The 72,089-nt window shown below is 37.0% G+C and overlaps 4 protein-coding genes across 8 annotated transcripts; 3 read left to right on the forward strand and 1 right to left on the reverse strand.

Moving 5' to 3' along the window:
• Window positions 1–10,599: 10,599 nt before the first annotated feature.
• Window positions 10,600–15,644, forward strand: LOC103335917 (uncharacterized). 2 transcript variants are annotated; one of them, XM_008238951.2, is made up of 4 exons: window positions 10,600–11,602; window positions 12,431–12,569; window positions 12,652–13,797; window positions 15,099–15,644. In XM_008238951.2, the coding sequence occupies exons 1-4, from the start codon at window positions 10,776–10,778 to the stop codon at window positions 15,459–15,461; spliced, it is 2,475 nt and encodes an 824-aa protein (XP_008237173.1). In that variant the 5' UTR covers window positions 10,600–10,775; the 3' UTR covers window positions 15,462–15,644. The 2 variants fall into 2 exon arrangements, with proteins under 2 accessions (XP_008237173.1, XP_008237174.1); XM_008238952.2 differs by having other exon boundaries at window positions 12,655–13,797.
• A 4,779-nt stretch (window positions 15,645–20,423) lies between these two features.
• On the forward strand, window positions 20,424–24,115 carry LOC103335918 (metacaspase-1). Of its 3 annotated transcripts, none has more exons than XM_016795158.2 (5): window positions 20,424–21,093; window positions 21,687–22,017; window positions 22,513–22,624; window positions 22,925–23,110; window positions 23,875–24,115. In XM_016795158.2, the coding sequence occupies exons 1-5, from the start codon at window positions 20,646–20,648 to the stop codon at window positions 23,932–23,934; spliced, it is 1,137 nt and encodes a 378-aa protein (XP_016650644.2). In that variant the 5' UTR covers window positions 20,424–20,645; the 3' UTR covers window positions 23,935–24,115. The 3 variants fall into 3 exon arrangements, with proteins under 3 accessions (XP_016650644.2, XP_016650645.2, XP_008237175.2); XM_016795159.2 differs by having other exon boundaries at window positions 20,425–21,093; window positions 21,684–22,017; window positions 22,552–22,624; XM_008238953.3 differs by having other exon boundaries at window positions 20,431–21,093; window positions 21,684–22,017.
• A 9,378-nt stretch (window positions 24,116–33,493) lies between these two features.
• On the forward strand, window positions 33,494–43,123 carry LOC103335919 (uncharacterized). Of its 2 annotated transcripts, XR_016127876.1 has the most exons (14): window positions 33,494–33,690; window positions 34,339–34,412; window positions 34,691–34,774; window positions 34,954–35,034; window positions 35,867–35,947; window positions 37,023–37,115; window positions 39,604–39,783; window positions 39,966–40,033; window positions 40,115–40,160; window positions 40,395–40,446; window positions 40,621–40,674; window positions 40,765–40,857; window positions 41,825–41,891; window positions 42,827–43,123. XR_016127876.1 is itself a non-coding variant. In XM_008238954.2 (13 exons), the coding sequence occupies exons 1-13, from the start codon at window positions 33,549–33,551 to the stop codon at window positions 42,916–42,918; spliced, it is 1,161 nt and encodes a 386-aa protein (XP_008237176.1). In that variant the 5' UTR covers window positions 33,498–33,548; the 3' UTR covers window positions 42,919–43,123. The 2 variants fall into 2 exon arrangements, 1 of the variants encoding a protein (XP_008237176.1); XM_008238954.2 differs by lacking the exon at window positions 40,115–40,160 and having other exon boundaries at window positions 33,498–33,690.
• A 13,515-nt stretch (window positions 43,124–56,638) lies between these two features.
• On the reverse strand, window positions 56,639–62,532 carry LOC148916464 (uncharacterized). Its single transcript, XM_089054643.1, has 5 exons — window positions 61,994–62,532; window positions 59,947–60,071; window positions 58,275–58,589; window positions 58,002–58,171; window positions 56,639–57,286 (listed from the first exon to the last, which is right to left on the reverse strand). The coding sequence occupies exons 1-5, from the start codon at window positions 62,330–62,332 to the stop codon at window positions 56,886–56,888; spliced, it is 1,350 nt and encodes a 449-aa protein (XP_088910769.1). The 5' UTR covers window positions 62,333–62,532; the 3' UTR covers window positions 56,639–56,885.
• Window positions 62,533–72,089: the final 9,557 nt, after the last annotated feature.

Raw genomic sequence — 72,089 nt, forward strand, 5'->3', positions numbered from 1 at the left:
TTACCAAACGGGCTGGGCTTCCCAAATTTTTTAAAAAATCACTTATCACCTGAAATAAGCAATGTCAAACGGGCACTAACTCAGTAAGTTACCTAATCAAGTTAAGATCCTGATTTATTGTATTTTTTAGATTCCAAAATTGCCCCTATTTACAATTCAACGTGTTTTGTGGGGGATTCTAAAATGTGATCCTCCAATTTATTGTGGTTTTTCCCTCCAATAGATTGCATTCGAGTCTCTTCTATTTATTATCTGTTTTTATTCTAGGTTTTCCTTCTGCTAATTGTATGGGATTCAGTCATCAGTTACGTTGGTTTTTATTATGGTTTTAATATGTACCATTGTGTTTTCCGTAGGTTTTGAATGTGGGTTTAATTTGGGGAATAGAGTTTTCATCATGTTTAAATTTCTGAGAAAGGCCCAAGGCTTCTCCACGTGTGTTTTTGTTGGTTCAGTTGCTGGTTCTGGAGCCGACTTCACAAGCTTGTGTGATCTCCCTTGCATACTGTAGGTAAATTACAGTGTTTTCCATGTAAGGAAAATGGTGTTTTCCTTATAAGCATGATTGTGTTCTTGTTGTGGTTTGCCTTCGACTACTTTAAGCATTGGAACTCCAATATTTTGCCTACTAACCATTTCAGAGGCTATAAAGTTCTTTTTAACAATATTTGCACTATCTTTCGAACTCCATTCATCCAAGCAATTCCTCAACATCATGACCAGTGAATTTTTCACGCCTATCACAATTGTGAACTCTGTCGTTGTAACATTGAAACACTTTATTATTCTGATTATATCTATATATGTCTTCTTACAAATGTTTTCACTAATCGAACTTTCATCATAAGCCTTGAAAAGACCCCAAAATGATGTTTTCCTCAAACCATTAAAAAGGTTAAAAAAAAATAGCCCAAAATGATGCTTGCATTTTAACTACTTGTTCCCGTAAGTAATCCACATCTCCCGCATTATCTACGTAGGTGACATACCAAAAAGGTAAAATATTCATCAAAGACAGGGTATCTTTGCTACCAAGGTTTTTTTTTCCTAATCCCCTGGTTTACATATAAAAACTGTTTATAACAAATCATAAAATCACATAAAACCAAAAAAAAATCTTCTAGGCATTCTTGATCTTGTGATGCTTTTCTTTCTTTTTTGCAATTTACCTACCAGTTCGCTTAAGTAATCTACATTTTCCACATTATCTACGTTGGAAACATACACAAAAGGTAAAATATTCACTGTAGACAGGGATGTATTGATAGAACCTTCTTTTTTTCCTTATCCCTTGTTTACATATAAATTTTTTTTTTATAACAAATCATCAAATCACATATAACTGAAGAAAAAAAATCCAATCATTCTTGATCTTCTGATGGTTTTCTTTATTTTTTGTTTCACGCTACAACAATTTACCTACTACAAAAAATACTGAGCTAGTACTATATTGCGTCTCATATTTGTGAGTTGAAGAATAAAAGGTAATATCTACCACAAGGTAAAATAACATCACAAATCACTTGTGCATTCACCTAGGAATTTCATCAAATACATGATGTGCATAACAAAACACAAGCCCAACTTTTAGGTCATCAATAGATTATTGAAAACATAAACAAATATTGAACAATATGAATCTCTGAAACGAATAGTCAAACAACAAACTGATGGGGCTCCATGGAATTGCATAATTTAGGGGTAGATACGATCACATAAAGGATATGAACAAAAAGTGCTAAAAATTCAAAACACATGAACCGTAATTTACTTGCAATATGCAAGGCAGACCATACAAGCTTGTCACGTCAGTTCCAGAATAGATTGTTTCAATCACTGTCGTCTTTTCTTAGCGATTGCTTTGATGAATAGAATGTACCTACGAACCCAGAATTTGAACAACAGAGACATTGGAGGGGAATCTAACGTTGGAGAATCTATGGTTTCAATGATGGGAATCGATCAAGGCTAAAATGGTGGTAAATTAAATTTGTCGTGAATGAAACAGTCGTTCCCAGTGATTGAAAACCATCGGGATGTCTATCAGGTAATTACGTAGAGTATTATGACCTCTTATATCTTACAGGGCATTTAGTTTGAATTTGGGGTTTCCATATAGATTTATAGATTGATAGGTTTGTATCTAAAGAATATAAATTGTAGGGGCCTATATTGGACTCTCTCAAAAAAAATAATTTCTTTTTCAGTACAAGCGATTGGGGGAGGAGGTTTATATAAATATTCATTGGATGCGTGGAGATTTCAAACCTCTACCCACATAAGTAAAGGTGAAAGAACTCAACCAATTAAGTTATACCCTACTGGCCACCAATAATTTTATAGACTTCTATGAAATCTTAATTGAATAATCAACCTACAAATTGATCACGTCATTACGCAACCTGTCATTGGAGTCGTTAAGTGATGACGTGATATATCAGACATGGTTTTTTTTTTTTTTTGCTTCTGTGTTTTTTTGTTGTTGTCAAAGTAGATAATTTCTGACCCACAAACCAAAGCTCAGACCCACGAACTCCAAAATGGAGAATAAAAACCCCAAATTGACATCTTCATCTCGCCATTTGACCTAGAATGAAACCCTAAATCCAATTTCAAATCTAAATCATATATAGGCGCCCTTCTGTAGCTGTGGTCAGAGAGCTCGCGTTTGTACGTCGTGGACAGACACACACCAAGGCCACCATTTATGGGGTTGAGATTTTCAGAGGTTACAATTGCTAATTAAAGCTTGCTCGCGTCTCTCTACAAAAATGAAGAAGATGCGCTTTCTTTCATTGGATTGATCCCAAGATGTTCGAAAGGTCGAGGAATGTGATACATGGGCTTCTGAATGTTAGATACATGCCCTAGAAGCCAATACAAAAATAGTGAACTGCTATGTCTGCTAGTCTCAAGTCATTCGTGTAGAGACACTGAGACATGTGTGTACACTCTATAAAGATAGAGTTCACTGAACGTGATCAACTCAAGAATTCTTGTATGGAAGTCTTACTCACAAGTGTCAAACAAAGAATTCTAAGTTATGATAATGCATATTAGTCCTTAGACTTGAGACATCACGGTTGTTTTGTGTATGGGTTGTTTGTCTTTAAGGGCACCATATAGTTATATCAAAAGGTTGTGACTTAAAGGTGTTCCTCAGGATACTCAACATGTGCACAGAGGCATGTGAATGTATAACAAGGAATCTCTACTCATAGTAGAAAGATAGAATACTCTAAAGATATGATTCATTGAATCTTTGGCCAAAGTACAGGATGAGAATTGGAACAAGAAAGTTTGCAATTGCATCCAAGTGAATCATATAACCTAGAGATGTCATGTTAGGGATTTGACACAAGTTAACCATATCCCAACAACACAATATAGAGTATTGTAATAAAGAATGACCGAATTGCATTGTAATCACAAACTAACTAGACTAGGTTTTCTAAATAAACTCTATTTAGCTTGGGTAGCCATGACATACTGCTATGTGTCACTCATGATTTGTGAAAGCCATGTAAGTACTAATTATAATTAGCCTTCACTAATAGGAAGATTTGTATAGAGGGATACAATTCACATTCGATATAAAAGAAACCATTCTTACTCACGGCCTCGCTAATTAGAACCTATAAGATTGTACACTGAAAAGGTATGAGAGAATAAATGATTCTGCGGCGTGGTCAAAGTCAAAGTCAAAGTCAAAGTCAAAGTCAAAAGTCAAGGTCAAAGTCAAAAGTCAAAGCTCAAACCATTGGCCCGAGACTTGACGCGGTCAACATAAGATTAACTAGGACCAATGCTTGTTAGACAAGTTAGTGATTTAATTAGTTAAGTCATTAATTAATTAAACTAATTAGATTAGCTTAATGAATTAATTAAAGTTATGGAACTTTAGTTTTGCCCTTACATGACTTAAACATTTATAGGAAAATGGACCTTATTGACTTAGGCAAAGTGTGACACATTATGGGATTAATGTGGTAGACCAAAGTAGCCCCAAATGGCTAAGGGATGAGGGGGTGCGGCACATGGGCTCTTTAGTGGCACATGTGTGACAATATGTCTCTATATATTCATAGCTATATCACCACACCTCCTTAGGGTTTCAAGTTAGACATTTAGGAAGAAAGGAAACATCAAACCTCCCTCCCAATTACTCTCTTTGCCGGCCACCTAGAGGAAGAAGAGGCTAGCACCCATCTTTTCCTCTTGGTTCCTTATTCTCTTATTCTCCTCCATCATTGGTGAAGATTCTTTAGGGAGGCATAACCTCGTTGTGCCTATTTGGAGAGCAAAGTGGAGAACCAACATCAGAAGGACCAATCCCTCTACTTAAACATCATCCTTGATTTCAAGATATGCTCCAAGGGTGTGTATTCCTTAATCATTCTCTAAATAGTTGTCTTAGAGAGTCTATAGTGCTATTTTCATAAACCTATAAAGATTGGGACCTAAGATGAGAATTGTATGAATCTCTAGCAATTTCCTTGCTTCCCCTTTATTTTGTTTCATATTTGATATGCATATGCTAGATGATTTGTTTTATCATAGTTTCATAAATCCTTACCCCCTAATTTTCCCTTCATTGAAAAGCTTGGCGAAGTAGGAAAAGGGGCAGAGAAAAGCTTCTAGGAGATTTTAGGTTCCTGTGGGTTTTGCTACTAGGGTTATGGTTCACGATCTTTGTGCTTCTGATGGTTCTGAGTGGGGAAGGATGCAGAAAAGATAAACCAACCACAACATAAGGCTAGAACTAGAGTTTTAGGTGGTTTCATGTGCATTATGTATTAGTGAGCCACATTCGAAGTCCATGTGAATTTGTAAAATGCAATTGGCTTTGTAAAATGCATTTTGGTATAATGAATTGCATGTGGTAAGGTTTTTTAAACTGCATATGGTGCAATGAATTGCATTTGGGTTTGTAAATAATTGTAAAGAAGAATTTGCCATCAATATGGCTGCATCCATTATATATCAAAGAATTTGCCTCTAGTTCAAAATACATCAATATTCCTATGCAAAAGACTGCATCCAAATAAATCCATACCCCTATGCAAAATATATCCAAATACATCCAACCAACTATGCAAATGAGTAATTAAAAACTACAACATGACTAATCCAAGTTACATCCAAACCTCAAATGCTCTAGGCAACCCTCTTTGCTTGTCCGAGATAAATGTCCACCCATGTTGATTCACAATTCCAACATCACTACCCAACAGTTAAAGAAACTATGTCCATGAATCCCTAGTTTCCATCTCCACCACTACATAAGGTATGACCCATGTTTCATTATTGACATCAATTCAAATAGCAGTCAAGAATTGACTCTCATAGACTCCATTCAAATGACAACCATCTAATCCAATAACATGCCTGCAATACTCCTTGAAGCCCTTCTTACAACCTCCCAAACAGACATATAACCTTTGAAAGATTGCATCACTTCCATTAAATTCACACTTCATCTTGGTGGTTGTTCCTAGGTTGCTCATTTTCAGTTTTTCACAATAATCCCCAAGCATGGCATAATATGCATCCAAATTACCCTCTATCATCTCAAAAGTTGATCTCTTGGCTCTATATGCTTTCATGATTGAATGTGGAGGAATATTAAGCTTAGATTGGACTCTATCAATGAATGTTTTAGTGAGTCACTTCACAATTGTTAGGTTGTTATCCCAAACTAGTACAAATGTATGGATATGATTGTATATTTTAACAACCAATGTTTTATCCTCAGATGAATTGCAAGAGGCATATATGTTCCAAGGGCAATGCTTGGTTCTACAAAATGTCTTTAGCTTGAACCTTGCATTTCTTTTATACCATATATCGTGTCCATACTTTAGTGAGTAAGTTTCAACTGCCTCTCTAAACACATGCCAATATTCAAACATCATTCATAATTCAAAAATTGGGTTGTTGCTGTTAGTTTTAGGATTGTATTCTTGGAACCTTCTCCTTGTTTCTTCATCATCTGATGCACCCCTAAGAAAGTCTTCATCATTGTCTTCTAACACTTTAGCCCCAAAAGTATTTGGTCTATTATTTGGATTTGGCTGCTCAGTTTCAGGGTCTTTTGCAACATTTTGGGGTTGCTCATTCTCATTTTGGACATGCTCATTTTGCAATATTGAGGGCTTGCTTATTTGCAATACCCTAGGCCTGCTCATTTGTAACATTAGGGGTCTGCTCATTTGCAACACCCTCAACATGCTGCATTGCAGCATCCTGGGCTTGTTCACCCTCATTTTAGGTATGCTCTCTTGCTTTCTCATTTTGGACCTCTTCTATTCCAATAGTCTCACTTCTAATAGAATCACCTTTAAACAAATCTTGTGCAAATAAAATGTTTGATTCAACAAAGTCATCATCCTCTTTAATGACATATGTTGTGTCAACAAGGCATGATTCTTGAAACGAGTCATCATCAGATGACTGAGAAGAATCACCAAGCTTCCTCATTTTAGGCATTTGTTTTACTCATTTCTTTTCTTTTGGAGAACAATTCCTTCTAGTGTGAATGCTTCATTTACTTTTTTTTTTTCTCTTCTTATTGTCAACTAAAACATTTCTCCCTTTTCTAGCTTTAGTGTATGCATCCCTTACCACTGCTTTGCCTTTTGAACCTTGAGTTGTTGGAGGAGCACTACATCCCACATCAAACTCATATGGCTCTTCATCTATTGTAGCAGATCTTGGTCCATTTCCACTTGGTATAATAGCTAGTGGATTGTCATCAAATTGCAGCAAGGTCATTGCATTTGATGACCTATGTAGCTTATAATGGTACAAAATGATCTCATCCATATAACCCAAATGTTTAACCATCCAACCTATCTCAACCATAGACAACAAATCATTGTCAACATAGTCAAAATATGTCATATCACCTCCTACATAGAAATTGTCACTAAATCTACCACCATGATACATTGTAATAGTGAAATGCTCGGGATCAATTGCAAAGCACATAAGAACAAGCAATGAGACAAAAAATGAAGTACCAACTGGACAAAAAATGCAGTACGAATTTGGGACCACCTAAAAATGTATATGCAAACTCACATGCCTAGTGACTACTTTACCAATAAGACAAAGTCTTCTTTATTATAAAAAGAAGGCTTATTAGTTAAAATGGCCTTTGAAACTTGGGTCAAATCTCATTTTGCATACTGAAAGTGACCCATATGCCCCATTTGACTGTGGTTTCGGGTTTCACTTTGCCCCTTGCAGTCAACTCCATTGCTAACCTCGTCAAAATTGCTAACGTAGAGGGATAATTTCATCGTTTCATCAACTTCGCAAATTGTGGAGCCCACCTTTATTCAAAGAATTGAAAAAAAAATGCAAATACTAAAGAGTACTATGGTTCAAGGGGATTCGAACCCCTAACCTCCAATATCTAATAAATGGTCTTTACGACTGAAGCAAGTTGTATTCTTAAGTAGTCTTTGTACAATGATGATATTCATTATATTCTTAGAAGAATTTGAAAAACATTTTATACTCTTCCTTCTCCATCAGTCGACTTTCTACTTTTTTTTTCTTTTCTTTTCCGCATCTTCTTCTTTTTGGTCTTCTTTTCTCGTTTTGTTTTTTTTTTCCCTTCTTTTTAATTTGAAAGTCATATTTGGGGAAGAGGAGTAGAGGATAGTTGGGTTTGTGTAATATGGGGTAGGGTATTAGTTAGCCGTTGCGATTTGGGGTGGGGGATCAATTGGGTGGCCGGGTAAGGATGGATGTGTTGGAGCTGGTGGGGTACATGTTGGCTTTTTGGAGTTGTGTGGTTTGGGATGGGTGTTTTGGAGTTGGTGGATGAATGTGCTGGAGGTGATTAGGTGGAGGTAGATGGTTGTGCAGTGGTGGGGTTTGTCCGAGGGGAGCATTTGTGGGGATAGGGTGGGTTTTGTGGGCTGAGAGAGATGGGAGACGAGAATTGTTGGAGTGGCTTGATATGGTAGGTGGGTTGAGGTTGCAGTGGGGGTGCAAGAAGGTGGGAGAGGTGGTGGTGACATCAAAGTGAGGGCTAGGTGGAGATGGCTGGTATGGGTGGGGGACGAGGTTGTTGGTTAATTTTTTTAAAACAATTTTTAATGTTTAAATTTTAATTATTTAAGAGAATTTTTAATTTTTTATAATGTTTTTATGCCATATGGGACAAAAAGAAGAAATTACCCCTGCCACGTCAACAATTTTGACGGGGTTAGCAACGGAGTTGACGGCAGGGGAAGTGAAATGCGAAACCACGGTCAAAGGGGGTGTATGAGTCACTTTTAGTTTCAGGGTGTAAAGTGAGATTTGACCCAAGTTTCAGGGAGCATTTTAACTAATAAGCCTAAAAAACAACCTCAATCCCTAAAAGGTAATAGGCTTTCCCCATTTCGAAACTTACCATAATCTGGCTCGACTTCTCCTCGAGATCGACAAACCCACGCCATGGCCGACACGATAACCCTAAATTCAGCAAGATTCTCCTGCACTCAACATTATTCGAAGGCTTTTGTCAGTTCGAAATGCTTTTGCTTCAAAAGCTGGGTGAAAAAGAATTAGGTGATTAGGGATTTCGAGTCACATTTGGGGATTAAAGTTTAGGGTACACCAGATTTCGACACATGTCCCATAAGTGGGCTAGAAACCTAGAAATTATCCCCTTCATTTTTTTAAAACATTCACCCAACACGAGTTGAACACGCAAGCAAAAAAAAAAAGCCACTTCGGATACACCACATCATCATTTAACGACTCCAATGATGGACTAGGTAACGACTAACCAATTTGTAGGTTTTCCAAGAGTTCAGGTATGTGCTTGAAAATTTTAGATGGTTGGATACTTGCTTGTAACGACTCCTAAAGTTGGGGTTACTAATATGTAGTTTACCCTAAATTTTTTAATATATATATATTTTATCAAAGTGAGATAACTTCATTTAAACAACAATGTCAGAGTACAAAAAGAAGACTGGACTTTAGTAATGTAACAAGTGTGGCCTCATTAAAACCTTGCCTTTTAAAACCCCCAAATGGAGGAAAATCTGGTCAAGAAAAAAGAGTACCACTACATCACATCAAGTATAAAATTAATTTAAGAAAATAACTTGTCATTAGCCAAAACATCATAAATTCATAAAGGACCATCCTCTAACCACACTTGAAAGTACTAAGACAGGAGCGGCTATGCAACCTGGATAAACTCCCGAAGAACAAATTGACAAGAAATATGAGCAAAACAATTAAAAAGGCCCCTGACTTCATCTACTAAAACACCCTCCACCGACCAGCTTTGCTCATAAGTTCGAAGATTCATAATAATCTATTTTGCCTCCATTTCCAAAATGACATAACGATACCCCATTTGACTTGCAATCTGTAATCCCAAAATTGCTGCATCCACCACGTTTTTGTCATCATACGAAATAGAAAGAACCTTGATTTTCTTAGGACACATGATCTGTAGAGAGTCTTGATTGAAGTCATAAGGAAAACCACCCAAAGGAGTAATAATATTAGTAACATATGTAAGAGGAAGAGTGGAATTAGCAACACCTTTGAGACGAGCAAACCTTTTCCAACCCTTCCTAGAAGTGAAGGAGAAAACCTTCGGGCCAGATCATGGAAGGTAGATGTAACAGGGAGGTACAACTAAGATGTATGAGACATAGAAACTTGGGCCTCTAACTTTCCAATAGGTAAAGGAGAAACAGCTCTAGACATTTGAAATCCATGTAACTGGCTTATCTCCTTATTTGAATGAGATAAAAATGAATAACCGCTATGTTGTGTCATCCCATTTGCGGAACCACCTCAGAAGAAAGATCAATCTTATGACGGTTTTCGTCACAAGACGATCCTGCCAAATCATGAAAGGTGATTGACCGGTCACGAGCCTGTCGATCTGAGAAACGCGAACCACCAACAGGCTCCAGAGTAGCATGCAAAGTGGTACGAAAGGTTTCACAGCACCCACACGAATGTCCATAGAAGGCCTGGAACAATCTGGCAGCCAATGCTCTAAGCTCCCACAATCATGGCAGAATTCCGGCAATCTCTCATAAGTAAAATCAACCCATTTCGAACCAATTTCCGAAAAAGAAAGTCATACCCCTCCACGAAGGTTTGGTGACACCAACTCGAACTCTAATACTCAAGCATCGACCGACACAATCTCCAGCAGCGCCCTGTGCAACCTCCAAAAAAGAACCCAAACGATTGCCAATCAAACGGGCAATCTGAAACCGTTATACTGAGAATGGGCAAATTATGAACCCGAAGCAAATCTTGTTCCCTTCAGCCATTTCACGAATATTCGAGCCATTTAAAGTGGATTCTACATTTACCACTACATCACAGTTATCATTTAAAACACATATTAACGGTCTGACTACCTAATATACTTACGTGTATGTTTTTAGTATATGAGTTTGTAGTCTTCGGATATCAATTTAAAACCACCCAAAAATATGATGTTTTTACGTGGTGAGTCAACAAATTTATACCTTTTTACCTTCATTGGAGGAGTAATTTTTGTGTATTGAATAATATTTCTACATGTCTTATGTGTATCGAATGGTACCAGCTCGGAACATACACAAATTTCTCTCATTGAAGATGCTCTCTTAAGGAAAGGAGTTTGCTAAGTGAAGGGCTTTAGCAACAGATCCTCCCGCACCAACCCACTCTCTCACTCCCTACCATTTTCCTCTCTCTCTCTCTCTCTCACTGTAGATATTCCCAACTTTCCAACAGCAACCACTGCAAAAATGGCGACGGTGGACTCCTTAACCCACATAGACATCACCACACTTTCTCAATCCGAGCTCCACGCCCTCTCCCTCTGCTCCTCCTCCTCCTCTGCCTTCAACCTCTTCGGGGCCCAAGACCTCGTCGTCCCCAAAATCGACCGATCTGTCTTCAACGAGAGCGCTGGCTCCCGCCGCCAGACCTATTCCCGCCCTCGCCGCTCGCAGTCCGATGCCTCCACCGGCCACCGTCGCCGCGTCGCCGGCCTCCACGCCACCCCCAAGCTCTCCCCTGTCCCGCCCGACGACCCCGAGCGCAACGAGAACCACGCCATCATCGCCCACCTCAAGAACTTCATTTCCCAGGACCCCAAATTTGATCAAATCGACTTCGAGGCCGCCCATACGGCGTCGTTTCCCGTGTTGTTGGGCCCGAATCACGAGTTGAGGAGCGGAATTGTGGGTTTTGAGGGGAGAGAGGACGAGGGTGTGAAGAAAAGAAAGCGGGGGAGGAAGCCGAAAGTGAAAGTCTTGAGCATGGAGGGTGAGGGCTATGTGGGTATGGAGATGGTGAACAAGAACGGCGCTGCGGTGGACGTTTCGGGTTTGGCGAATGTGGAAGACCCTTTTGGGGAGGAGTTGAGGAGGAGGACTGTGGGTTTGGAGACTGAGGAGCAGTTGTTGGGGTTTATGAGGGAATTGGGTGGGCAGTGGGGAAGTAGGAGGAAGAAGAGAAAGATTGTCGATGCAAATGAGTTCGGGGATGCGTTGCCGGTCGGTTGGAAGCTCTTATTGGGGCTTAAGAGGAAGGAAGGACGTGCTTGGATATACTGCCGCCGCTTCATAAGGTTTTACTTGCTTTATTTCTTCTTCAGTCACTTATACTAGAGTATGCAAAAATGTCCATTGCTTTGCAACCATTGAGGTCTACATAGTTCTTGTTTGAATACACATATATATTCCTTTGGTTAGCATAAGCATTGACTTTGCTATGACTATTTTTTTATGCTCTGTTTGTTTGAAAATTTCTTGTCGTCTGTTGATCATGGGAGTCTTGATTGTTAGAACTTTGTATGCATTTGCTTGTAGGAGCTCTTGGGTTTAGAGCCTTTAGTTGGTATGCTTATTTTTTTTGGCTCGTTGTCACTTGAGAATGCTTCTCTTCTTTGGTTACATAGGTTATCTTAGCAGATCATCCTCGAGTAATGATTATCAAATTAGAATTATGTACCCATTATCACTGCCACTTACTAAAGAATTCTTGGGGCTACAAAGAGAGTTTCTGCGATATGTTTGGGATATGGTCACTTCGAGCTAGCATCTGCATTTTCTTGGTTGGTTGTAGAACTTGACAATGACATTGAAAGATGTACAACGAAGCATTAATTCTGAATAGTTTGCTAAAGGCTAAATTTTTTTAATTTGATGGATATTGATTTACCAATAATTTAGTATAACTATGTAGCATGACAATCCATTCAAAGGAGATGTGGCAGTACTAGAGAAAGTAGAAATGTGGGTAGTATATCTGAAGAACATGCATAACTAGTTAACGGGTGGTTATTTATATTTGCTTTTCAGCATTTCTTCTACTTCATATCCTGTATTTTTGAGCTCTCTCTCTCTCTCTCTCTCTCTCTCTCTCTCATAGTTACAAGTTACTTGATACTTTCCAGCCCTACTGGACAACAATTTCTGTCCTGCAAGGAAGTTTCTTCATTTCTCCACTCCTTCTTTGGTTTCAATAATGCGCGACAGCCAGATGGTCGTGGGGGTGAGAACCTTCAGGAAGAGTGCATAATGACTACTGAAAACGTAAGTTTATATTTGTGCAGTTGTTTGGTCTATTGTACCTTGGTTTATAAATCTTCTTTAATAAGCTTTGTTTGGGGTGCAGCAGCATTCTGATAAGGATGGAGGCAGAAGGCAATATGTGAATTCCAGCTCTGCTCTAGTCGTGTCTACTATATCTAATGAGCATGAGAAGGAAGTTAGCTTATCGGGAATGGAGAATCTTGCAGAGGTTCAGATACATGACCTTTTTGAATGTCACAAATGCAGTATGACTTTTGGTGAGAAGGATTCATATTTGCAGCATCTATTGTCCTTTCACCAGAGGACTACAAGGAGGTATAGACTTGGTTCTACTGTTGGTGATGGTGTGATAATTAAAGATGGGAAATATGAATGCCAGTTCTGCCATAAGGTATTTCTGGAAAGGCGTCGCTACAATGGTCATGTAGGGATCCATGTTCGTAATTATGTGAGGAGGGTGGAAGAATCCCCAGGTCCAACGACTGTTCAAAAGAGAATAGAGTCTCCAAGCGGGGAAGGTTTTCCTTCAAGGATTTCTAAGATGGATGCTTTAATTGAAATTGCCCAAAACTCTATCCTAGAAACCTCAACTGCCGGACCTAATAATGAATCAAAATGTGGTCCTGCTGCCAATTCTCATCAAGAAATGAACATAGACTCCCCCCTCAGTGAACCGGACCTGGAAGGTAGCATGATTGATAGGACTGCTTCAGATCAACATGACAGTGAGCATACAATAACTGATGGAAGTATGGAGGAAGCTGACGATCCTATGGAAGTTGTAGATGTTAAGATGGATTCTGGTATGAATACAACTTCTATAGAGAAAAATGGCAAACCATCTGAAAGTTCTTTGGAGAAAGATGGTTTGGTCTTCACAACTGATGAGTTAGAGAAGTCTGGTACCAATCAGGATGGAGCTTCTCAGTGCCTGATACATGCTTCTTCGAATGACAAAATTATTTCTGAAGTTGTAGGCAATGAAAATTTGAATTTCACAAGTACATTAGAGCATCCCAATGCCGTTGAACTCAGTAATAACAAAAATAGTGAACCTGCAGTTGAGTTAGGTAGCAGCAATGATCATGGACCAGCTGATGATACTTTGATAGAGCCTGTACGCCAAGCTAATGAAGAAAATGAAATCCAAAGTGGGATTTCTGACTCCTCAATATCTCTGGTGCAACCATTGGTCTGTTTTCCCACATCTAATGCAATATCGGATAAGGTATCAACAATTGTTGCCATATTTTGTCTTTTTGTGGTTTCCCAATACATTGAGTACACCTTAGTCGTGTTTAAATCTTTTTCTTCAAAATTAAAACTTAAAAATTTGCTAAAGAATTTATATTTGAAGAATATATCATGTTCTCTTTCCTGGATTCCAAGATTATGCTGATCTGTCCAAAATGTAGCAATTATATGAGTCTATAATTTTGTAGGAGTTGAGTCATCATTCTGTTGGTATGCTTTTCTTTTCTATTTTTTCTTTTTGCTTGAATTTGTTTCTAAGTTGTGAGTATGTTGGCTGTGAGACTATTTAGTCTAGTGGCTTTCGTATGGTTTTTAATTTATTTTGTCTGTTTGGCCTATCAAAATATTTGATTGATTACTGTTACTTATAGTATTGCATTAATATGAACGGTAGAAAAAAGGAAATGGATGCTATATGCTCAACACAGACTTATTTTCTAATGGAGATGTCATTATTTTAAGAAAAGGACTACAATGTGGGACCTATCAGACAGTCTCATGATCCAAATCATTTAGTTTTCAGTTTCAAGGACTAGCGTTGCAATAGGTTTTAGCCAAATCAGAAACTCTTTAGTCATCTAAATGCGGTGAAGTAGATAGATGAACAAAGTGTTGATCATGATGATAAACTAAAGAGATTCTGATTTTGAGAGTTTGAAGAGATGATGCCTGAAAAAAAAGCCACTCAGCCCTATCTCCAAGTTGTTGATCGGAATTTGATGTGCCAGGTTTGGTTACATGGTTCAGATATAAGATCAGAGTAGACCCCTAACTAATTATATGTTTTAACTGTAAATCGATTATCATGCACGCTAAAATAGTGATATGTTAGGGCCTGTTTGATAACCATTTCAAATTTAGTTCTTAGTTTTCATTTTTTGTGCTAGAGTAGTAGAGGAAAAAGAGGGAGAATGAGAGTGAAGATGGGATTGATTGGGAAGATGAGAGAGAATGATGGGAGGGAGGAGTAACAAAAGTGAAAACTAAAACTAAAAACTGAAATCTATTTGAAATTGTTTTCACTTTTAAGTTTTGTTTTCACTTTTGTTACTCATCCCTCCCATCCTCCCCTCTCATCCTCTCTCTCAATCTTATCCTCACTCTCATTTTCCTCTATACTCTAGCATAAAAAATGAAAACTAAAAACTAAAATTGAAATGGTTTTAAACGGGCCCTTAGTTTGTTGGCAGGGACTCTTCTTTGACATGCATATATTCCTTTATTCTGTGATATTTGCTTTTGAAATTTGATTTTGTTCACTGTTTTGATTGACAGGGGGAGCAGCATGTTAGCAGTGTTGGCCAGAGACATAACCATGAAACAGGGTTTGAGGAGCTGAGGCTGGATGAAATAGAACCTCTGAAGTATGGTTTTGCAGGTGGGCAAGAATCTCTTACAATGCAGGAGGTACCGATGGATTTGACAAATAATGCAGAGATGGAAAGGGCATTTGGCTCCTCTGTCCAGTTTGAACAAGAAGAAGTCATGCTAAGCATGGCTGCAAGCCATCAGCTTACATGTGTATGGTGTGGAGTAGAGTTCAACCATGAGGCTGCTGATTCCGAAATACAAGCGGATTCTGTCGGTTTCATGTGTCCAGCCTGCAAGGCCAAGATCTCTGGGCCACTCAATGTATAGGATAATGATATGCCTGTGAATTCCAATCCACTCTAAACAGTGGCGTCCTATCATTCCATTGTGATTATTATCATGGACGTCCGTTAATTTTATTTGAGCATGTAACTTTGCTATTTTAGAATGTTACTCAGTCCTTTTTTATTTCTCAACCTTAAGTATTATCAAATCATCTTTTACTTTTAACCCTTTTCTGGTTTGGCTGGTATTGAAGTTGCTATGTCTCTAGTGTGAATTGGCCTCATGAGGTCTTCCTATGTAAATGTGGATCTCAAATTTGGATAATTCGAACCCTTTAGCCACATCGCGAAGTGGTCCGAACAATGTGAAACCTTTTGACTCTCAACACAAAGGGATCATAGTTTGTTGGGCCAAATGGATATTGTAATTCGATGGTATGGATCATTTATATTTTTTTAGTCTCCACTAAAGAATAATCTTTGTTAGACATCATCCAAATTAGAATAGTGATCATTTCAGCCAATTGTGTTCGTATAATTATTTGATAAGAAGAAGAAAATGTTTTTTTATGGTTTCAGATTTAATTGATTAATTGCAAAGATGATCTTTTAGTGGACATTTTGAAAATACACAGTTTATATATGGGATTTTTGTTGACATATCACTTGAATTTATATCTCAATTTCAATTTCTCACCTTAAAGAAAAATTTAAGAGAAATGTCACCTTAATTTTTCAAAATCCATAATTTGTCATATGACTTTAACATAACACCATCCAATTTTCCATCCATTTTAAGGGTATTTTAGTCATTTCTATTTTCAAGGGTGTTTTAAAAATATAAAAATCATTATAAAAAAAATTTATACATGGTTAGAGAGAGAGAGAGAGAGAGAGAGAGAGAGAGAGAGAGGGGGAGGGGGGAGAGAAAGGGAGAGATGTCTCTTTTTTATCTTCTTTTTTTCTTGAAAATGGAAAGACTAAAATACCCTTAAAATGGATGGAAAAATGGATGGTGTTAAAGTTAAATGACAAATTATGGATTTTGAAAAATTAAAGTGACATTTCTCTTAATTTTTTCTTTAAGGTTACAAATTGAAACTGATGTATAAGTTCAGGTGACATTTTGACAATTATTCCTTTATATATATAGTCCAATTTTATTGACGGATTCCTCAAATAGGGACACCCTTTAGGGTCTCCTACAATTTTTGTTTTCAATGATCCAAACCATCTATTTTTTAAGTCTACATTCATAGATCATCCTTACAAAAAATTAGACAAATCAGAAATCGTTTCGACATTCAATTGTGTCTTACAAAATCTATGAACACGGTGCTTCAAGAAAGTACTATATATATATATATATATATATATATATAGAGAGAGAGAGAGAGAGAGAGAGAGAGAGAGAGCTTTCATTGAGTCCCTTAAATAAGCTTATTTAAGGACACCCTTGTAGAGCTTACTCCACATTGTATTTCGCTAATCCAAATCATCTATTTTTTAGATAATCATTCAAAGATCATCTCTACAAAAAATCATTTGACCACTCAATTGAGTTATTGAAATTTTAGTACTTTCTTAAAGCACCGTGTTCATTGATTTTGTATGACACAATTGAATGTCGAAATGGTTTTACGATTTGTCTAATTTTTTTGTAAGGATAATCTATAATTGTAGACTTAAAAAATAGATGGTTTGATCGTTGAAAAAAAAAATATCATAGGGAACCCTCAATAAAAGGGGATTGTATATATATATATATATATATATCTGGATTGTGCAGACCCCACTGTAAACATGGAGAAAAATAGGGAAGGGTAGTAGAAAATACATGGTGTTCGCATGGTAATAACGTCTGCATGTCCGTATAGGAGAAAATCGAGTTTTTATCAAAAATAGCCAAAATTTAACCTTCAAATTCATAAATTTCAATTTTTTAAAAAACTTTCAAATATAGCCAAAAACTCACTTAAATTGACCCAAATGCCCTCTAAATTAAAACCTAACCAAAAAGTATGCTTTTTCAAGCTGTAAGCTACTGAGCACAAGCCTCACTCTCCACTCAACCTACCCTCAAACACAAGGACACTGCCCTTCGCCAATCACCCTTAATGGAAAGCAAAGTTAATATAGGCAAGTTTGTGTTGCGGGAAGATAGTCTATGAACAGCGAGGGCCTTGCAATTTTTCTAGACCTCTTGTGCTGAGGGAAGGCTATATGATGGTTTGCAAGAAAGTTTAACCCCCATATCATATGCAGATTAGCAGTATTTATGATACAAATTTTGCGAGAAAGTTCAACTTTTTTTCTCAATTAAAAATTATTTTTTCAAGAAACTGACTTTAACTTTTTTTTTTGTTGTAAAAAACTCCCAAACCCACGAATCAAGCCATAGTCGCAGAGATGATTTTTATTGCTTGGATTTATGAAAACATCGGCTGCTACTTTTCTTCTTCTTTTTGGTAATTACATTGTCATTTTTATAATAGGATTCATAGGCATGGTTAAGTTGACGAAGCCAATCTTGTTTTTGTACTCCTGCAATTTTGGGTTTTAGCTTTTAGGTGTAATTGAGTTATAATGTAGAGGGCATTTGGATCAATTTAAATGAGTTTTTGGCTATATTTGAAAGTATTTTTAAACACTAACATTTATGAATTTGGGGGTTAAATTTTGGCTATTTTTGATAAAAACTCGAGAAAATCTTTATATATATACAGAGAGCTTCAGTTGAGGGATCCTTCGAATAAGCTTATTTGAGAGGCACCCTTGTAGAGCCCACTCTATATTGTATTTCACTAATTTATATCGTCTATTTTGTATATATTCATTCAAAGACATTTCTACAAAAAATTACTTAAATCCAATATCATTCGACTACAAAATTGAATTATTGCAATTTTAGTACTTTCTTGAAGTACCGTGTTCAGTGATTTTGAAGGACACAATTAGATGTCGAAACGGTTTCCGATTTGTCTAATTTTTTGTAAGGATGATCCATGAATATAGAATTAAAAAATAGATGGTTTGGATCATTGAAAAAAAATATTTGTAGGAGACCCTAAAGGCTGTCCCTCAAATAAAATTATTTGAGGTATCTCTCAACAGAAGGGGAATGTATATATATATATATATATACACACATACACAAAGAGTTTTCATTGAAAGATCCCTCAAATTATTTGAGGAACATCCTTGTAGGGCCCACTTCGCATTGTATTTCACTAATTCAAACCATCTATTTTGTAGATATTCATTCAAAGATCACCTCTACAAAAAAATCACTTGAATCTGATATCATTTGACCACTCAATTGAGTTATTGAAATTTTAATTCTTTCTTGAAGCACCATGTTCTAGGGGTGGGCATCAAAACCGGAATATCGAAACCGTCCCAAAATTGTGTCAAACCATGCCAATCTCATGCAGTCACATTCGGTGTTGAAGTGTAAACGGGATGATACCATGTCATCCAGTTACTGTTTGGCATGACACCAATTCTAGATTTGTGATCCCGTTTGGTGCCATACGTACCGAACAGTACCAGGTAAATAATAAATCCCAATTTCAATTCCTCCTCTCCCATGAACATTCGACTCGAGCTTTGTTTCCTCCATCCCATCCTTCCCTCTATCTATTCTTCTCTTCTCTTCTCCTTTCTCAATCATCGATTTGAAGTCGTAATTCCCAAATCCTCCACCATTGATCGATCTCATCTCTCTCTCTCTCTCTCTCTCTCTCTCTCTCTCTCTCCACCATCAATTCAAATTCTTCTTCTCAATCTCTTCTTTGTAAAACTTTATAATTTTGTGTTATGCAAACAGGTTTTTTAGGGTATAAAAAATGATACCAAATCATACCGGTCTCATTTGGGGCCCGTATGGTTAGAATGTTTTTTGAAACCTCATCCTGTCGTGTCCCATCTCGATGCTTCTATCCGGGATTGACACCAGGATGCCCTTCGTCCCATGTCATCCCGTACTGTGCCCAGGCTTACCATATTCATTGATTTTGTAGGATACAATTGAATGTCGAAACATTTTTTGATTTGTCTAATTTTTTGCAAAAATAATCTATGAATGTAGACTTAAAAAATAAATGGATTGGATTATTAAAAAAAAGTTTATAGGAGACTCTAAAGGGTGTTCCTCAAATAAAATTATTAGAGGAATCTCTCAATAGAGCAGGACTATATATAAAAGGTATAATCTTCTCATTTAAGCAAAGCAGTAACCCACTTAATTATTGGCCCAAATTCTTGGCCGCACAAGAGAACAAAGTAAACAAAACAGTTCAATCAAGTGGTGTCATCTTTGTCCTGAAAAGATTAAAAAAACAAGAAAACCTTTGGGCGAATATGTTCAGTGCGAGCATTTTATATGAAGATTGGCATTTCGCCCTGAACGTACGTAGTGTAAAGAAACCGAATCCCCTGTGTGGCCTCTTGCCCTTTAATATGTTTAATATTTTTGGCCTTTGTTTTCAAGACAGGAAAATCAGAATAAAGAAAAAAGATAAGGGCATCTAGTTCTTTCTTTATAACATGACAGAACAAAGAAAAGTGACCCCATGCATGCTGTTTGATTCGACGGATACTAAGACTTCAACCCTAATTATTCTATGGATTTTGTAGGAAAGCAAAACGATTTTCAGCTGTTAAATTCATCAATTCACGTATTAATTTCCAAGCTAGAAAAGAAAGTACACTCTCGTGTAAGAATATAGAAATTTGGATCCACATATATTTTCAGTTATTCCAATGGGAGGTGGACATGCATGCTTGACATTGACAATATGGTCCATAATAAATACCGGGCTGTATGCAATTTAGATTTTGTGTTCGATTCTTCCACTCTCATTGTCGCTTGTATTAAACAAAAGGTAGATTAATCAACCGACTGCCTTCAATCTTCCATATTAATTATTAATTGTACCTAGAAAGTCAATGTTGTAGCAATTCATACACATTTTGCATAAGGCCCGGAATAAGGTAAAATTAAGATGCTCAACGCCAACCAAAACGTCTCCACGGTTGTGATTGCTTGTTCACAATAACTAAGAATAATCCCAGATATGATATGAAGCCTTTTCAACCAAGCTATAGTTGTGTCCAAACTGGGGCCATCCCTAGCTAGGGTTAAGCTTGTTTATATATTTTGCTTAAAGCCTCATTAATTGGCGTTGTAGCCTTCAACATATTAGGCATATATCAGTGATCATATATGGAAACCACAACACCAATCACATGCAGCGATTCCTATGATCACCAAAACACACAAGAAAGCTGCATCCGCGGCCATATAATTGCTTGCGGTGGAGGTGCAGATCACAAGGACAAAGGAGGTGAGCGTGGCCTGAGGAAAAAAGTAAAGAGGTTTTTTCATAGCAAGGCTTCATCAAACAGTTCGGGTGTTAATTCATCATCAGTGGCCATGGCCAGTTTTGAGACATCTTATCGAGGGAAGTTGACGTCATGGCCCTCTGTCGTGATCCCGGCCGCCCCGGCTGCAGCATGTGGAGGATCGAACAAGCGTGCACTTCTTTGCGGGGTGACATACAGTCATGAGCATAGATACAAGCTCAAGGGCACTGCTAATGATGTGAGTAACATGAAAAACTTGTTGACTAACATCTTTGGTTATCCTGCCGAATGCATACGCATACTTTCAGGTAATTAATTAGGTCCCAAGCTAACTATTATCCATCTTTATTTATTATATAAGTGGTTCTACTTAATTAATGGAAAAGAAAATGGGAAAAGAAAACAAATTGTTATTGAATTGGGCTTGAGAAGAAATGATTCCTTACGAACATCCGTTAGGCGACACTTGTTTTTTTGTTTTTTGTTTTTTTAAAGTCACAAGTAAGGGGAAAATGTGTAGGAGGATTTAAGGAGAAATGAAGGAGAACTTATTGATAAGTTTAGAAGTCAATGGCAACATTGTAATTAAACCATACTATCTATATTCACTCACTCTATCTTTTGCTCCCTACTTTTCCTCTCCCATTGTAACTCTCCATATGCATGGCATGTATATGTGATGAATTCTAGTATAATTGATCTTCTATTGTCAGACTGTCTTTGTAATAACATGCTTATATTTTCATACCATATATGAAACTATACAATTGATTAAGTTGATTTTTACTGTATGGTCCGAATTTACAGTCTAACAATATAAGATTGACGAAAGAACATGACTATATATATATATATATATGGTGTTTTCGGTGCAATTAAATTACTAAAATGGATGCAGAAGATGATCCGTTTGCCCAAGATTTGATACCAACGAAGAAAAACATAGAAAATTCTTTGAAATGGCTTGTGGAGGGCTGCAAATGGGGAGATTCCTTGGTATTCTACTTCTCAGGGCATGGCTTACGGCAGCCTGATTTCCAGAACGATGAGATTGATGGGTATGATGAGACTATTTGCCCCGTTGATTTCCTGAAAGAGGGCATGATCCTTGACAATGATATCAACAAAACCATTGTTTGGCCACTCAAGGCGGGTGTCAGACTCCATGCTATTGTTGATGCTTGTCACAGTGGAACAATTCTCGATCTCGAACACGTGTACAACCGAAAACAGTGAGTACTATATGATATACTAGTTAATGTACATTAATTTGCGTAGGTATAATTATGAACATGATATACATGTGTGCATATGTGAGTTAGGCCAGTTGGTCAGGGCAGTGAGCCCATTTTTTTGCACCCAAGTTTAAATTTCATGTAGATTAGATTAATTTAGAGTAATTTAGGTGTTACTACCCCACAAATTATATATAATTAGTATAAGGAGTTAGCATTTAGGGTCTATATATATGGAATGAATTGATAATAGGGGTTTTTTTTTGGGTCGAAGTTGCAATTCATTGCAAACTACCAAAGGGGTAGAGAACAATACAAACAAAGCCGAGTAAAAGCATCAGCTAGAAAAAGTGATAATAGGGTTTAGGTATGTATTTGTAGGGTCTTCAAAGTTTGGATATCAATTTGAAATGAACCCCAAAATTGGGGGGATTTATGTAGTTGATCCTAAATAATTAGGACAGTTTTTTATTAGTTGAGTTTAATTTGCAGGAGGACTTGGATTAATAATCTTCCTCCATCTGGTGCTAGAAAAAGTACAAGTGGTGGGCTGGCGATTTCAATCAGTGCTTGCGAAGATGATAAAATGGCAGCAGATACTACTGTAAGGGATTTTGCTTCAACCATTTGTTTCTAGTATTAATATACGTGCAACTCTGTATGTGGCAATATGAAAAAAAATAAAATAAAAATATTCTAGTATAATTTGATAAAATTGAGAAATTTTGTAGCAGTTTAAAATTACTAAATCAGCATGTTACGTGATGTTACTGTCCCATCACATTTTATATTTTCGAATATTTGATGATTACTCATTGCTAATAATTGTGTGTGTGTGTGTTTTTTTTTATTTATCATGAAGCAACTTCTTGTTAATTATTTTATCTTTTAATCGTAAATGCAGGTTTTTACTAAAAAAATAATGAATGGTGCTATGACATACATTCTCACTGAAACTGTTAAGGAAAACCCTCAAATAACATATGGGGATTTGCTTGACACAATGGCCAATCACATTGAAAATATTAACAGCGAAAGATGGATCAAGTCAAGGATCATAAGGAAAGTACTTCGACACAAAACAATACAGGTTTGATTTTGTTCCCATGATCCATGTCAAACAAAATCTTTATCTTTTCTTCCATATCTGTATGTACTAAATGTGAGTTTAATTATGTCTTCCCTAATATCATTTGTATAAAAGAAAAATTAAAGACATAAATTAGTTACTGATTACAACACATTAACATAAAAATTTGGCAAAAAGTTAGATTTAGTTAATGTAATTTGCCACTTTTATCATTTTGGTCCATAAATCCTGGCATTTGAAGGACATGTTACAAATTCTATCAAATTCCTTTCTATTATGTTTTGAGCACGAGATTTGACAAAATTTGTTATGGAACTAGAATGATTTTGACATAATTTTAAATTTGTCCTTAAATTCCTAAGATTTAAAACTTTACAGATAAAATTGACGAAATCAAAACTACGGAGACTAAAATGATAAAATCAGTTCACGTCAAATCTAAATTAATTTGTTGGACAAGTTTTGATAACAGGATTAATCTCATGATCATCAATAGATCAAAACTCAACCCTACTCACTTATAGACACTCAACCCATATTAAGTCCTTGACCCTAAACCCTAAATTCTAAACCTGTATTCTGAGCCAAAGTGAAAAATGGTAGATTGGGGTTTATTCATCTCTTCAAATGGCATAAACTCATCTGAGTTGCGTTTCTTAACTTTCATAGCGGAAGGGTAAAAGAAGTTTGGCATATATCTTTCACATTGTCTCATTATTTCTTTAACTCTACAGAGACGTTTACATTGTGCCTAATGTATGCAGGAACCTATGCTGTCATCTTCTACAAAGTTTGCGGTTTACGACACCAAATTTATATTGTAATGAAGATCTATTATTGCAACCACTGTTAACTAATTTGCAAACGCATCAATTGTTTCTTAATATGTTTTTCTATATAAATTACATAGTTTGACTAAGGTGGAAATAATCTTAACGATTCTGGTTTTATGCTTCAAATTCATTGTAGTATATAGCGACATTCTCCAATTAGTATTTAAGTTAAGGATTGATTACATGTTTTTAATTTCAGTCATTAAATTGCATCTAAGACATTATCAACACATTTAATGAATGCAATCCAACGCCTAAGATTAGAAGTATGTAACCAATCCTTAACATAAAATAATTATTAGAAAATCTTCCTTAATATATATATATATATATATAATTTTCCTCTAAAGCGGATGTCCACATACTGTTAATTAAAATCTGAGCGTCCCCTTTGCATCTTGTTTTTGGGTTTTGGATTAGAATCCTGCCATTCCAAGTGGTTTGCAATTGCAAGTGCTTCATACATGACGCAAGAACCTTGAGAGCAACCAATGATAGTGCTTTCTTCTTCTGCATCTGCACGTGTTCCCAAACCCAAAAACCATGATTTCTTTTATGTATATATATATATATATATATTGTTGGAAATTTAGAAAACTCAAAGACTAGAATAGAAAGCTATATAGAATTGAAGTATATTCATTGACTAAAATGCAAATACAAATACACGTACAGAATATCATACCAACTAAAAACATGGAACAACTAATCCCATGATGAACAGACTCCTAAATAGATGGAATACTCTAAGTAAAACAAACTGACTTCCTATAGAATAGGAGTCCACAACTCATTATTTAGAAAACATAGAAGAATAACAATAATAATAAAACTTAACACCCTCCCTTAAACTGAAGTCAGTAGACAATCAGTTTAGAGAAGAAAAAAAAACCTTTAGAGTGCATCAAAATACTTCACCTAGCAATATCTTTCAACGAGCAAACTCTTAGCAATTCTCTCAGCTTCACGAACACAGGTAACTTGAGAGGCTTCGTTAGAATATCTGCAACCTGGTCTTCACTTCTGCAATAAATCATATTAGTGACTCCATTGGTGTAGAGATCACGCAAGAAATGATATCTCACATCAATATGTTTACTCCTCCCATGTAAAATTGGATTTTTTGAAAGTTTGATGGTTGAACTATTATCACAAAATATTGGAATAGAACCCCTTTGACAGCAATGTAGTTCTTCAAGCATTCTCTTCAACCAGATTGCTTGACATGCACAAGATGTTGCAACAACAAACTCTGCTTTGGTTGTCGATAAAGTGACAATCTGTTGCTTTTTTTAGGACCATGAAACAGCTTATGTACCTATCATAAAAACATAATCAGAGGTGCTTTTTCTATCATCTAAGTCTCTAGCATAATCACTATCAATGAAGCCGATGATGCTGGTTTTCTCCATTCTTGTACCAAATTCCAAAGTCAATGGTGCTTTTCAAATAACGCATGATTCTTTTAGCTGCAAGGAGATGAAATTCAGTTGGACTTTCCATGTATCTACTAATGAGACTCATGGCATGCATCATATCAGGTCTAATTGCCATTAAGTACATGAGGTGCCAATAATTTGCTTGTAAAAAGTGCTGTCAATTTCTTTTCCTCTGAGATTCTTCAATAGCTTCAATCCATATTCAGTTGGAGTGGCAACAGAATTGCAATTCTTCATCTCAAATCTGTCCAAAATCCATTTGAGCATATTTCTTTTGTGAAATAAAAACTCCTGCAGTAGTTTCTCTATTCGATTCCCAACACATAATGCATCAATCCAAGATCACTCATATCAAACTCTTTCATCATGGATTGCTTAAAAGCAACAATCATTGCCTTACCGTTTCCTGTGTAAATCAAATCATTTACATATTGGCATATAATTAGAAATTTACCTACATCTCCACTTTTAGTAAACAGTATGTGCTCATATGGACATCTGTGGAAGCCTTATTTAGCAAAATAAGCATCTACACGACTATACCAAGCTTGAGGTGCTTGTTTCAGTATGTGTAAAGCCTTATTTAGCCTGTACAACTTTTCCTCATTTCCTTGCTGGACATACCCAGAAGGCTGCTCAATGTACACTTGTTCTTGAAGGTCACCATGTAGGAAAGCGGACTTCACGTCAAGTAGAAAAATGGGCCATGAATTCTGTGCCGCTATGGATACAACCAACCGAATAGTATCTAGCCTTACAAACAGAGCAAAAACCTCCTTCTAGTCAACACCAAACTCTTGCTTGTAGCCTTTTGCCACTAAACATGCTTTATGCTTGTCAATCTCTCCTTTCTCATTCAACTTTGTCTTGAAAACCCATTGGACATCAATATATTTTTTGCCCCTATGGAAGGTATGTCAACTCCCATGTGTCATTTTTCTCTATAGATTCGATCTTTGCATCTATGGCTTTTTGCCACTTTTGTTCTTTCATAGCTTCTTGAAAACTTATTGGATCACAATCTGAAAACAAGGCATAATGGGCACTAGTGTCATCATTATCGTCATCATCATCAGTTTGAACAATACCTCTCACCTCATAATCCGTCATCCATGCTTGTCGCTTCTTTGAACGTTGAGGACGTGGCTCGCCTTCACTTGTTGTGATTGTAGGAGACCTTGGTGAGGTTGTATGAGTTGAGTCGAGTGGCTGCAATTGCTAGTGCGATGGTTGTAGCTGCTGGTTACTTTCTTTTCTTCTTCCTTATCAAAGTTAATTGGAATTTGTTGTTGTCTTGGGCTATTCTTAATCCAATTCCATGCCTTTTCTTCATCGAACACAACATCTTGGCTGGTTACAATCTTCTTTGTGAATGGGTTGAATAACTTGTAAGCTTTGGAGACTTCACTTAGGCCAAGAAACACACATTTTTCACTTTTGTCATCCAACTTCTTCCTTTTCTCATTTGGAATATGAGCAAAAATGATGCAACCAAATATTCTCAGGTGATCAACAACTGGTTTACGACCACTCCATGCCTCTTCTGGTGTCATATTTTGGACAGCGAACGTGGGACTTCTATTAAGAATATGAACACTTCAATTTACTGCTTCTGGCCAAAAAGCCTTTGGAATGTGACTGTTTGCTAGCATACTTTGGACCATATTTAGAATGGTTCGATTCTTTCTCTTGAATACACCATTCTGCTGTGGTGTATAGGCTGTTGTCAACTACCTGTGGATGCCATGTAGAGCACAAAAGCTTTCAAAGTCTTTGGAGTTGTACTCTCCACCATGATCACTTTGAAAAACCTTAATAGTTCTCCTTGTTTCATTCTCAGCAAGAGCTTTAAAGCTTTTGAATGCAGTCAAAGCTTTCTATTTTTCTTGCAAGAAATAGACCCAAGTTTTCTACTAAAATATCAATAAATGAAATAATAGTATCTTTTTTATTTTCATTGGATACCTTTTTGGGTGTATTTATAAATGAGTTTTGAGTGTTTAATGATGGGTTTTGGGTGTGTTTCCATAGTGTTTTGGGTGTTGGGAGGTGTTAGAAACTCCCATGAATCAGCTCTAGCAGATTACCAGCTCTCCACTCCTTTCCTTTTGGAAATCGATCTTGATTATGCTTGCCAACAACACTCTCTTCACAGACTTGTGAGGCACAATTGATTTGAGGAATGCTAATCACCATGTCCTTGTCATGTAAGGTCTTTAAACCATTAAAATTCAGGTGACTATAGCGAAAATGCCAAAGCCATGTTGGGTCTTTCACTTTGATAGAGAAGCAAGAGTGAACATCATGCTTGATATGCATAGGGAACATATGATTTGCTGTCATCTTGACTTAAGCAATGGCACCCTTCTTCGGATCATTAATCAGACAAGTGCCTCCCTTGATGGTGATTACATATCCCTTCTCTTGGAGCTGACCCACACTAAGTAGATTACTCTTTAAATATGGAACATAGAAAACATTTGAAATAGTTTAAAGTGTGTTTTCTTTGGTTCAAATTTGGATATCACCTTTCCCAATCATCGATATTATGGAATTGTCCCCAAACCATACAGTGGTTCGAAAGCTTTCATTAAGAATAGAAAAAACATCCTCGTTGCCATACATATGATTGTTGCAGCCTGTGTCTAGGTACCACAAATTCTGATTAGCTTCTTCCTTGATATGACACTCCATCAAAAGGGTTTCTGCTTCTTGCTTTTCAACAAAATTTGACTTCTCCTCATTTTCTTTGCCTTTCGGCAGTTTAGTGTAACATACATAACGATAATTAACCGAAATTGTGACACCTGAAGCATTCAACATTGGACTTGTCATATTGTTGTCTCCGTCCTCTCCTACTACTTTGAGAGTTTGAGTCATAAGAATCATTGGCCTTCTCAATAGATGCATCATGTGGTCTGCCTTCATCTCGGTTTCCTCAACCTCCTCGACCTCTGCCTCTCGAACTTGAAGATTCATAATGGTTGAAGCCTTTAAAGCTTACTCTTCTTTGGAGGTGCTCCGGTTCACCTTTTCCTCATGAACCAACAATGAACCTTGTAGTTCATCAATGGTAAGTTCATTAACATTGTTTGATTCTTCATCGAGCACAATATCTTCTCCACAATGGCCACATTTGTAATACTTTCACCATTCATCTGCATCTTATTAGCAATTGACATAGTTCTTGAGAAATAGTTTGCAACAGTGTATAGTATCAAATTCTCTACAAAGTGCCTGCAGCTGGGAGCGTTTCACCTTTGTTGAGCCCTAGTACTTCTTTTTCATGGATTCCCGAATCTGCTTAGAAGTGGTTTTCTTAATAATGGTTTCCAAAATTGTACGATCAATCGCCTGTAACAGGTAGTTTTTCACCTTCAGGTCATTCAACTTCATTTCATCTTGTCTCTTCACTGTGCTTCGCCAATACACCTTCTGGTTCAACAATTCCTATTTCAATGAGAGTCTAATACTCTTTGGATTTTTTAAAAAATTCTCCATTAACATGCTCCAATGTTCATAATGACCATCAAAGCTAGGTATTGCTGGCTGCACATAGTTCTCTTGAACCTTGTCGTATGCCATCAGTCCTTGCTGTTGCAAGTCAAGAAAGTTGCTACTTTTTTTGGAGAATTTTAAGTTAAGCCCAGTGGGGGCTTTGATACCAGATATTGGAAATTTAGAAAACTAAAAGACAAGAGATAGAAAGCTATATAAAACTGAAGTATATTCATTGATTGAAATGCAAATATAAATTTAGAGTATAAGCCAATTAAAAACATGGAACAATTAATCTCATGATGAACAGACTCCTAAACATATGGAATACTCCCAAAGACTAAGTAAAACAAACTGACTTCCTACAGAATAGGAGTCCACAACTCATTATTTAGAAAACATAGAGAATAATAATAATAATAAAACTTAACATATATTGGAAAATTATGGACCACTTGGAATTGCAGATGTCCAATCTATCTGAAAAAACAAGTTAAGAAGGGAAAGGTCAGATTTTAACATCATGCGGACATTCGCAATTAGAGAGAGAGACAATATATATAATTGGTCAAGCATCTCGTTGGTGCAGGTAGCAAGAAAGTTGGCGGCATGCAAAATGTTTGTGACATTCCGCTCAAGTCTCTTACTAACAAGCTCAGTAATTGGGATCTGCATTTTAAAGAGGTCCACTCTTGAACCAATTCAACTACCAAAAGGCAAAGAGATGTTGATATTCCTCTCCAAAGTTCAAGTCACCTACACCGGTCAAAGGATGTGGATCGAGCTGGAATGTCTACTCATTAACCTATCCATCGCAATCCAGTTGTTGAGTCACGAGCAGTCAAGCATGGAGTTGATTCGGCGTCATTGACTACTTTTGAGGCAGGGATAGGGTGGCTAAGAAGGTTAGAAATTCATCTGCTCAGGTGAAGGGTTCTTCTGAAATGCGAGCGGCTGATCCCAATGTTGACAAGTGCAATCCTGCAGGGGATGCATGTGTGTCTGATGTAGGGGATGTAGATGTGTCTTCCTGTCAAGCCCATCTTCTTATGACCTTGGTACATTCTCAAGTCGTTCTTTGGAAAAGCAAAAGGAAGCGACTGTTCATTTACTTAAAAAAAGAGTAGTTTTTGTTGTTAATGAGATTTAGAACTCATTTGATATTGCCCCTTCTTCTGCTCAGCTTAGTGAGTTGGAGAAGAAGAATGTTGATATGACTACCAAGCTCTCAGTCGAGCAAACCCATTATGAAAAGAGGATGTATGAACTGAGGGAGAATATATTTGAGCTAAAGAGTTCCTTTGCTAAGAAGGAGAGTGAACACAACTCTTCTGCTGCCACCATGCACAGTAAAAAATAGGCCTACTTTCGTCTTGAGCGAAAGAATGCTTACATCTCCTACAGTTATGATAAGCTTCTAGCCAAGTTTGATGCCTACCATAAGGCTGTTGAACAATCCAAGTTTGAGGTTGTCATTGACGCGTACAAGTTGGGCTACTTGAATTGCACGAGTGCAACTGCGCCTTCTTATGCCATTAGAGATGAAGACATTGAGATGCCATGTCCTGACTTGCTCCATGTTCAAAGTGAGCAGAGCAATACTGTAGATATGGAAGGAGCTAAAGAGCAAGTGGCCAACGAGGCTGTAACTAAAGAGGGTGAAGGCGAGGAGGGCATGGTGATGAAATGGTGGCGATGCCGCAGCGAGCTCTGAAGGCGCAGATTGATCATATCGATGCCGAAAGAGCTCGTTGACTAGGGGTCAAGTTTTCCTATTGGAATCTTGGAGTATATGAAGACTCTTTTATTCTTTCAAGTTTTCTGTAATTTGCTTTTTTGTTTGAAATAATTGGTCTTGTTTGACCATCTTATTTTTGTTGAACTTGGCCGATTAGTCACTTTGTTATGGAAACTTTAGGTATTTCTTTCACTTCAATTTGCATTGTGTCTTGTGAACTGCTAATAGTTGTTGCCCTGTGTCTTAGCATGCTGTTTATGGGCAACAGTCTACTTTTTTTTTTCTTTCTTTGAGACATTATTGAATAAGAAATAGAACTTGCATTGATGTTTATATGATTACATCCCTTTATTTGAAATGATAATAACTGGATAAATAACTTGGAATTTCTAGTAGTTGCATTTCTTTTTCAAAAGTGGGCAGGGCTTAGTCGTTTGCCAACAACTGAGCCTGTAGGAGGACGCTTCATGGGTAATATCTTTGGAAATGGCAGGCATTCCATTGTCTTGGAATCTCATTCCCTTCCATAGTGTCAAGTGTATAGCTTCTTATGCCCCTAGAATGGCTGATCAAGTAAGGACCTTTCCAATTGTGTTTCATCTTCTTTAATCCTTGTCTTTGTGCAGTAATGAAAGTCTTTCTAAGCACAAGGTTGCCAGGATGAAACTACTTAACCTTGGCCCTTTTGTCGTAGCAAGACTTTAATTGCTGCTGGTAAGAGGAAGAAGAAAAAGATGAAAAGAAGTTGTGACAGAGAATAGGGAGGAAAAAGAAGTCGTGACACAGAATAGGGAGGAAGAAGAAAGAAGAGAGAGAGATGGTGAGAACAGATGCGGCGCTTCAAAGCTTTTTTGTCACATCCGGATCGACTCCTGTAGTACGATATTGTCCTTTTTGGGCCCCTTGCCCTCACGGTTTTGTTTCGTGAACTCACAAGCACTTCCCAGTAGGTCACTCATCCGAGATTGCTCTAGCCCAAACTCGTTTAACTTCGAAGTACATGGAATTCAAAACCACTGAGCTCCCAAAAGGATTCGTGCTAAATGAAGGTGGGCATGTACATGTAAGGCACATCACCCCCTCTCCGTTAGTCAATGTGGGATGTTACATTTAAAAAAAAAGAGATATGTGTAAGGATTAACCCCTAACACTTTTATATTATTTTTTATTTCTAACAGAAAGCCATTAAGTACCATGATTACTCAAAATAAACACAAAAGTAATTAATATCACAGTAGAATGCGCACTATCTTTGGGCGAAAATTTCGAAGGTTCGATGCTCAATGATGCAATATTTTTATATTTAAGTTGAGCTTTATGACGTGGACGATTCGGTTGGGTAAACCAACTGACTAGCATTAGTTGAACAGTAAATCGGACCAAATAGATCAATTTGGTTCAGTTTAACATCGATTACACAAGAAAATGTTTTAAAAAACCAAACCAAACCACCGGTCTGGTTCGGTTGATTTGACCGGGTTTCTAGTCTAAATGCCCAGCTTTATGATCAAATCACTAATTGATGATGGATATTCTTCCAAATAAGATAATAGCCTAAATTGGTGATATTATTTTTAAAATAAAGATAATATCCTTATTTTTAGTATCAATTAATTTGCCAAATAAATGGGCTCAATGAATTAATCTAAGAGATATTCTTCTTGTCCACGTGGCACTTTGTGATTGGAAGCCGGATCATTTGCTCCCACAACAACCATCCATTCCTAGTTGTCTTCGTACCACTTCCATTTGTTGCATACATAGTCATTCTAGTTTCATATAGAAATACTACACGAGGCTTTTTTGCTATGAGAAAAAAATTTTAGAGCTTGAAAAAAATTCGTGAGCCTCGAGACCCATCATATGTTGTCCAGTCGGACCAACCACATTTCTATCTACAAGAACCTCTGTTTTCTATCTCAAACCACTCGTCTTGGGACTACTCCGAGGCCGCTCATCTCCCAACTTAAGCCTCATTCTTTTACCATATACATATTGTCCTATGTCCCCATTTAAGCTAAACCATCAATGTTCACCACACTTTTCGTGGTAGCCCTACTCCCCAACATAATTGTGTCACCGAAAGAACCCTCTTCTAGTTCATAATTGGTAGCCACCGGAAGCTCACACAGTTCATAATTGGCAACCATCAAAATTGCGGCATCAAAAGAACCCCTATCAGCTAATGTCTTACCTAGAGAGGTTTTTTCTTTGCTTTTGCTTAGACATCTAATTGATTTTTAATTTTTTTAATTATTTAAATGTAAAACCCGCACATACAAAGTTACGTAAACACCCTTGTCATGTCATCAATTTTTGGAGACTTTTTAATGGAGGGGGTAGTGGAACATCAAACCTTGATAAAGGAGGCAAAGTGGGCCACTTCAACTTTTAGGTATAGTATGAAATTTAATCTTAATTTTAGGGCACTACTATAAATAATTGAAAAAAAAAAACATAACAAAACAAAAGAGCTCCACTCTACATTGACAAAACATTAAATCCAATTGAAACCTCAAACTCATAAAAAGTCCATCTACAAGGAATAAGTCCATTACGTTTTAGCCACCACCACATAATTTTTTTTTGTGGTTACATTGGGAGGATCACCACATGATTTTCAATGAGAAAGAAGGAAATTTTAAATTTTTTTTATTTATTGAAGATGCAAGAGTAAGAATTTGGGGAAGAATAAGTCACTTGCAGAGAATAGGAACAAAGTCAAGCATATTCTATGTGAGAAAATAAAAGCAGAGGGTTAAGTGCGAAAAATTGAGTTCGAGGGACTAAATTGAGATTAACATTTAAGAGGATATGAAAACGGTAATTAAGCATTTTATTTTATTTTGTATTGTCGTGTATAAGAAAAGAAAAGAAAAGAACAGAAAATAAAGGAATTTGTTGAGAGTAGTCAACGCAGGCCGGTGACCATGGACAGCATCCTTCAGAAGCTGAGGAATTTGGACGCCTACCCTAAAATCAATGACGATTTCTTCAGCCGTACACTCTCCGGTGGCATTATTACCCTCGCCTCTTCCCTCCTCATCCTCTTGCTTTTCTTCTCTGAGCTCAGTATGCAACCCTTTTTCACTTTTTCTATTTATCAACTCTCTCTCTCCCCTGTTTATTTTTCGCTTTTCTAATAATTCTGAGGTGCGGAAAAAGTTTAGAAATTGTAGCATTTGGGTTGTGCAGGATTACTTCTGTCATCTATATCTATGGTTTGTAAATGGGTCAACTGAGATTTTTGTGTTGAAAGCCAATTTGGTTCACTTCACACACTGGGCTAAATGATCTTTGTCTGGGCTTGGATTAATTGGGTTTTTTTCAGGGACAATTAAAAGTTTCTTCTTGATGAATAAATTTGTGAAGGGGAAATTCTAGGGTGTCAGAGGATTTGTGGAGGGGAAATTGAAGTTAGTTAGAGGATCATATTTGTAGCTATACGTCGTGATGAATAAATATTTGTGGTGGATTAGATGATGGAAGGCCTTGATAGTAGCCATTAGCCATCGATCAAGGGATCAAAACTATCAATAAGCGGCACAATAATTGTATTAAATCTGTTTGTAATGCTGAGTTCTTTTTCCCTTTTACTGCTGCAGTCATCGATCACATTGGATGAATGCTGGAGCTATGAGCACTTATTTTGCTGTTATATAATATTATAAAGCTGTATTTTATTTGTTTATTTATTCTTTTACTTGTTTGTGCTTGCAGGACTATACCTCCACACTGTTACAGAGTCAAAGCTGCTTGTAGATGCTTCAAGAGGGGAAACCTTACATATCAATGTAATGATCTCTGTATTTTTGCTTCCCCAGATTCACTTTTAAGTGATCAATGTTAAACCATTCATTTTACCATAACTTCAAAGGTTCAAATTATCATTCTTTGCAAGTTATACGTGTTATTTTGTAAAACACCTTTTTATGTGTTATGTTCATACATTTACATCCATTCTGGTTTTGAACTTTCACATGGAGTAGTGCATTTGTATGTGAAATATTGTCCCACATAGTCGTTACTGGTTCTAGTTGTACTGATTATTTGTTTTTGGTTGAAACTGCAGTTTGATGTAACTTTTCCTGCAATCCGGTGCTCATTACTCAGTCTTGACACAATGGATATCAGCGGTGAACAACATTTTGACATAGTATAATACTACAGGCAGCTGCTTCTTGTTAATTGTTTTTTTGCGTTAATAATTACAATTGTGTTAGGAACATGTTCAATATTGACTTTTATTGCAATCATGTTGCTTGTGACCAACTTTCTTGAATGTCATGCTTACTTCTTGTTAACAATCACAATTTATGATATATCTACTTGCAGCGACACGATATAGTCAAGAAAAGAATTGATGCTCATGGTAATGTAATAGAAGCTAAGAAGGATGGAATTGGTGCCCCAAAGGTTTGTGGGAGCAGCTTTCTGGCATTTTTCTTCTGCATGCACTGGTTACATACATATCTTACATGTTTGCACACCTATTTATACTTACAGTTTTCTGTGGAACAATTTGGGCTGAGATAATACCATGACTTGTATTTTACTCTGCCTTTGTTTTGTGGACAAAACCATGTAGAAGTACAAAAAAAATTTTATGCACATGCACACATGCACACATGCACACATGCACACATGCAGACATCAGTTTCCCATGTGATTATAATACTTTCTCACAGCTTTCTAGCAGAAGCTTGCCTGTCTTTTTTAATAGAATGCCCATATATCCCTTCATTATATGATGTGCAAGTGCATCATTGCTCACTTTTAGGTTCTATGTGTTGGGTACAATTTGATGAGGCATATAAATGACATATTTGATTTACTATGCATCTTGGTGCTCTTATTTTACCATCGACATGGAAAATGGTAAAGAAAAATATTTAGGTTTTGGTGCCTCATGCACCACTCCATTGGTAAACTTCATTACTGCTTTTGCAAGTTTGTTCACCTTTATTGCATGAGTAATACACAAGAAAAACACAGTTGAAACAAGAATTCTTCAATAGAAGAAACAAAAGAAGAGGAAAAACACAAGGCATATTCCTTCATAATTAGCATATGTTGGTTGCTTATTCCTTGTTTTATTATTATTTTTTTTTGGTTGGGAAAAACACAAGGAATAAGCAAAAAATTTATATAATCCATGTTGGCTTGTAATATGATATCATGTTATTATTTGTTTGTTTGGCATGCACTGAACCTGTTCTTCTTTTCCCACTTTACTTGCCTAATGCAGATTGATAATCCCTTGCAAAGGCATGGTGGAAGGCTTGAGCATAATGAAAAATATTGTGGTTCGTGCTTTGGAGCAGAAATGGTATAAATGATTTTGTGCTGTTCCTTGCGCTGCTATAATAGTTATCTTATTTTGAACAATAATGCTAGGGACACAAAATTTGAGTTCCAAATGATGTGGAAGATGCCACAGACACCACCAATTTTAAGGCTCTCTAAATTCTGCAGCTACAGATGCCCACAAAGAAACCCAAAAGTGAACCAAACCATAGAGAACTATTTGTGATTGACTAACAGGCTTCATGCGGGTGTGATTACTGATTGCTTAGAAAACCTATGGGTCTCCTATTTCTTCTTCTTTCATGCTAAATTTTATGCCAGAAAGTTCACGTAACTTTGGGGTCCAATTTTAGTATTGCAGAATCCATCAATGTGCAATGTTATTCATACATGACCATTTTTCACATCTTGTCCTTTTGTCTCATCTTAATAGAATTTTGTTTCCCATAAAAAATAAATAACCATTCATCAATGATATTATATAATAATATTTGAAAAGAAACATATTAGTAGTCATTTATAAGACATATGAAATTCAAGAACATTATCCAACAATCATAATGATAATCCAATAAGATTATTCACAAAACATAAAAGCAATTCCATAAGAGAAAATACACTTCACCCCTCTTGCTGCTGAACAAGCAAGAGTTAAGATCTTCAAGAGAGAAAGAGGCAGAAGGCCTCTTCTATCCGCATTGCTTTTTACTTTTAAGTTACCCCTTCCAAACGGTGTTGTTTTTGTCTGGGGAAGTTTTTTTATTTTTATTTTTCATAGAAGGCCCAAATGGTTTATGCCTCTTAAGCCTTATGAGAATAGCGTATGCCTTTCGGTACTTTTAGCACAGGTTGCCTGGGGGGTTTTTATTGTGCCTTTGCTATGATGCATGCCCCGGGAATGCCTTTGAAAATATTTCCATTCAAAGTCTCACTTTCTTCAGTTCCCCTTTAAGAAACGTAAATATAGTGCAAAGTTATGAAGATTCTATCTCATGAACTCAAAAATTCATATATATAATTCCATGTTGAAAGAATCTTTATGTGTGTCCTGAGACCTTAAGATTGATTGGTATACTTATATGTGCTTTCTTATGCAGTCTGATGATGACTGTTGCAACTCATGCGATGAAGTTCGTGATGCATATAGGAAAAAAGGTTGGGCACTGACAAATGCAGATTTGATAGACCAGGTTAGTTTATGAGATGATTCTGATTTTTCTTTGTGCAATCTGGTTGACTGGCACAAACATCGACATATTATGGCAACAAAAAAATTCATAAGGAAATATAATGTTTCTTGTTGGCCCAGCAAATTGAACTAGGGTTTTTTAATATTGCTGTTCTTGAAGGTTAATAATTGGTTGGGGCACTCTTTCTTGTGTATAAAGGGGGAATTCTGAAATAAATACTGCTTCATGTGGATGGTAACTTTTTTTTAATTTTATAATTTTATAATTTTTTATCTTTGCGTTCTGCATATTTTTTTTCCCCATAGAAGAGAGAGACGAGTCAGAAGAGACCACTGTAGAACTTGCCATATAAAATGTAAAGAGTTACATAATTAGTTGAACTGAATAATTCAGAAACAACAACACCACAATTTTTATGTCGAACAAATTTAAGGCACCCTAAAGTGCTATCCAGTGGATCCATTGGCAAGGCGGTCTTTGGGTCTTTAATCTTGGTCCCTGGAAATGACAGTCTATTGTCTTAGCATAGCTGGTTATTTCTTGAGAATACGATAAGCATATCAATATGCCAACACTACAATGTTTCTTGTCCATTGAACGTGATACTTTTTGGACTTTGTTTTAGAGAAAAAGGGATTTTGGGCAGCTTGGAGAAACTGGATGTATGGATGTTTGAAATCTGTTAACTTCTCTATAATTATTAATGGTGGACCCAGGGGTAAAATTGGCACTACAAGGGGTTTAAGGTAATACGACTGCTATCACTCTTCTCTATAATTATTAATGGTGGACCCAGGGGTAAAATTGGCGCTACAAGGGGTTTAAGGTAATACGACTGCTATCACTCTTCTCTATAATTATTAATGGTGGATAAGGCAAGAGAAGTACAGCTGTTGAAGGGTTTCTCAGTAGGAAGGGAAGAAGTGGAAATCTGTCATCTCCAATTTGTGGACGATACTCTTTTAAGGGAAAATCATAGTATTAACAATCTGTTATAGGTGATTAAATCTTATTGCGCCCTCCCAGTGTTAAGAATTAATAGAGCTAAGTGCTCAATTGCAGGGATCAATACCCAACATGGGAGATTGGGAAAGTTAGCTTATATTTAGGCTTGTGAAGTGGGGAGGTGGCCAGTGGAATATTTGGGGCTGCCGCTGGGGGGGAACCCAAGGACTGTGGGTTTCTGTGGGCTCCACTCTCTTCCAAGTTTAGAGATACTACTTTAGGTGCAATTTTTTTAAAACTGGAATGTGGATTTTATTAGTGTCTTTTGCTTCTTTGGTGATCCTGTTGTTTTCCTTTAGTTTGCTGTTGTTGTTTCTAGTTCCTTCTCTGTGGTCCTGTGGACATCTAATCCGTTGTACTTTACGCTCTTCTTAATAAAATTTGTTCCTTATCAGAAAAATGCTTGTATGTAACTGTATATCAAATTCACATACAAATAAAAAATCACCTATTATTTTACTTGCACTTCTAAGTGCATTTTGCTTTTGACAATGAAATCAAATTTTCAATTTTTTCCTTTATCACTTTGACGATAAAATCCCAAGTCCTTATAGGTTTACTATGACGTTGTTTTACTATCATTTGCTTGTGGGGATTTTATATAATAAGTTAATGATTCGTATTCTGAATTCATTCTCTATAGTTAATTATTTATTGGTTGATTTTCTACTTTCTGTAGTCACAAATGTTAAAAAAACAAGAAGTGTAGTGTGTGAATGTGTGCACTTGGATGTTTTGTAATTTACACTCTGTGCAGTTAAAATACAACAAGGCCACTTTTGTATATAGGAAATATGTACGATTTTCTAGAGTTACTGATGATAATCAATTTTTATATCATTGGGGAACGATGATTTATGATTTCCTGAACATTGAATGAAGCAGAAAATGTGTACAAGGTCCCACCCAAGGTTAAGGTTTTCGCTTGGTGGTACGCAGGATGGTTACCACTTGTGATTTACTCCAAAGACGTAGGCCAGGTTCCTTGTTATGCCCACATTGGTGTATTTTATGCAAGAGTGCAGGGGAGAGTGGGTCGCACTTTCTTATCTTGCAGGTTTAGCTGGCAATTATGGTGTTTTTCATTTAATGGGATTAATGTTAGTTGGGGGCACCAAAACACTGTTTTTCTTTGCTGGGTGAGAAATTTAAAGTATTGGGTAGGGGAAAGAAGGCTAAAGTAATATGGGGTTGTATGATGAGGGAATTGAAGTGGAGGAGGTGTGGGCCGCGCTTTGGGCGTCTGTTTCTCCTGATTTTAGGAAATCTTCTATTTGTGACATTGTTCTAAACTGGGAAAGCTGTAGTGTCATGAATATGTTTTTGGTTTGTTAAACTAGATGTAGCCTGAGCATGACACGAAGCACTATTGGGCCGGTCTTAAAGACTGCCCACTGTACACCTCTACGCCCAAATTTGGGTAGTTATGATGTTTCCGTAACATTATGTTGATATTAATTTTCAATGCCCCTTTGTTTTACAGTGCAAACGGGAAGGTTTTATTCAAAAGATTAAAGATGAAGATGGTGAAGGATGTAACATTGAAGGATCTCTTGAAGTTAATAAAGTCGCTGGTAATTTTCATTTTGTATCTGGAAAAAGCTTTCACCAGTCAAACGTTCATGTGCAGGATTTGCTGGCTTTCCAGACAGATAGTTACAATGTAAGGAGCACTTTATTTACTTTGGTAGCAAATCAAATAATGTTATCATGGAAGCTACTGTAAATTTAGCCATCTTTCTATGTTTTTTGTTTTTGTTTGTTGTACATTCTTTCTATTTTTAATGAAATTTGTGTTTCTGATCATTTAAAAAATTCATTTCAATTTCATCTTTCATGATACAGATAAGTCACAAGATCAATAGATTAGCTTTTGGTGACTACTTTCCTGGCATGCTAAATCCCCTTGATGGGTAATTGTTTCTTTCTATCCTTACACTGTTAATTTCAGGTTTTCAAATAGGATATCATATGGTGTTGTATTTCTATTGCAGAGGGCTTTGCAGTGGATCAATTTTGTTTCCAGGCTGGAATTTACATGTCCATATACCTTCTTTTTTTTCCCCTCATAGCTTTTCTTAGAGTGCTTAAATCTTTTTCACAGTTATCTTTTTCTTGTAATGGGGTGACTCATTTAATAAATGTTGCTATAATATAAACTGTTTATGTTATAGTTTTAGTTGAAGGAGATCTACTCAAACATTTTCCCTAAACTTGTATCTGTTATCTTTTCCCACTTAAGAATATTTCCTAAACTTCTTACTGCATTTTCAGTGTACAGTGGAGGCAGGAAACACCGAATGGTATGTACCAGTATTTCATCAAGGTTGGTATTATCAGTTTGCTATATTCTTCTAAGACAGGTAGTATTTGATAACTGATCTAAATGCAACAGAGAAAGGAAAAACAAAAAAAGAAGGGAGAATTCTTTTCTTTCCTGGAACTGTTTTGAATGTCTTATAATGGTGCTGAGATATTTAGACACTTAACTACTTTGCAGGTGGTCCCTACATTATACACCAATATTAGAGGTCGTACAATTCGCTCAAACCAGGTACTTTGAAGCTTGTTCAATCTGCTTGTTCTACTATGTTAGTTGTCATCGCATCATGCCCTCATATGCACTCAATTTTGTATGATATAGTACTCTGTGACAGAGCATTTTAAGAGTTCAGAGTTGGGACACTCTCAGCTGCTTCCAGGAGTTTTCTTCTTTTATGATCTTTCTCCAATTAAGGTGTGTTACTTGGTCCACATCTAACAAGCTATTCTAAACTGGATTTAGACTAATTTTATAATTATGCTGGTGCATCCACTTTTTTAATGGAAGATTTCCTTTTCTTAGTTTTGTGCTTTCCTTCTTAATGAAAAAAAAAAAAAAAAAGGATAAATTTTTTCTTGTTCAGAGAAAAAAGTTAAAGACTTTCCCCAGTGAAAACCTTCTACCATTGTGGAGTTTCTGCTCCCCACCCTCAAGAAAAGCTTCCAAGTTCTGTGGATTGGCACATTTCTTACAGATTTTCATGTATCTTACGCCCTGGACACATGAAAAACCCTAGATTCAATTTGGATTTAGAGCTGTATAATTTTCAAAAATCATTAGAAGCTTAGGAGGCTTGCCAAAACATTTCAAGATTAGCAAATACTGTAAAATAAACCAGTTATGGTGATCCGCGTCGGTGGGCATACTGTGCATCCCTCTTCTTCTCCTTTGTGTTACACTGTTCCCTCAGATAAATACATTTAATGACCATTTAAAAGGAACTGCTAAGTTTAAACCATCATTGGGTACATCCACCATTACATGATTAACCAAACATGATAAAAGAATGATAGCGTATAAGCTGCCAAGCTGAGGTTGAGGTGGGTTTGAACTATTCTCTGAATATGGGAGAAAGTGTTGGATTCTAGCCTAACTGTAGCATGGAGCATATTCTATTAATCCCTCAAGAAACCTCATCCTGATTTGAACAAAAGAAAAAGAAGTGTATATCACAAAGTTTTAAGGTTTATATCACCAGTTAGTAAAGCAGTGCATAAGGTTCAACAAACCTCATCCTGATTTGAACAAAAGAAAAAGAAGTGTATATCACAAAATTGTCATCACCTGTTAATAAAGCAGCACATAATGATGCCATTGAGATAAGAACTAGGATGAGCTGCCTTATATAGTAAACCATCTTTACGTTTGATCGGTATTTCAGGTGACATTGAAAGAAGAACATGTTCCATTTTTACACTTTATGACCCATATTTGTGCCATAGTTGGAGGTACTATCATCTCTCTCTCTCCCTCTCTCTCTCTCTCTCTCATTTTTCCCCAATTCATGTGCGTGCAAGAAACTCAGACAGTATTTGGGGTGTACTGAAATCCCTGTGATTGGTTTTATTTATTTCTTCCTTATATAACCATTTTGCTCATCATACATGCATGTTGTGAAATCTGAAGAGAATTATTGAGTTCATTGCTGAATTTCCCTACAGTTTCTTTTTAGAGAAGTACTTGAACATTATTTTCCTCTACTCTTACAAAACCCTTTGTATGTTTCAAACAGGTAAGAAATCAATAGATATTTTCCCTTTTTGATTTTGGAACAAAAATTATTATTATTGTAGTTTTCTTGTTTAGCACTTAGATTCAGTAGTTCCCTTACATCCACTTCAAGGGTCAAATGTACCACTCAATGACTCACGATGACCCCATGGGTGGTTTTTCGAGGTGTTCATAATGAGCATGTGCGTAGAAAAATCAGTGTCTCTGAGTTGGAACTTCTTGTACAATGAAACTAGATATATGTATCGCTCATGCTATTCATGTGCAATATTATAAACTTTTTGGTAAGAGCAAAGAGCTTGAGGACAGAAACTAGTGAATAGTGAGGAGAAATGGAAGTTGGAGTTGACTGTAACAACTTAGATGGTTTGGCAGAAATACATTTTTATTTTTCTTTTATAACAGATTACAGCGTTTTCGTTGTACTGTTGTATGATCCATGCTTTGGAATAAATAACATGCAACAGTTCTGGTGCTAGAATTTTCAGATCTTTGAAACCAGTTTTCCAAAGTCCTAATTTTGATGCATTGAAATCAGACTTTTTTTTTTCTTGGTTCTATTACTGGCCTTATTCTGTGCTAGGGTAGTTTTGGTTATCAGTTTTCACTTTCCTACATTTAGTGATGGATAAAACTCGACTTTGTTTTCCAGGTATATTTACCATTGCAGGACTTATAGATTCGTTTGTATATCATGGTCAAAGAGCAATGAAGAAAAAGATGGAAATCGGAAAGTTTGGGTGAATCTGGCAGTTGGGTATGTGCTGCTCTAATATCCGTAGCTTTTTGAGACAATCGTTTTCGTGTAGCTGTTTATTGAGTTATTGTCTCATTAGTGTCATTGATCACAAATTATCACCAAATATGTGAAATTATTCTCTTTAGTATCAATTTGTAAGTTAAACTGGCTAATTTTAAAAAGTGATTTCATGCATTTGGACCAATCAAAGTCCCCCATGCATAGTGACGTAAGCTTGCGTATGAGGCAAACATCAAGAGTATAAGAAATAAATAAAACCTCAATCCAAAGCCTCTTTTTTTAACTTTTACCCTCGAAATCATTTTGGCCCCGAAAAAAAAAAACTAAATTTGAGAACATATAACCATTTGATTAAATAGTAGTTTTTATTTTGAAACATTGATGACTTACCGTTTATGTAATTTTTGAAAAATACACGATTTAGATTGTTAGATAGAAATGCGGATTAGATTCGACAGTGTCCTCGAATAAGCTTTAAGGGCTTCAATGGAAGATGTCATTGGGAACAACTATTTAAATGTTATAAAATAGACATAGTATGAGAGTACCACAAAGAATGGTAGTGGAGTTGACATTGCTCGTCACTACACCGATGGAACTCTCTTCGAATTTCTCTTTTCTTAGGAATAAATGTCTCTTAGTTTGATATTTTGGTCTGATCGAAGTGTTTTACAAAGCTACAAGCATACCCTTATATAATGGGCTTACAAGAACACAGTTAATGATTTGCGGAAGAAATGGAAGTGAAAACATTTCACCCACCAAGATTACTATTGCACTTACATCAATATACTATTGCACTTAAATCAATATACTATGGCATGCACAAAAACTCTTCCTTTGCGGCATCAACTCTTTTCTAACACTCCCCTTTGAATGCCTGCAAATTGCTAATTAGGTGTCTCATTCAAACTTCACTAGGAAAAACCAAGTGAGAAAAAACCGAAGCGAAGGAAAAAAAGTACAAGTTTGTTTAGGACATTGATGTAGCTTGAATGAGCTTATGTCCCTTGTCAAAGCCTTACTAGGAAAAATCAAGTGGGAAAAATCATAGTCAAAAGAAAAAGAGTCCAACGCGCATAGGTCCTGGTTAGAGAACTCTTGAATGCTCCTCTGATGAATATCTCCCCATAATTTATGCAAGCTTCAATTCGATTTCTTGCATAGTCAACATAATCTCATACCATGCACTAGCTTTTGAAATGTACATTTTTACAAGGATTTGGTGAATAGATCTGCCAGATTATCGTTTGAACATATTTGTTTGACTTTGATTTCTTCACTCTTCTGAAGCTCATGTGTGTAGAAGAATTTTGGTGAAATGTGTTTAGTTGTGTCACCCTTGATGTAACCTCCTTTGATAAAATCAAAGCAAGCTGCATTGTCTTTATACATTATGGTTGTAGTATTTATTGCTAAGGGTAGGGCACGTGTGCTCCGAATGTGATGGATCGCTTATCTTAACTAAACATATTCACAACTAGCTTCATGGAGGCCAAGTATTTCTTAGTGATTTGAAGATGTAGCAACCAATGTTTGTTTGGTTGAGTGCCATGAGAATGTTGTCCTCCATAACTAAACACATAACTAGTTTGTGAGTGACCTTTATGTGGATTAGAGAGGTATCTTGCATCACCATATCCAACAAATCTTGGGGCTTTGGTAGATTCATTGGAATAAAATAAGCTCATGATTCTTGTTCCACAAAGATATCATAGGATGTTTTTTATGGCTAACAGATTTCCTAAAAATGCTATGTCAGGTCTGGCACATTGTTCTAGTACAATAACGCACATTGGCACATTGGTCTGGCACTTATAGCACTAAGATATGGTACTTATGGACCAAGGATAATTTTATGATCTTCTTTTGGGTGATATGGATCTTTCTTATTGTAGTGAAGAGACCAATCGACCATTGGGGTGCAAAGTATATAAGCTTTATCCATGCCAAATCACTTCAATAAATATTTTTTTTTTCAGTATAAGCTGATTGATGGAGAAAAATACCACTAGCACTATGCTTAATCTACATGCCACAACACAATATTATCTTCCCAAGGTCTTTCATCTCAAATTCGCGTTTTAGATATTCGACAATCTTTTGAAGCTTTTTAGGATTTACGACTAGTTGTCATGGACATATACTACCACTATCGCAAATTTAGACTTTAATTTCTTAATAAATACGCAGGGGCAAATAGGATTATTCGTAAATCCTTCAAAGGTAAATATTTACAGAGATGATTGTACTACATTCTTCATGCTTGAGAACATGCCTCGTGGTTTATTGTTAGTTGGTTCAATCAACTTAAGTCCTCATGAAACTTTGATAATTATATTTGTATCCAAATTTGTATACAAATATGCGGTAATGACATCCATAAGTATCATGTCAAGTTTTTCTAAAACTACCAAACTTATTAAGTAACGAAACGTAATTGCACACATTATGGGAGAATATGTTTCCTCACCATCAATCCCAAGCCATTGTGAAAAACCTTGCACAATGAGGTGTGCTTTTTACCTTGCAATCTCATTTTTCTCATTGCGCTTTCTTGTAAATACCCATTGTTGACCTCCAAATCTTTTCAGTCACATATCAAATAAGCCGAGCAGATTTGGGTAACAGGCATCCTGCTTTAGAAGTGTGTAATGTTCGGGCGCGCCAACACTAATGGTCATTCAAATAAATTGTGGATGGTGAGTGGTGGATGGATGAAATGTTGAATCTTTACTTCTATTTCATGTGACTGTGGTCGAGAGAGGACCAATTCTCAGTTGTAGTTTCATTGCCTGAACTACAAGGCCATTGGAATGGTGAAGATTATCAAATTTTGTTCATACTTCTCAAGAAATGCGGGTATCTGGAGGAATCTGGATGGATTGGATAGTGCTCAAGAGTTATCTTTGAAAACAACGATCTTGCTGATATATTGAATGGATGGAACAAATGGGGATTGCCCACTTACCCAGAAAAATTTCTAGGATTTCACTAAAGAGAGTTACTCCTACTTCTAAAAAAAAATAAAAATCTACGATAAATATGATAAAAGATAGAGGGTTTGCTCGTTAGAGGCTTTTGGTTTTGGTGTTGAACCTGTTGATGAGGTCTAATATTTATAAGAAGAGATTTGGGGAAGAAGTACCGCCCCAAGTCATTTTCAAAGTCACCCTTAGAGCAACTCCACCCATTTGCCCTTAGCCATGGCAAAGAGCTAGGGCAGCTATTCACGTGAATAGTGGCTGCCCTTGCAAATAGTATTTTGTGTTTCCACCCGTTGCCATGGCTAAGGGCAATTACTATTCATTTTTTTTGTTTTCATTCACAAATTTTTTTACCTCAATAATTAATTTGGATAATATTTTCGGATAAGATTTCCGGGTTCCTACGTGTCAAGACTATTCATAATCGGATAAAATTTCCGGATAAGATTTTTGGGTTCAAAATCAGAATTTTAAAGTATTTTTTAGTATTTTTTTTCATAATTTTATTGTTGGAAAAACGCCAACCGTTAGATGAAGGTGTAGAAGCAAATCGGAGCGTTGGGGGCATGTCACGTGGCTTCCGGCCGTTGGGCTGCGTCGACGTTAGTGCACGCGGGTTCAAATTTTTTACCATTGCCGCGTGACGCCAACGGTAAAAAATTTGAATATCGCATGCTCGACGTCACCGACGCTGCCGACGTCACTCCCTCATTTTGAACCTCGGCGGAACACGCCGGCCAACCAAGTTGGTGGGTCCACACCTCCCGGCCCGTGTACTGAAACCAATTTTTTTCCCTAGACTGCTAGGCTCCTCGCTAGAGCTACTCTTAGGCATGAGTCCTAAGATGCACATGCGGACCTTGATTACCTTGCCAATCCATGACTTCAGAAGCTTTAAGTCACCGATCAGCTCGAATTTTTAGGGAACATCTCCGACATTCCCTTCGTTTTGGATTTCACATCAAATGGGCCTGCATTGGACCAGTCTACAAATATTGGGCCTAACCCTTTATATATGAGCCCAGCTTTAGGCCCACAGTAGCAGGTTATTTGATTGTTTGGGTTGAAGTTCTCTTTTGGATTGAGGCCAGCCATGGGTTTCACAACTCGATCATTCTCATTTTGGCCCTAGACTTGGTGTTTACAGCCTGGGCCATGACTTATGGCTCTAATGGGCCAATGCCACATCATCAATTCGAGTGGGGTCCATAGGAAAATTTCAAGCATAAACATTGCCCCTCATTCCAAATCCTTCGACCGAGAGAAGTTCTTCTCCAAGCCTCGACGGAAAGAACTAAGATCATCTCTAACCCAAGAGGTGGAATGTCAAAATTTGAGTTTTGAGCCCAAAATCCATCTCCAACCCTTGTATTTGGGCCGGTGGAATTTTGGCCGATGCAGAATCTTGGGTGGAATACCCGTCCAAATATTACCTGGATTGATAACTTTTGTGGCGCCCAACTCACCAGCTACGCAGCCCACGTGAAAGTCAAAGAGAACGAGCCCCACACTTCGACAATGAAAGAGAGCCGTTGGATCCATTTGAATTATAAAAAAAGAAAAAAAAAACTTGCAATAGTTATATACCCATTTAATGTTGCTAGTTTCGAAAAAGAAAAAAATTAAAGTTGTTGTACTTGGTTTTTTTTTTTCCTTCCCTTTTTCTTTTGTTGTACTTGCTTTTTTTAGTGAAATTATATTATGTTTTGGATTTTGATTTTTTTAGGTTAAAATCTTCAGAAAATTAAATCATAAATGTCGAAACAAATATAATGTCAAGAAAAATAAACGACAAAAAAAGGGGTTAACCATTCTTAAACAATGTAATAAAATTGTGGACTCAAATTATGAGTCCGGGTTGAAATTTGAGTTTAGCCCCAAGATGGTTAGAGATGGTCTAATAGGTGAATGTATTTTTGGAAATGGACTCGGCACAAGTTTTGTGTTCCTCGAATGTAACGCTCGATCTAGTAGGCATTAAATGCATAGACATGCCTCTCTACCATTATTGCCTCGAATGGCCGCTCATTTGAAGGCCAAGCTGGTGGGTGAGTTTTCCTTTTTCGACGATGACTACAAGGATTAGGATAAATGGTTGTCGAGGAAGGAGTACCTTGATTGCAGAATGGGATAAATGGGTGTCGAGGATGGAGTAAACTTTTTGAGAGGGCGGTCCTGATGGATCGATCATTCTTGGCTGTATCCTTAAGCTTTTGGTCCTGGGTGACCATTACTTTCAACATGAGGTTTGACATGTTAACACTGAGGATCCTGGATATGTCAACGTTGTTCGGTCTGTCTTCCATCGGTATATAGATAAATGACCCTGGACACTAGCGGATCTACAGAAGCTCAAAGAGATGCAGTTGCACCTCCCCTCACCGGAAAATCCATTGTACATGAAGAAATATGCCCCTCCTGCAGCTCCGTTGGTGCGCCCACCATGTGCTTGATGTATTGCCTCAAAGAGGCTTTGTGTTTATTGCGCAGCAGGTTGCGCCTATTTTTAAAAAAAAATTCCCTGGCCAAAACAAGCGTTTTGGACCAGGCTGGAAAAAAAAAAAAAAGAAAAAGAAAAAGAAACGTGCACAATGAAGAAACTAAACCAGTCTTCTTGGTTTTAGTTTGACTTCTATTGAAAGTCTTTTATATTATATATTCTCTAACCAAAATCCCCACTTCCTAGGCACTTAATAAAATTCTGAACTCGCCGTTTCTTTTATTGCTAGTAGCTCTTTCCTAGTATATTTACTATCATTTTCGACTCAAACACCGATCGTGGGTCAAGCAACATCGGTCATTGTTGACATGATAGTCTCGGCATTGGCCATCGCGCCCACAAAGATTGTGCCATCCTCCGCTTATTCAATTGCATTGATATCTCTGTTGTTGATCACGGCCAAAACACTTTCTTCCATAATGCCCCTAATAATTACTTCCTTGGCAACTCAAACTTCGTTGAGCATGGTAAGGATCGATCTAATTCTTTACAAGGTCTTTACAAAGTATCAAAACCTTGTAAAAGATTTGAACAAACTCCCTTACTTTGAATTTCATCTGATCCAATTTCCTCAGTCGTCGCTCCTTCCTATAGCTCCGGTCTCATCACCAATGCCCTCAGTGGCTAGTGCTTATGACTTCGTAGGCTGAGCAAGTCATACGTCGTGAAACTCCCATTCCAGACGTGGCCAAGCAAACGCCAGCTAACGAACAACAAGAAACCAAGGTAAACATATAATTCAGTTTTCCCTCGATGTTTCATCGCCATTCCTAACTCTTCTTTCTTAGGCGACGTAGTCATTAGACGACCTCGGTGCACTCTACGCTAGTCTGCATGAATACACGAGGAGCTAATCTTCAACTGCACCTTTAGATTCTGAGGCCAGGACAACACTGGAAGAGCTCAAGGATTTTCTTCTGGTTGGGGTGAACTAGATATCATATGGTGACAACTTCACCATGTTTAGGGCTTGTGCTGACAAACCCACCTTACTCGGCATTCTTAATACAGTCATGGCTTGACAAACTCCAATTCTCCTCGGGCAAGGTGAGCCACAAATTTCCCAATATGCCATAGCCTAAGCTTAAATGGACGAAGGTCATCAATTTGATGCTACCCCAACGGATCTAAAATAACAAACTCAACCCATCATGGCCATCCTCAAAGAACAGGAAGAACATCTTAGCAAGACAGAGAACGAATTGGCCGAGGTTGAGACCAAAATTACCAAACTTCAAATGCACCGGCCCATCATGACCGAGAGGCCAAATAGGTTGAGCGCGCACATGGCCTGCTTGAAAGCCACGGACAAGAAGAAAACCTTGATTACATGAAGCTGGAGAGGACGACAATGTTGGCCGAAATGGATGATAGTGATATCGCCCAGCCAAAATGGATGACAGTTTGGAACCTTCTGCCTTATAGGTTCAAATAACCACCTCAAAACTCTCAAATTATATATTTCAATGCATGCGAGTCTAAACTTCTTGCACGAGCTAAACATGACCTTAGAATTTATTTGCCCTTTTCAAATGGGCATGAAATATAAATTGAGTAAAAGCCATGATAATATTGCAGTATAGTAGTGAAGAGCATTAACTACTATATACCCAAAACTTCAGGTTTGAGATCTCTCATATATTTGGATCCATTTGGATCCTTTTCTCGGTGTATTCTTAACAACCGAAATTCACAAAATATATTGCTTCCTTGAGGTGTCGATTATAACAAAATCGAACTTTATTAAATTCATCATTTTCTTATGCCAAATAAATATGTGGTGTACCACAATTTGGAATAATACATCAAGGGTTGTCCATTTAACTATTGGAACTTTAGGTTCTCAATATTGTCATATTTTGAACTTCAAGCCAAAATCGCATATTTTCATGGTATGGACATTTTTATAATTTCCCATACATATTTCTGGACTTCAGGATCTTACATAATTTCCCGTCACTATTCATGTGTACGGTACAATTCATCAAGTCATGAAAACGTGTCTATTCATGCGTACAATACATTTGCCAGTATAATTACTATTCATTTGTATGGCACTATTAACAAATATTGTACTGTTACATTATCAAGGAACTCCAAGTCCTTATTTACATGTCAAGGATCAAGGATCTTCAGGTCCGATCTCTTGTCTACAAATATAGTATCGGAGAGATAGCCAGCTCTCATATCATTATCATCATAAAGGATCTTCAGCTCCTGATGTAGTTGTATGATGAGGATCAATGAACTTCTGGCCCTAATCTCTGTATGCTGTAAAACTCATCATATCACACAATCAATTCACAAAATAAATTGCTGGTATGGACGATAATCCCGCACCATACTTTAAATAAATGTAAATGTGCAGTAAAGTAAATTCATAAATTAAATTGCTATGAATTGCTTGTAAATAAATTGCTAGTATGGAGGATAATCCCGCACCATACTTTAAATAAATGTAAATGTGCCGTAAAATAAATTCATAAAATAAATTGCTATAAATTGCTAGTATGGACGATAATCCCGCACCATACTTTAAATAAATGTAAATGTGCGGTAAAATGAATTCATAAATTAAATTGATTCATGTATGGACGTTAATCCCGCACCATACTTTAAATAATAAAGTAAATGTGTGATAAATTAAATGTGTTGGTATGGACACTAATTCTACACCATACGTTTAAATAAAAAGTAAAGGCAGTTGTGTGGAAGATAAAACCGGGCCACACTTTTAAATAAATACTGCCGTATGGGTAACAAAACTACACGATACAATAAATAAAGTAAATGCGGGGATTAAACCACCACCTAATATATATGAAGTATATAACATATTATATATTGTGGACAATATAACTGCGCCACTATTCAAGATATAATAAGATGGGTATTAAGATCACACCATCATTTTTATTACAATAATATGTGTTACAACGCGATGGGCAATGAAACTTACACCACCATAAAATAACAGGATGGGGTATAAAACCGCACCATTCCAAATTGGATGGCTTCCAACATCATCATTAAGGCTTTTGAATATTATTTCCTTCTTTTCTTTATGTGGACTCCACCATTTTCTTTACAATATCAGTGAGTATATTAATTATGAAATGGTTGCAATACATTACAACTCCTGAAAAGTTGATAATTGATTAAAACTCCTGAAGAGTTCAAGAAATATTTGTCTCAGCCTGAAGATCGAGAATTATGCCAACGAGATTCTTGCTTATACTAAGAAAGTATTGAAGTATTTTTATGCGGATTATCCATTGGGCACTTAAATGATTTTACTGGAAATATATTGGACTAGACATTGTACTTTCCAGATAGAGCTCAGCTCCATCACCACCACTTTGGGATGATGTGAGACATATTTGATGCCATCTCCACATAAAACAATATACATGCATATTCTTTTCAAGTGAACAGGTTTTTGTTTGATTTGCGGACTCTGGAAATTTCTATGATTTACATAGAGATAGCTCACTGGAAATAGATTTGCTTACTCAACTACATGAATTGTTGATGGCTACATCATTCACTCAGTTTAAAAGATCTTCCCTCAGGAAAGATAGTCATGAAGATATAAGGGGGAGATATTCTTCAGGGGGAGCATCCAAGAATATTACAAGATTGACTCACAGAAGCAGTGTCAATTGCTATGACATTCAGAAATATGATCAACGGTATGGTTTAAAAGATATTTTGTCAAGCATCAGGGGGAACATGCTATCAATAAAGATCTTCACACACTGTACTCTTTTTCCTTCGTCCAGATTTTTATCCCACTGGGTTTTTCCTGGCAAAGTTTTAACGAGGTAGTGTCGTACGCATGTCAATATACACATAATTTTATGTTACACATGGTTATGTACTCTTTTTCCTTCGACCAGCTTTTGTCCTACTAGGTTTTAGTAGCAAGGTTTTTAATGAGGCATATTCCATACATTGTGGTTTCCAAGGAGGAATGTTATAAAGAAAATGGTAAAGCCCACATAAAGAAAAGAATGAAATAATATTCAAAAAGCTTAATGATGATGTTGGAGCTTAATGATGATATTGGAGCTTAATGATGATGTTGGGTAAGCCATCCAATTTGCCTATAAATAGGCTTCCCATTACTTAGCAAAACACACCAACGGAGAAGAGAGGAAAGAAAGGAAGAAAAGAAAGGAAGAGTGAGAGGAAAGAAGAGAGAGTGTGAAATCTGAGTGTTAGTGAGTTCTATCTGAGAGAATTCTGTCAGTGTAAACACCAAAAAAGCAAATATAATTTTACTCCCAATATTATGTGGTAATTTTCATACTCTGATTATTTTATTTTTATAACATTGGGCATGTATTGTTTTCTTTTGATAGAGATTAGGGTTACGTGTCCTTATGCTTTAGTCTTTGCCCATTTGTTGTGTCCTTTTGAAAAAATATTAACCGGCTTATGCATCCCTTTATTTTGGAGGGTTTTTTCTTTTTTTTTTACGGGCTAACGACAAAACAACCCCTGCATATTTGGGCTCATTCTCAATATGGACTTTCAGGTTTCAATTTCATCAATTTACACCTCATAGTTTTGAAATCTGACCAATTTACACATTCCGTTAAGTTGACCATTTGATCATATGTTAACTGATAACATGTCCACCATGGAACCACCTACTAACCAATTCTAAATTTTATTTATATAAAATGATAAAATAGCATTATTAAAATAATTATATAAAAAAACCTAGACGCACAGCCTCCCCCAACCAAACCCCATCCCACACCACAACCCCCTCCTTCCTTCAGTCCCTTTCTCTCCGTCTCTTTCTCCTCCAAGCTCCCTCAACTTCAATTTCTTCATTTTCGTAAACTTTCTCAAAAACCAAACAGATTTGATTATATTGGGTATCTATGATTCTTTATTGGGGGTTGAATTTTTGTGGGCTTGTGGTGGAAGGCATGATTGGGGGTTCAATTCTCTGCAACTCTCAACCACTTCTATTTCTCACGTCCTTTAAATCATCATGTCTTGCATTCATGTGTTCTGACGGAACCATTAGAGGTGAATACTTGAGGGCATCTCTGAGATTGTTCGAGTCCCCATGGAAAAAAATGCAGAAAAAAGGGCATCTCTGAGATTGTTCGAGGCCAATAACTTTATTTAAAGTACATCTAAATAGAAAATGACTAAATTATTGTTTGAATTTTAAAAATGAGAGAGATGCTTCAATAAGTATTTTACATTAAAGATTGGTTACATATTTCTAATCTTGACCGTTAGATTGCATTCATTAAATTTGTTGGTAGTCTCTTAGATGCAATTCAACGACCGATATTAGAAGTATGTAACCAATTCTTAACTTAAATACTTATTGGAGAAGGTCCCTAAAAAACGAAACTTGAAAAAGAAAATCATTGTTTTATATATAAAGAAAATATTAAATTTTGATATATATATATATATATATATATAAAGCAAAAGACAGAGAATGGTGAAACATTTAAAATACCAGAAAATGGCATTTGTTAATACAAACATTAAAAATTGAAATTATTGATTAAAAGAAGATAATATGGTAAATTCACAATTTTTTCATATTTAAACAAAATCATATAATGAGTCCTATTTTTATGTAACACAACTACTAGGGGTGGCATTTTAAACCGAAAAACTGAAAAATCGCAAAAACCGAACCGACAATTTACCGCAATGAAACCGCAATCACGGTAAACCGAACCGCATTTGCGGTATTAGAAATCGAACCGCATTTGCAGTTGCGGTTGCGATTTTGATTTTCAAAACTTGCGGTTACCGCAAACCGCAAAGTATAGCCGCACGGAATGATGAAGTTGAATTCTACAAGGAAATGGAACATATGACAACTTGTAAGTAATTAGTTTATTTATGCTAATGTTATTTATGCTTCTTCTTATAATAAAATGTACTAAATTATGTTGTTTTATTTATAGATAACATTGGTGCTCAAACAACACAACGGAGGTTCTTCAAATCCACTCACCACCAACACTTGAGTTTGTAACTTTAGTTTGTAACATTGGTGCATTGCATTTTCCTTTTAGTTTGTAACTTTAATTAACTTTGAATTGAATTTTTCTTTTTTGTTGTAATTTTAATTCATTTTGCTTTACATTTTCCTTTTGGTTTATAATTTTAAAGGATTTGGATTTGGAATGCTTGAGAAGTTTAACTTTAATTAGAATGCTTGGAATTGTAACTTTAATTTTCTTAGGTTGTGAAGGCTTGAGAAGTTGAGGAGATTGTGAATTTATATATGTTTGAGAAATTAAGGTTGTGTATTTATTTATTTAGGTTATGAATTTATATTTTTGTGAATGCTTGAGAATTTGTGGTTTTGAACCGCTAATTCGCGGTAATCGACCGCATTTTGAGGTTTATCGCAAAACGCGGTCGGTTTGCGGTTTCAAAAATCACCAAACCACAAATAGTCAATCGATTTGCGGTTTGAGTAAAAATTCATTACCGAACCCTAACAACTACCCATTATCTTTTTTAATTCTAAAATAATATTTAAAATATTTTTTTAAAAAAAAATTACCCGTGTGTCAAGAGGCTAGTATATATTATTAGAGAAAATAAATAGACTTGAATTTAAGATATAAATGTATTAATATTATGTACTAATTTTCTCTAAAATAAATATAATTTAATAAATGGGTTGGCTAGTTGGGTTTCAAGCTGGTACATTCCACAATGGGCCACGGGCTGACCTAACCATTGGGCCTAATTACCTCATCTTAGCATGCCCAAAGATACAAGTCGTCTTTGCTGAGCCTTACTTAAAGGAGCTATGCTCAGGCTGACTCAGTCTGTTTGACACCTCTACACTGGGGTGGGTGCGGTTGTGTGTCGTCAAGAAGGGGTGGGGAAGGTTGTGCATTTGGGTTTTTTAAGTTTGTTTTTAATTATGCTATTTTATCATTTTATATAATAAAAAAATATAGGAGTTGGTTAGTGGGTAGGTCCCATAGTGGGCTTGTCGTTTGACTAAACAATCAACTTAACAGAAGGCGTAAATTGATTAAATTTGAAAACTATGAGGAGTAAATCGATGAAATTGAAACCTGGGGGGTATAAGAATGACCTCAAACATGCATAGGGTGTTTTGTCCTTAGCCCATTTTTCAATTTATCATATTTTCCCTATACAAACATAACTTAAGTTCTGATACCTGACTTTGAGAGATCATATAAACAAGCCCACGCCTAATTTCAACCATACATACCTGAATCCAGTAAATTATCAGTCTAGATACAACTCAAAATGTAGTTTTATAATCCAAACAGTCCACATTTTGTTTGTTCCATCCTTGAAAGATATCTATTTGTGCAAATATTCACATGGGAGAATATTCACGGATAGATTCTTCACCCTTTGAATTTTCTTCTTCTCCTTCTTCCTCGCTCCTTGTAAAATAGATTGAAGTCAACATACCACACCACACCTGAGGGTGTTGACCAAAAGCTCTCTGATACCTAAGTCAATTAATTGGATCTTAGAAAGATACGGCAAATAACGGAAAGGATGGAGGTCTTCTCTCATGGGGAAAGCCGTGCTACGCGGAGCTGTGTGGTGATGGCTGGAGCAGTGTGGGAGAGAGGAGAGAGAGAGAGAGAGAGGAAATTGCTAGGGTTTTAGAATTACCTCAAATATGGTGTGATGCCAACTATTTATAGCATGTAAGGTTTGAAGAATAATCCCTTCCCAAAAGTAGGTGATAGGATTGAAGAGATTTGCTGAAAATCAAATCTCCTTGTTTTAGGAAAATAATCCTATCTTAAATCAAAGATAATTCCCTAATTAAATATAATTTAATTAGAATAATTAATTGACCTAAGAAATATTCATTTTTCCACGTGTCACCTTCTTAATTGGATTGCCGTGGTTGCCGAAAATGTCTTCTCACAATCCATGCAAATACATGAATTAATGAAAAATACATTAGCCATTCGCTTATCACAATCCATAAATATTTTTGTGTTCCTATCTAAAACATTGTATTCGCGTATGCATTTTTCCATAGTTCGCAGATAGCCAAATGATCTTACTGCTTTGAAGACAAAAATAATAATAATTTAAGAACTGAGGGTGTAAACCAGAGTCAAAAGAGCGCATTTGCCCAACATTTATGGATAACAGGACGAAAAACTAAAATCTATGCCCGTGTTGCTAAACGATAGAAAGAAAATCCCCTGTAAAAATAATGGACATTCTATCAAAAATCTGATTTTACAGCAGGTGTAGAAAAATCAAAGACAAGCTATTGTCATCCTTCTCTGGGATTTCTGACGACTGCTCAGTCTTCCACTCGTAAGATTTTAATATCTCACGACAAATGCAAAAATGCGATTAAAAATATTAAAAATAGTTAGAAGAATAAATTAGATATCATCACCTCCATGAAAGATTGGTACAGGAAAATATATGAATTAGATAGGGATTATTTACTCTCTATAGGAACCTGGATTCCTCCCTGATTAATTGAAACATGAGAAAGCTTCAATCTGACGGCCTCAAAAACTGCATTTTGCCTCTCTTCATTTGTCAACCACGAAGACAAGCAGCGATCAATCAAATCCTTGCCGCAGCTTAAGGGGGAAACTCCCTTCCCAAACCTTGTAATCTTTGCTAGATTAAAATCTGAAGGCTCTTCGGCATAATTTTCTAAAATGTGTCTAATGGAACGACACCAAATTGGCCGAGCTACTTTAAGAAAGTCACGCAAAACCAGCACTGGAAGGTTCACACTACCCAGCTCAGACTCACCATGCCCACCTCTCCCATGATAATCTGACCCTCCAAGCTTCAGAAGATCATAAGTGTCAGCTAGATCACTGTACACTGTTGACAAAATCAGCAGATAGAGATATGAGTACTGAGTGAGAAAAAAACTCAAATAAAAAAACATAAGAAAAAAACTAACTTCACTTTTTTTTCCAAGGTAAATACCAGAAGAAAACCAGTATTTGCTAGTACTCATACCACAAGAAAGTCAATTATCACATTTATATAGTGAACCCAACAGGCACATGATCTAAGTGTTCATGCATGTCAGTTGGGAACTGTTCCATCCAGAAACTCACCAAGTATATGCATTACAAAATGGAAAAGATTGAGTCTTACTGAAACCATTGTGCAATAGAAACTCATTGAATGGCATCTGACATGCACACTTTTTGACAACAAACAATAAACTGACACCTAGCTCCTATGGCCCCGATGTATATATATAGAATGGTGAGTTGGGAGCATTTTAAGTCTGGAAAGATACGACATTCTCTTCTATCTATCTTATAAGAGAATTTCCTTTTCTACCAAGATATTTCTTGCAACATTGTACATGAAATAAAACCAAGTTGAAATCAACCCCCTCAATCATTTTATATTCTTGGAGAGAGATCCATGAGTAGTAAATGTATTCCAGAAAAACACTGACATCAATTATAATTTTAAAGACGAAGATGTACAAGTCAAATACATTATGTAGCATTGATTTCACAGCATAAACTACAAATTATACATAAAGCAGCAAATAGTTGCATCTCAGATTGCATACCAGCCAGTTTTCCATCACTTCTGTAAACTTCAATCCCGTGAAGACCAGCTTCTTTCAACCTTCTTATGATGGTCACTGGATTTTTCAATGACCAAGGATGAGCTAGCACAGCCACACCTCCTGTATCACAAATCATTTGTATTGCTTCTTCTGCCAGAGGTTCGCTTCCCCTGAACCCATTCAACATAAATAATTCTTTACAATGGTTTATTTGTCATATATATGCATCAACAGTATTCAGAAAAAGATATAACAGTAAGCTCAAAATATTACGTCGAGTATGCAGGTCCACCATCGAAAAGATAGCGGGAAAAAGCTTGTTTCAGGTTTTCCACATAACCTGCTTCAACCAGCGCACGGGCCACATGCAGTCTCCCAGGAGCAACTCCCTTGCCTGCAATCCTTGAGACATGCTCCCATTTAACAGGCAACTTGAGCATGTTCAGTTTGGAAACCATAGTTTTTGCACGAAGATAACGACCATCCCTTATATTAGACAAGAACTTTTCCAGATCTTCAAAACTTGTTGGCCCGCAGCTGCTGTAATATGCAAGGATGTGTACTGGTTCCTCTGGTTCAGAATCTCCTCTAAAACCATTGTGCAAAGCATCAGAGGTGTTGAAAACTAAGGAAAGGGGATATTTCCTCGTGTCGTTAAATATGCTGATTATTTGCTATTAAATTTGAGGTTGCCAATAATATAACAAATAATTTCATAAATAAACTTGACCTTTTAAAGAAAAATAATTGAGGTTGCCAATAATATAACAAATAATTTCATAAATAAACTTGACCTTTTAAAGAAAAATAAACTTACACATTTACGTTAGAGTAAAATGACAATTAAATAACACGGCTGGTTTGAAAGAAAAAAAGACTTGAAAATGCTATCTTTACAAAAAAACCTGAGCACATCCAGCACTCATCTCCTCCCACCAAAAACCATAAAGACTACTTTATTCATTCCCTATGCTAACTCCATCATACATTGGTGTAAACAAAACAGTTACTGTCAGTGGCTATGGACACTCCAATCGTGGATTGTGGGTCTTAAAATATGACTTTTCCAAGTTTAACTACAAATTTTTCATCTTTCATATAACTGGAATAAAGACTTGTTCGGCACACAAAGACTGGCATAATGTAACATTTCGGCAGTGTGGTCCCGAACATCCTGTTTAGTCCGCTTGGCCTTTGCCCCACAAAACCCTCCCATGTGCATTTTGATGGCATACTACTGAATCTACTCATGGAGATTTGGCACACCAAATCTGACAGTGCAAAATAAATCAAATCCAAATTCTCAAATAAAACACCAAACCAGCGCACACTTATACCCAGATATTTCAGTCCAAACTCAGTTGCATTTCTGAAATGTTAGCAAAACCAAACATTAGTGAAGAAGGTTTCTTGCTGTTTTCAGTGGCGTAGGGGACATAGGTGCAGTGCAGCTTTTCATGTCCAAAATTAAGTGGGTGGGTGTGGGTGTGGGTGTGGTTCGTCAATTAGCTTTACTTCCAAATTAGATAGGTAAGTCAGTTTGGGTGATAGTGGGGCTTGTTTTGGACTGTGGGTTGGGTGTACTTACAATTTTTTGATTTATTTAATAAAAGTTGGGTGGTGTAGATATTAAGCAGGGTAAACTTACGAAAAATTTGGGTTCAAATAGAGCTTCCCCAAAGGCTGATTATTTTCAACACTCTTGCAACTGATTTCTTTGTGAAGTTCGTGCAGATTTTATACGAAAAAAGGTATTACATGACATGATTCTTCAGGTTTAGACGGAAAGAAAACACAAAGGCATTCTCTGATCATAAATCTCCAAATAAGTGCTATGAGTAACATAAGACAATACAGAGTATTAGGGGGAACACGAGTAATCAACCTTAAAAAAAATGGGTCCACAATTTAAGGGCTTCCAGAAAGCATAGCTTTCAAAAATTACCTTGGGTAGAATTTTGTACTGATTTCAACACCTGGAATTATCTTTATGCGAAATCTCCGAGCTGCTTCCAGGGCCTCAGGTATGCCAGACATCGTGTCATGATCTGTCAGAGCAAGAACTTTCACCTGTTATGACCACATATACTAATTAAACTTCACTACATTGCAGTATGAATTTTAAGTATTCAAAATATAAGCACATTAGTTTTTCTGGACAAATAACTTCTAATACAAAACTGTGAGGCTATCACAAACATCGGTTACACCCAAAAGAAAAGCTGTTGAGGAGAAAATTAAGAAAAGCTGAAGAGTACCAAATGTTTCATGGATTTAATTGAGTAATATACATAGCCTTACGTAGCACCCTACATAAAAAATCGAAAATTACCTAGAATAATCCCTTGAAACCATCCAAACAAGCCCAACCAAATAAACTAAATTATGTCAATCAGTAGCCCTGCATTAGCTAACCAAATCAGCAAACTAAATTAGCTAAATCATTCAAACATAAGGCTTTTTATCGCCTTCATCAATGAGGCTCCCCCTGAAGCAGGAGAGTAGATATCAACAACTCCCAGCTTGCCGCAAGTAGAATAAAAGACAAACTTAACAGCTATCACAAAAACTTAACGAGATCTGAGCAAGACTAGAACTGAGACAATGACAGAGACAAGCCAATCTAACATGCTGTAAACAGCAATATTATCAACACTCCCCTCATGCTGGAAATAGTAGTAGCTGACTCCAACTCAATGCAAATCCAGGTCATATTTGCTACTACAGTGCTCCACAAAGCTCATTCTGTTTTCTGTTTTTGAATCCCCTTTTTCTTCTTAACCCTTCTTTCAGTGAGTAAGGTGAAAACAAATTATTCTGTCCTACGCATATAGCAACTAGACGGTTAACCCATAAAAACAATGGTATATGCACATCCAGAACAGTCTAAATTCTCAAAATACCTGATGATTAACTAGATACAATGTACTTTCCATCATCTTTCATTTGCATGTATCCGCTCACTAAAAGCATAAACGATTGAATAAACAAGTACGGATTTATAATTTACGCTGCCAAGATGCATGAATGTTTAAAGCTTACCAATATCATGTTACATCCTACATACATAATGGAGTCTCTTGGTGGTTCACGAACATTTGCAACTAAAATATCCTCAATTTTACTTAGACAGTTTTTACTTGGCCTCTTGCCCTCTTCCCCCCAAAACACACATGCAAACCAATGGAAGCAGTCCTCGAACCCATGCTTCAGAAAATGTATCATCTAAAGGCAGAGCCTCCTTGCCTTCAAATAATTACCATCTATACCTATGATAGCACCTTATAAAAGCTACCAGAATGACTTCGTCAATCAATAATAATTAGCTTTTAATGGCTGGGCCAACAGCCATGAATTTTCCAATCTACGAATCTGACAAATGAAAATTGACTTATCTAAAAAATCATCTTCATACAAAGGTTTGCAAGAACTTAACGTTATGTCATACATTCTTATTTTGAAGCCATAATCTTTGGGTCAGCTTGAGATGGCGATATAATCCCGAGTCTAATTAAATCTCACAGTAAGAAGCGTCCTTTGTTGTACTGTGGATCCTCAATCTGCTAATCTCTTTCAAGAGAGACAAAACACCCTGAATGGGTCAAAGATGTTGCATCTTGACCTATACAGAATCTCTCTCCTAGACACAACCAGAACTTAAGAGAAAATTAAAATGCTCAAAAGGTGTAGACACCCCTCGTCACTATTATGCTCTTTCAGCGTGCTCGTTGGGTTTTAAGAAAGTGGTTTAAGAAGAAAATAAATCATCTAAATATCAACAAAGAAATTACACCATAGAAAATAGAACTACAGGAACTCAAAAACCGGCACCCACACGAGCTTTTCATTGAAACCCAGTTTGAATGTTGAGCCATAAAAAAAAAAATTTACTACACACAATTTATAAATATATTAATATATTTATAAAAAATTAAAAAAGCCAGAACCCATTAACCATTAAAAAAGCCAAAATCAATACAAGCATAACTCACCCCATTTCCATGAGCCCTCTCCACCAACTTGGAAGGCGAAAGAAACCCATCACTGCATTTTGAATGTGAATGCAATTCGAACACTACCTTGTCTCCACCTCTTCCAAGGCTCTTCTGTACCCCAAAATCATCGACAACACAAGAAGCTGCAGTGGAAGGCAGTGAAGAAGCTTGTTCCAAGAAAACCCATTCACTCACAGACTTGAAAGCCAAAGTCTGCTCGGTGGTCATCTTCTTCTTGGTACCACCACGCTTCTTCTTCTTCTTTGTTTTCTTTGGGCTCTCTAATTTGTTGGAACTGTTCGTGCTGTGGTTAATGATAAAGCCGTCACCCACCATCGATTGAAACAAAGAAAGAAAGGATTCTTTTTCGGTTGGTTGGTTGGTTGGTTGTTTAGTTTAGGCCGTCAGGTGCTCTGCGTCGTCGTGTAGATATCTGTGGCGTAGACAGACGGGTCACAGGAGGATAGGGATTTAGGGATACGGAGGAGAGAGATACACATACAAAGTGAAAGAGAAAGAGAGGTACGTTTTTAAATGGGGAATTTTCTTACACGACCACAGGTGTCCTCATCTCTGTTCTACTTTTTCTTTTGGTACGTGTTTAACACTCGTGTGAAACGAAGATGGCATTATTTTTCTATTTCAACTAATCACGACATGTTATGCATGACAATTTTTTTATGTGGCAATTTGTGATTAATTGGAGATAACAAAATAGTGATATTCCCGTTTCATATAAGCTTTTCTACCAATACACACATTTTTCTGAGTAAACTACTCAATCACCCCCAACTATTCCCATATTTGTAATTTCTCCCAAGATTTTTTTAAAGTAAATTAAGGTGATTGTTTTTTTCATTAAAAAAAATTGTTTCGCATTAAAGTTAAGTAATTTAAAATGTTTGGTAAAAATAAAACATTTTGATTATTTTGAAAGTAAAGAAAAATTAGTTGTCAGTGATAAAGATGTTTACTAATAAGGATATGATAATGGATTAATTTTGTTTTGGGTTTGGTGAATGGGTTTTTAATTTTTTTTTTGGAAAAACTGAATCAATTGGGCATTTTTAAATTAGTACGTGAAAGGACAGTTTTACCCTTATTGACCAAAAAGTGGTGTATTTTTTACAAAGACGTGTGTTTCATTCAGCTTGCTCATCTTCTCTATTTTGCATCTCACGCTTTCAGCAATGTTTAAAGATAAAGATGCCAAGTCATGACTCATGACAGCTCATTTAGTTTGTTAAGCTGTTATGTTTGTTACAGCAGGTTGTTAGGGAAAGTTTAGTATAGCCTTGGTTATATATATACACCTCAAATGTAAATGTAATTAAGAAAGAAAAGTTAGTAAATGAAAAGAGGATTATTCAGTAAAACTATTCTTCTGTTTTCCTTTGTTTCTCTGGTTTCTTTGTTTTCTTCATGGTATCAATCGCCACTGCCTCACGGCACTCTTCGATCCTAGTCTCTTTCGCTTCTGTGCTCCGATCTCTAGTTTGATCTCTGATCTGTAAGCAATTGATTGTTGGTGTTCTTTTTCTTGATTCTTTGTCTCCTTCATCTCTGATGGCGTCACCTCTTGAATCCTCTTCTCCGATTCCGTCTATCCCCACTCAGAATCCCAATTCTTCCTTTTCAAACCCTAATTCGCCCCAAACCTACACTTCTCTTATGATTCAAAACATCGGTAGCATGGTGCCGATCAAGCTCAAGCGTTCGAATTATCTACCTTGGTGTGCTCTGTTTGCCCCAATTCTTCGTCGCTAGAAGCTTCTTGGACTTATTGATGGAACTGAGCCTTGTCCGGTGCCATTTTTACCAGATCGATCACTCAATCCGCTTACGAGAGTTGGTATGAGAAGGATCAAAATCTTCTCATCTGGTTCAATTCAATACTCTCTGAGGAAGTCATTCCGTTTACTGTTGGTGTTTCTTCGTCCAGAGATCTGTGGCTCAAACTTGAGCAGCGCTTTGGTGGTGTTTCGATGCTCATATTCATCAACCGTTCGCTCGCCTTGATTCGTAAAGGCTCCCAAACAATGGTGATTATCCGCAATGATCAAGGAAATCTCGATTCCCTCACTACAGTAGAGCTTGGTTTGGATCGCGATCTTATTGCTGCTACACTGGCTGGGCTTCCTGATGAGTTTGAATCATTCATTGATTCTATCATGCTCCGTCTCTCTTCAACATCTCTTGATGAATTACATGGTTTATTACTCACAAAGAAGCTTTCCATGACTTGAAGGAAGAAAATTGCCTCCTCTGCAACCACTGAACCGTTTCATGCTCTCTCGGCCCAAGTCTCACCGCCTCTTCTTCCTACACCACCTCAGGCATTTGCTGCTCAACATCCACTGCTTCAAAACTCTTTTCGATATAATTCCAATCGTGGCAGGAACAATCAATTTTCCAACAATCGGGGCAACTATGGCAATAATCGGGGCAACTACAATTCTGGCTCTCATCGGGGCAACCACAACTCGCTTCCCTTCTGGTTTCAATCGTGGTCATAATTGCAACTCTCGTGTTTCCTTTTCCTCTGGTGCTCATGTTCCTTACCAGATCTATGGAAATACAAGTCATAAGGCCATAGACTGCTATGATCGCATGAATCCTTCAATTTCTAGTAAAATCCCTCCCACCAAGCTTGCTGCAATGTGTGCGCACTATACATCAAAGCCCTCTCCTTTTTGTGAGTGGTTTTCAGTATTACCTGCTGTTAGTAGATGATTACACCCGATATAGCTGGTTCTTTCCTTTGAGAAGAAAATCTGAGGTGTATTCTACCTTTGTAACTTTCAAGACATATGTGGAAAAATATGTTGGTAATCAAATACAGGCTATCCGTTCTGACTCAGGGGGTGAATTCACTAGTGCTTCTTTTCAGTCTTATCTTAATTTGCATGGTATTTGTCATCAGTTTAGTTGCCCACATACACTTGAACAGAATGGCTGTGTAGAACGAAAGCATAGGCATCTTGTCAAAACAGCCAGAACATTGTTAGTGGCTTCTAATGTTCCTAAAGTTTATTGGGTTGAAGCTATATCCACTGCTACTTACTTGATCAACAGGTTGCCCATTTATGGTCTTGCGTAATCTCCATGGGAGTTTTTATTTCATACATTACCAGATTATACTAGACTAAAGATTTTTGGATGTAGTTGTTACCCCTGGTTAAAACCTTATGTTTCCTCTAAACTTGATGGCAAGAGCAAGCAGTGTGTTTTCCTTGGATATAGTTTACATCATAAGGGTTATAAGTGCTTAGACATGATCACTGACAGAGTCTATATCTCTCGGCATGTCTTATTTGATGAGAAGTCATTTCCCTTTACTGCCAAGTCCGCATCCCCTCTGATTCTATCCCTACTTTATCTCTTGTTATTGACCTGCAATTTCCCATTCCAACTCACACTCTGTCTTACCAAGTTCTCCCTCCATCCATCCTTCTTCCCATACTCCTAATACTAGTGCATTTGTATCATCACACAATTTCAGCCCTTTGCAATCTCACTCCTCTTCTCCATCTTTACCAGGTCAAAATATTCATCCTATGGTTACTAGATCAAAGAATGGCATTTTTAAGCCTAAAGCTTATACTGCTACCAAACACCCTTTATCATCTTCTCTTGGTTATGTGCCAACAACCTATCATCAGGCCTCTAAATTTGCTGCGTGGAGATCAGCCATGCAAGCTGAATTTAATGCCCTCTAATCAACTGAAACATGGATCTTGGTTCCTTCTTCTTCATCCCAGAATGTTGTAGGCTGTAAATGGGTATTTAGAATCAAGAAAAAGCCTGATGAGACCATTGACAGGTATAAAGCTCTGCTCGTTGCCAAGAGATTTCATCAAAAAGAGGGCTTGGACTATCAGGAAACCTTTAGTCCTGTGGCAAAGCCTGTCACTATCAGAATTTTGTTAACTTTTGATGTGCAATTCAATTGGTTTCTGCATCAACTTGATATTAATAATGCCTTCCTTCATGGTGATTTAAAAGAAGAAGTATTCATGCATCAGCCACCTGGCTTCAGTGATCCAAACTTTCCAAATCATGTGTGTCAACTCAAAAAGTCCTTGTAGGGCCTCAAACAGGCTCCCAGGGCCTGGTTTGATAAATTGTTTCAAGCTCTCAAGTCTCTTGGTTTCACTCAATCATCTTTTGACACATCCCTCTTTGTTCTTAAGGTTCCAGTTCTTGTTATTATTGTCCTTGTCTATGTGGATGACATCTTGGTTAGTGGTCCAGATTCATCAGTGTGCAATCTTTTCATCAAGAAACTGAGCTCTTTGTTTCCTGTAAAGGACTTGGGTCCCTTACATTATTTATTGGGTCTTGAGGTTCAACGCACCAACGATGGACTCTTTCTCCATCAAGGTAAATATTGCTAAAATATGAGAACTATGAGAGAATATTTGTTTGTGGGAATTTTCTGTGTATTCTTCTCCTTGTAGTAGGTCGTATTTATAATACAACGAAACCTGAATGGGTAAGTAAATAATAAATTCCTAAATCTATTTACAGTAGGAAATCAGGAATTAAAGTAAATCAATTACAATTATAATAGGAATTTTTGGTGTGTAAGGAAAGTAAGTCAATATCCACAAGTCACACCAACACTCCCCCTCACGTTGGTGCATAGATGTCGCTAATGCCCAACTGATCCAGTGAACTGTGGAATGCTCCACAAGTCACGCCTTTGTCAAAATATCTGCCAATTGATCCTCAGATTTCACAAAAGGAAACAAAAACACTTTTGCCTCAAGCTTCTGTTTGATGAAGTGTCGATCCACCTCAACATGTTTAGTACGATCATGCTGAACTGGATTCTGTGCAATGGCTATAGCAGCCTTGTTGTCACAAAAGAGATTCATTGTGGATGTAGGTTTATACCCAAGTTCAGTAAGCAACTTTCTTAACCAAAGAAGTTCACAAATCCCTTTAGTCATGCCTCAACTCGGCCACCTTTGGATAAAGCTACTACATTCATTTCTTGCTCCTCCATGTCACCAAATTACCTCCCACGAATGTGAAGTAATCCGATGTGGATTTTCTATCTGTTACATTACCTGCCCAATCTACGTCTGAATAACCATCAATATTTAGATGACCATGTTTTGAGAACATAAGTCCTTTTCCAAGTGCAGACTTCAAATATCTAAGTATCCGAAGAACTGCATTTATGTGGTCTTCACTTGGAGAGTGCATAAATTGACTGACAACGTTCACCGCATAAGCAATGTCTGGTCGAGTATGTGACAAGTAGATCAATCTTCCGACTAACCTTTGGTATCTTTCTTTATTAGTTGGAACTTGATCCGGATATTCTCCAAGATGATGATTCTGAATAATAGGAGTGTCCGCAGGTTTGCAATCTAGCATTCTGTGTCTGTCAACAAGTCCAAGACATATTTCCTTTGAGAGAGAAATATGCCTTGCTGTGATCGAGCCACATCAATTCCCAAGAAATACTTGAGTCCACCTAGATCCTTCATCTCAAACTCAATAGCCAAATAGTGATGTAGTTGTGATATTTCTTGTTTATCATTCCCAGTAATAATCATATCATCAACATAGATTATTAATGCTGTTACCTTTCCTTTCTGATGTTTCAAGAATAGAGTATGATCTGAGTTGCACTGTTTGAAACCATTGTTCTTCATTGCCATGGTGAACCGTCCAAACCATGCACGTGGTGACTGTTTCAATCCATACAATGCTTTTAGTAACTTGCAAACTGTTCCAGTCTGAGTAGTATTATATCCAGGAGGAGTGTCCATGTACACCTCCTCCGTGAGTTCGCCATGTAGAAAAGCATTTTTTACATCAAATTGGTGTAGTGGCCAATCTAAATTAGCTGCAAGGGACAATAAGACTCTGACGGTGTTTAACTTTGCAACTGGAGCAAAAGTTTCTTCATAGTCTATACCATAGGTCTATGTGTACCCTTTTGCCACAAGTCTTGCCTTATATCGCTCGATAGATCCATCTACATTGTGTTTTATAGTAAACACCAATCTACATCCGATAGTCTTTTTTCCTCGTGGTATAGTCTCCAATGTCCAAGTCTGATTTTTCTCAAGAGCTTTCATCTCCTCTTTTATAGCTTGGACCCACTTAGGATCTTTCAATGCTTCAGAGACTTTGGTTGGAATATAGATAGCAGACAACTGATACACAAAAGCCTTGAGTGGTTCAGACAGCTTCTCAGTGGATATATGATTTGCAATTGGATACTTGGATGTCTTGCCAATATCAGGTGAATAAGGGTTTGGTGGCTTCCCATGATTTTACCTGAAAGGTAATTGATATCCAATAGTTGTATCCTCTAAATGCACAAGTCTAGTAGGAGTAGTTACCTCAAGGATATTCTCAGGAGATTCTGTTGGTACTGTTGAGTTAGAGGGGGGTCTTCATCTTGTTGTTCTGTATTGTCTGTAGGTATGAGACTCGGATCAGAAATATCTTCGCATGGATGAGGTGGGTCTGGCAATTGATCGCTATGAATGGGCGATTGATCGCTTGTCGGCAAAGAGTAATCTTGTGCTCTAGACTCGGGATGATTGATCATTTCTATACAGAGGAGAATTTCTTCATTTTCTAAGTTGCTCCAGTGCTCTTCATCGTATCTCCCACAGCGTAGGGAATTGGATGATGGGTCATGAAAGAACAACTCAGATTCCAGAAAGGTCACATCCAAAGTGACATAGGTACGTCGGGTAGGAGGGTGATAACCTCGGTAGCCTTTCTGATGAGTGGCATAACCCACAAAAACACAACGAAGTGCACAGGGATCAAGTTTGCTACGTTGATTTTTGTGGAGATGAACGAAAGCCACACATCTAAAGATTCGGGGTGTGAGTACCAAAACAGAGGGCAGAGGTTTGTGTTGCGCAAGCACTTGTAAGGGAGTTTTAAAGGTCAATACACCAGAAGGCATGCGGTTGATCAGGTGAATTGCGGTAACAATAGCATCATCCCAGTAATGGCGAGGAACATGAGTGCCAATCAGAAGTGCTCGGGCGGTTTCAAGAAGATGTCGATTCTTTCGTTCAGCAACACCATTTTGTTGCGGGGTCTGAGGACAAGTTGTCTCATGGATAATTCCATGTTGTTGGAAGTAAGTCTGAAAGTCATGATTGACAAATTCTCCACCATTGTCTGAGCGAAGAATCTGGATTTGAACATTAAACTGAGTCTTCATCTGCTTGTGGAATGACTGAAAACAGGAAAACACTTCATTTTTATTCTTCAGCAAATAAAGTCATGTCATCCGTGTACAATCATCTATGAATGTGACAAACCATCGAACACCAGAAGGAGCAGTGAAAGGTGAAGGTCCTCAGACATCAGAGTGAATTAACATAAATGGAGTAGTACACTTGTTCGTACTCAACGGGTATGGCACACGGTAACTCTTGGCCAAAATACAAGTATCACATGTGAAATCGGAGTCTTTGAAACCTGAGAATAAATCTGGTATAAGATGCTTCATATAACTAAAAGACGGATGTCCCAATCGACGGTGCCACAACCAGATTTGTTGTTGTTTGCTATCAAAGGGATGCGTCACATTGTTAGCCACGCAGGGACTGAAGTCATCTACATAATATAGCCCCCCTCTCTTAGTACCATGACCAAGAATCTCCTTAGTGTGAATATCTTGAAGCAAACAAAAACTCGGATAAATGAGTACACAACAATTCAATTGTTCAGTAAGCTGACTAACTAACAACAATTTATTGGATAAAGATGGAACAAGTAAAGTATTAGACAGTGAGAGAGAGGATGAGAGTTCAACAGTGCCATCACAGGATAAGTAACTACATTCGCATTTGCAATACAAGTTCGTCGAGGTTGTGTAGTATTAAGAAAATCATCAGGATCAAACGCCATATGATCAGTTGCACCAGAATCAATTATCCAACCCCTGGAATCAATCTGAGCGGAAGTATGGAATCCATAACCAGTACCATTACTGGTCGTATTGCATTGTCCTCGATCTTTAAGAGTAGCCCACCAATCAGGATAGCTATGCAATTTAAAACAAGTCTCACGAGTGTGTCTCGGATCACCACAATATTTGCAATCTGGTCCATGTGTCGGGGTCGTTAGTCGAGAAGTCATAATCTGTGCAGCGGAAGATGTATAGGATACATGTTTAGTAGGAATTCGGATTGGGATTTGAGTGCGAGTCGGGGCGGAGTCGGAGTCGATGTTGGGATCAGTGTCGAATAAAGACAAATTCGGGTCGGGTCGGAGTCATCATTGGAGTGGGGTCGAGGTCGTTGTCGAGTCGAGTCGGTCGGGTCGGGTCGTCGTCGTCGTCATAGTCGGTCGTCGTCGCGGTAGTCAAAAGAGGATCTTGATTCAGGATCGATCGGGGCCAAAGTCTGCATCTGTAGGAGCTGAGCCATCTGCTAGTTGGTTGAGAAGGAGAGAAGGAGTCGGTGGTGCTACCTCTATGAGGGATGAAAAAATCATCAACCCCCATAGCGGTGGCGGGGGTTGGAAAATAGAGTCAGCAATTCCAAGATCGTCGCTCTGATACCATGCTAAAATATGAGAACTATGAGAGAATATTTGTTTGTGGGAATTTTCTATGTATTCTTCTCCTTGTAGGAGGTCATATTTATAATACAACGAAACCTGAATGGGCAAGTAAATAATAAATTCCTAAATCTATTTACAGTAGGAAATCAGGAATTAAAGTAAATCAATTACAATTATAATAGGAATTCTTGGTGTGTAAGGAAAGTAAGACAATATTCACAAGTCACGCCAACAAATATCTGATGGACTTGTTACAAAAGACAAAAATGGAGGGTGCTAAGCCTTGTTCTACACCTCTTGGAACTACCAAACTGGATCACGGTGGTACACCTTTGGAAAATCCCACAGATATCAATCTCATTTGCAGTTAATCAAGTCTGCCAATTCATGCATGCTCCAAATGATTCCCATATGCAGGCAGCCAAGCGAATACTCAGATTTCTCAAAGGTACACCTTCACATGGTATATGGTTTCATAAAGGTCCTCTCACTCTATCCGCCTACTCTGATGCAGACTGGGCTGGCTGCACTTTTGATAGGAGATCCATGGGTGGATTTTGTGTGTTTCTTGGCTCCAACTTAGTGAGCTAGAGTGCTAAAAGCGTCTGATCGCTCGTTAGTCTCTGAAGTGAATATCGATCCCTGGCTCACACTCTGCTGAAGTTACATGGATCTGCAAAGTCTTTCGAGATTTTGGTTTCTCCTCCTCTGTTAAACCTACCATTTGGTGTGATAACAGTTCTGCTATCTCCCTTGCATCAAACCCTGTTTTTCATGCCAGAACCAAACATGTGGAAATTGATTATCATTATATCCAGAGTGGTTCTTGCAAATCAGTTACTGATTCAAGTATGTTTGCAGCCAAGACCAGATAGCTGATATTCATACTAAATCTTTGTCTAAGAATCGGTTCCTCTTTCTTCAATCCAAGCTTTCTCTTGAGGGGGTGTAAAGATAAAGATGCCAAGTCATGACTCATGACAGCTCATTTAGTTTGTTAAGCTATTATGTTTGTTACAGCAGGTTGTTAGGGAAAGTTTAGTACAACCTTGGTTATATATATACACCTCAAATGTAAATGTAATTAAGAAAGAAAAGTTAGTAAATGAAAAGAGGATTATTCAGTAAAACTATTCTTCTGTTTTCCTTTGTTTCTCTAGCTTCTTTGTTTTCTTCAATGTTCCTATCTTCTCCATTTTTTCTGTCGATTTCACACAACTCAAACAAAATACCCGAAAGGGAACTAGCAATGATTTTGGGTTTTAAAAATAGTTTTAGGACAAATAGGGAAACAAATTCACCATAAAAATCCAATTCTAAGGCTTAGTTTGGTATTGTTGTGCTTTCAAAAAAAAAAAACTACTTCTGCTATGTTGCAAGAATAAACAATTGTGAAGTGAAGCAGCTAAATATTTGGTAATCTATATTTGTAAAATTGCTATGAATATAAAAAGCAGTGTCATGGTATTTGGTGAGCTTTTTGTAGAAGTGTTGTGATTGTGTATAATGACCAAAAGGGTATGACAAAAAATAT

The sequence above is a fragment of the Prunus mume genome, linkage group LG6 (genome assembly GCF_029339155.1).
Source record: "Prunus mume cultivar Tortuosa linkage group LG6, ASM2933915v1, whole genome shotgun sequence".
NCBI classification, from domain to species: domain Eukaryota; kingdom Viridiplantae; phylum Streptophyta; class Magnoliopsida; order Rosales; family Rosaceae; genus Prunus; species Prunus mume.

Coding starts and splice junctions, on each gene's coding strand:
- LOC103335917 (XM_008238951.2), top strand. CDS start 10,776: ATGGCGACGGTGGACTCCTTAACCCACATAGACATCACCACACTTTCT. Junction 11,603..12,430: donor TACTGCCGCCGCTTCATAAG/GTTTTACTTGCT, acceptor GATACTTTCCAG/CCCTACTGGACAACAATTTC. Junction 12,570..12,651: donor GCATAATGACTACTGAAAAC/GTAAGTTTATAT, acceptor TTTGGGGTGCAG/CAGCATTCTGATAAGGATGG.
- LOC103335918 (XM_008238953.3), top strand. CDS start 20,646: ATGGAAACCACAACACCAATCACATGCAGCGATTCCTATGATCACCAA. Junction 21,094..21,683: donor ATGCATACGCATACTTTCAG/GTAATTAATTAG, acceptor AAATGGATGCAG/AAGATGATCCGTTTGCCCAA. Junction 22,018..22,512: donor CACGTGTACAACCGAAAACA/GTGAGTACTATA, acceptor TTTAATTTGCAG/GAGGACTTGGATTAATAATC.
- LOC103335919 (XM_008238954.2), top strand. CDS start 33,549: ATGGACAGCATCCTTCAGAAGCTGAGGAATTTGGACGCCTACCCTAAA. Junction 34,413..34,690: donor GGGAAACCTTACATATCAAT/GTAATGATCTCT, acceptor TTGAAACTGCAG/TTTGATGTAACTTTTCCTGC. Junction 40,034..40,394: donor ATGCTAAATCCCCTTGATGG/GTAATTGTTTCT, acceptor CTGCATTTTCAG/TGTACAGTGGAGGCAGGAAA.
- LOC148916464 (XM_089054643.1), bottom strand. CDS start 62,332: ATGGTGGGTGACGGCTTTATCATTAACCACAGCACGAACAGTTCCAAC. Junction 60,072..61,993: donor AGAGGGCTCATGGAAATGGG/GTGAGTTATGCT, acceptor TGGTCATAACAG/GTGAAAGTTCTTGCTCTGAC. Junction 57,287..58,001: donor AAGTGATGGAAAACTGGCTG/GTATGCAATCTG, acceptor TTTTGTCAACAG/TGTACAGTGATCTAGCTGAC.